The sequence below is a fragment of the Taudactylus pleione genome, unplaced genomic scaffold (assembly GCF_031769625.1).
Source record: "Taudactylus pleione unplaced genomic scaffold, aTauple2 ptg000214l, whole genome shotgun sequence".
In the NCBI taxonomy this organism is placed as follows: Eukaryota; Metazoa; Chordata; class Amphibia; order Anura; family Myobatrachidae; genus Taudactylus; species Taudactylus pleione.
This window is the reverse complement of record NW_028284616.1, coordinates 4,246,712-4,315,345: the sequence shown is the minus strand read 5'-3', so window position 1 is coordinate 4,315,345 and position 68,634 is coordinate 4,246,712. Positions and strand designations below refer to the sequence as shown.

The 68,634-nt window shown below is 41.2% G+C and overlaps 1 protein-coding gene across 1 annotated transcript; it reads right to left on the bottom strand.

The window, feature by feature from the left end:
• Positions 1-11,124: 11,124 nt before the first annotated feature.
• SRP72 (signal recognition particle 72) lies at positions 11,125-43,059 on the bottom strand. The gene is made up of 19 exons (XM_088478400.1): positions 42,845-43,059; positions 35,970-36,090; positions 31,364-31,487; positions 29,871-30,014; positions 29,404-29,515; positions 27,785-27,816; positions 25,401-25,525; positions 25,273-25,330; positions 25,034-25,165; positions 24,373-24,501; positions 23,420-23,492; positions 23,251-23,315; positions 17,661-17,756; positions 16,814-16,917; positions 16,648-16,725; positions 16,311-16,445; positions 15,321-15,358; positions 13,869-14,028; positions 11,125-11,634 (listed from the first exon to the last, which is right to left on the bottom strand). Exons 1-19 carry the CDS (start codon positions 43,050-43,052, stop codon positions 11,451-11,453), a joined length of 2,118 nt encoding a protein of 705 aa, XP_088334526.1. The 5' UTR covers positions 43,053-43,059; the 3' UTR covers positions 11,125-11,450.
• Between the last annotated feature and the right edge of the window lie 25,575 nt (positions 43,060-68,634).

The window sequence follows — 68,634 nt, the reverse complement described above, 5'->3', positions numbered from 1 at the left end:
ACAGTGTATGCCGTGGACATCTGCGGCTGGCAGGCTGCCAGATAAAATGTCTGTCGGTCTGACAGGCATTTTATCTAGCCATGTATGCCCAGCTTTAGGGATCTATTCATTATCACTGACTTTCTACAAAAGCAGGTGAAAATTAACATTTTCACCTGCTTTTGTAGAAATTAAGTATTGGGGCCATTTAGCATAAAGGTAAGCAGGAGATGTCACAGATATCTCCTGCTTACCTTTCCCTCCCGGAATGGCCCCTGTCCCCATATACTAGTATGGTGACAAATTCATCAAGCGCTGAAAATACAATATTTTCAGAGCTTGACTGCGGGAGCATTCGCCATCTTCAGATGGTGTTTGTGAATAGGGATCCTTTCAGATCCCTCTACCCCTGTTGGACACAAGGGCTTTGTGAGCCTGCGTGAACTCCGAAAACAGCAGTGAAAACTTTCGGGGAGGACCTGATTTTCGGATCACCTGTCTCCACACCGGAGCAATGATGAATTGCTCGGGTGCTCGCTGCGAGTAGGAATTTCAATTATCGCCAATTAACATAATGAATAGACGTATTGCTTTATTCAGCAATTACTTTTATACAGCATCGGATTGATGGAGAGGATAACGCAATTATCTTCTCTATTAATTTCCATATCGCAGAGTATCGCACTGTAGTGAGCAAGCCATTGATTTCCATAGTGGTTTAACGTTTTTTGCTATTCAGCAAAGCAAAAAAAAAAATTAAATTACACAATAAACCTTTACTTTATATAATGCCATCTCAGAATGGTATTATATGAAGAGAATCCTTAATTATCCAGAAAACTGCAGGTACAGAGGGAAATTTTGTCCATCAGACCCTGCAGGATCTTGAAACTCCACCTTCGCTGCAGTGTGGCGACCGGCGAGTGTAAGTCCAGCTCCAGCCTCCCAAAACTGTTTAAATTGTGTACATAGGCTCTATATTATACCCCTTTTACACCGGAGCGAAAATCCGGGTTTTTGAAGGGTTATCTTGGGCAGCTCCCTGGTGTAAAAGGGGAGAGAGTTGGATCGCCGGGTCGAGTGACCCGGCAATCCAACCCAGGTAACTAGCAGGGTTTAACACGGGCGTAGCCCGTGAAACCCTGCTGTGAGAACAGCGCACTCCGGGTCACGATGACCTGGAGTGCGCTGCTAGCCGGCCGATTGGTCCGGCTTCAGTGGCGCTTGGAGATGACGTCATCTCCAAGCGACCACTTTCACTCCGCAAAAGCCGGGTCTATGCAGACCCGACTGTGGTGTGAGCGGCGCTGACTCGGGAATATCCCGAGTTGGCGCCGGCAAAATTCCGGGTCTGATCCGGATAGGAACTTTGTTCCAACTCCGGGTCAGACCCGGAATTTAGGTGGAAAAGGGGTATTAGTCTGTATACATTTATATGTATGTGCTTTTATATATAAAATGTATATATAAATTTTATATGTAAAAGCACATAAATATACATGTATACAGAGTAATATAAAGCCTATGTACACATTTTAATAAGTGTAAACAGTTTGGGAGGCTGGAGCTGGACTTACAGTCGCCGGTCGCCACACTGCTGGGAAGGAGACTATGAGTAAAGTTACGTAAGTGAATGACTGAGCATGCAAAGATGAAGAAACTGAAGGTTTTGTATTTGGACTTTCAAAAATAATTCCTTCAGGAACTTCGCAGGGACATCATGTTAATGCAACTGTTGTCCCTACTAAGTTTATTGCTGAATAGCAGTAGAAAAAAAAAAAAGATAATTCAAAAATTATCGTGTCAATGTTGCCTGAAAATATTCAGGACAACATCAGCACTAATGCTGAATAGACCCCTTAAGCTGTCCACACATCTAAAGATTATCTGTCCAACCAGCCAACTAGTTGATTGGTTGCAGTGAAAATCTGGTAACGTATGGGAGTAAACGATGATCAGCAATTTGCTCCTAAATGCCAGAAAACAGATGAAAATGGTCATCAGACAAGTTTGTTAAATGTTTGATTAAACAATTTGTTCAAACTTGTCTGACGACCATTTTCATCTGTTTTCTGGCATTTAGGAGCAAATTGCTGATCATCATTTACTCCCATACGTTACCAGATTTTCACTGCAACCAATCAACTAGTTGGCTGGTTGGACAGATAATCTTTAGATGTGTGGCCTGCTTTAGACTTCAGTTTAGTTGGCTCTCCAGCTTTCATATAAATACATATGTTGTATTTATATGAAAATCCATGCCGGGACACACCAAGTGAAAATGACCTGTCCCGGCAAAGAGAAATCTGGCCTCTGGGGGGCTTTTTTATTTTTTTTGCTGTCTTTCGCAAATGCAAAAAATGGCAACATATATTTGATGGCCAGTGTGAATGTACCTGCCGCGCATGTGTTCTGTTCTGGGCCTTCCACTGGATGGATTTGGACGTCAGCACATAATTTGGGCAAAAACTTCACAGAGTGGTAACATTGGATCCCAGGAGACATACTAGGGGGTTGAGGTCCAGGTCGGATCTCCCGTTGGTCTATGCTGGACAGAACTTTGACCTGGAGAGCCTGTTCTGGGCCTTCACTGGACGGATTTGGATGAAAACTTCACAGAGGGGTGGCAATTAGTCTGGAATGCCTAATGGAGAGGTTGGAGTCCCAGTCAGACCTCACGGCAGTGTGTGCCAGGCAGAACTTTGACCCAGGGAGCCTGTTCTAGGCCTTCCACTGGATGGATTTGGATGACATAATAAAACTTAATAACTTGAAGATTTAAACCCGGGCAACGCCGGTACTACAGCTAGTTGATTATACAGATATTTACTAAACTATAGAACTGAAAGAAATTAATATAAACTTTGCTTGGAAAAAAAATATATATTTTCCAGTGAAAAAAAAAAAAATCAAAGAATCCTCTAAAGGACTCATGCTAAATAATTTATTCACCTAAATGGTATATGTCAGGAATGGATTAATGCATAAAACATGAATCTATAAAATAATTGGCGGTGGTCTGTCCTGTCTCCGACATGCGCAGTAGGAGCAGCTCTCAATGCAGTGATGGGACAGACCACCCGGAGAGAAAGACCAATCCCCTGGGAACAGGGGGTAAGTATTGAGGAAAGGGGAGGAACGGGGATAGGATGAGGTGACCTGGCATAAGCTTGGTCCATTTACTAGTTAGGGAAATTTAGCATTCAGGGTGGCATTATTAGCATATATTTATAGGGTGCCACAAAATTCTGCAGAGCCGAACCAAGCAGTGATATATAATCACACAAACTCGGCACTCACATGCTTTTCAAACTGCAACTCCTTTGAACATAGGGAATGTTGGTTCCAAAATATTGCAATAATTTGTTAAGCTGATCACCGCGTCATGGTCATTCCCATCTGGCCAGTCCCTACACTGATTCTCAGATAAATTAACTTGATCTGCAACCTTTGGCTCAAGCTTGCATACATTTTACACATGAAACTGGGTTCTGCCTTAAAGAGACAGGACCACATCCAGGGATATCAGTTAATAAACACCTGGAAAAAGAAAAAAAGTTTGTTTTACATTTGAAAAACAGGGTGCCCTAGCAAGTGTGACCACAAAATTTAAATAAACGACAGGCTTAATCCACGGCACTCGACCATCTGGGGTGCCCTTGGTATGTGACCACACATCTACATAAGCATGTGAGTGCCAAGTTTGTGTGATATTTTTTATGTAGATGGCATGGTCACATACCAAGGGCACCCCAGATGGTTAAGTGCCGTGGATTAAGCCGGTCGTATATACATATATATAATCAAAATATATCAAACTTACAAGGTGACCCTCAAGGAGATTGGGCGGAGCACAGGTAATAGCCCTCCAGGTAAGCACTGGACAGGACTTAGCTTTCAGTTGGGTAGGATGCCAAGTAGCTTGGCATAGTGATGATTTATTACAATAAAGACTGGCACAACCAATGGAGAACTAGACAGATAGAGGACTATGCAATGTGATCTGGGAGGGATATTAGGGCCCAGGATAGCATTGCAATTATAGCGCCCAAATTTACTAAAGGGCACCCGCAGGGACAGGGGCCCCGAAAGGAGCTTGTCCCTGCGATGAGTGAAGCGACTGTGCCAGCGGTCTCTGAACTAGTCCCTGCGATGAGTGAAGTGAATGCGCCAGCGATCTCTTCACTCTTGTGCCAGGACTCCTGCGCATGCGTGGTCTACAAACCACACATGTGCGGTGGCCATTGCTAGGGGAGTGTTCCTATGGAACCCTCTCCCGGCTAGTGTTCCGATGTGTAGCCTATACGCTACCGTGGCTTACACCATCTTCAGATCGCATTTGCTATGCAATCTGAACGCGATATTAGCGCCCATGATTGCATTGCAGGATGTGATTATAGTGCCTGAATATACTAAGGGGCACCCGCAGGGACTGGGGGTCCGAACTGAGCCCGACCCTGAAAGGTGATGGAGTGTGGGACTGAGGACAGAGGTTTGATGGACGCCTACATGAAGTAAAAGAGAGCAGGAATAGTAGGAGAAAGTAAATTTGGGACAGAAGGGCATGGTTAGACATATGGGAGAAAAAGATTAAGGGCCTGATTCAGAGATGGACGCAGTAGTGATCTGTGTTGTATCTTCGGCCGCAGCGGATCTGAGAAGTTATGTTCAACTCCAGCGCATGTGCAGTCCCGAAAACATCAGTCACTAGTGACCAAATTGGGACTGTGTCCGGGGTTGAATCAGACCCGAAGTTAATGAAAGTTTAGATAAAAATAGGGTAGTCCATGGTATCAAAGGCTGTGTAGAGGTCAACAAGAATGAGGATAGAGAGAAATTACCCCCATCTATTATGATGTATGGAAGTGGGAGCAGTCTCCTTTTCAGCTGCCATACATAAACTCTGGAGGATGGAAAGCATTGTAGAGGCAATCTGTACCAGAGTAGAGAAACCTGGAGCACTTTAGAAACTCTCCAACTAGAGATGACTAACCTATTCAGCTGGATATCAAACATTCGCTGCTGGTGACTCAATATGGAAATGCAATACAATTTTGCAAATATTTTTCACATCATAGCCAATTTGGCAATCCCATCCCCACTTACACACCAGATGTAACCAACAACTTACCACTGGCACACTTCTGCTATACCATTTTCTATGGAGGCAGTTCCAGTAATAAGTAATAATAATGAAAAAACTAAAGCAGCCAGCATGCCCTTCTTCCAAATTCTACATTTGCCCAAATGCTTAGCAGCCTGGGCTGGATACAACGGGAGACCTCTGTCATAGTGAAAACCAGAGCAGGAATGGTGCCTCCACAAGAGTGGAGAGGGTGGGGTGCTGAATTGATTCACAGCTTATCCACATCTCCCAGAAGCTACTACTTGATGCAAGAAATATCTGAGTCTCTCCCAACTCCCTAGGCTGTGGGGTCCAGGGGAATTAACATGTCATCTTTGCTAGTCTAGTGATCTCGGTATAATGTAAAAGGATTTCTAGGACCCCCTACCCATTGTACCTAAAGGTGAAACCTAACCCAGTGACTAGGTTGCTCTACTTCCAATAAGTAGATCAGTATATTTACAAAAACTTAAGGGCACATTGAATTAAGAACCAGGTTCTGCACATAGCAGGTAATTACGGGAGGAAAGCCCTTTTTTCCCCCTGCTGACGTTTTTACTTGCAGACCATAGAGACGAGAAATGTTTTTCTGCCTAGAGTACTCACATTGTATTAGTGCTAAATGATTCTCCCTATGAAGGCAGCGTTAATCAACAAAGTAATACCATTTAGGAAACACAATATCAGGCAAAGATAAAATCTAACCTATTAGAAGTCCCCCCTGGTTATATAAATAATAAGCGAGAAAGTGTGTGTGTGTTTCTGTTTATCCTTTATATATGGCAAGAGTTTTGCACCTGGCTCCACCAAATTTGGCATGTTGGTGTAGTTTGAACAGGATTAAGTTTGAATTGTCAGGGCCACACACCAACAATCTCATTAAACCAGGACACTCTAAAAGGTGCATACACACACACACAACGATTTGTTAAACGATATCGTTTGAAAAAATCGTTCACTTTCTGAGTCAAACGATGAACGATTATAGTTCATGAGAGTTCACTTTTGTAGTTTGTAGTTCAGTCAGACTTGTCAACTCAACGATTTTCATTAAGTTAATATGCAAAAATCATTTGTAGTTCATAAAAATCGTTCATTACATTTAAATGAACATAGTAAATGAACAACTTTAGTAAAAGATTTTAGTAAATTTTTTCAAGGTAGAAAATAGTTTACTAAAATCGTTCATTAACTCATGCAAGCCTGTATCAGCTCAGCACTCAATCAATTTAGACTGTGGCAGACAGCATAATCAATCCACAGTCTTTGATCCTGGCAAAGCTTAGCATTTACTCCCAATTGACACAGTTATCTAGGTGTGAATGACTTCTGTGTTCCTTTACAAAGCTTTCACCCTTTAGTATACCACATTCAAACTCACTTTACTTCAGTTCACATCTCAGCCTTCAAAAGTGTGGTCCTAACAGGACCATTCACTGTTAAAGCACAACCACAGACTAAATTTCAGAAAAGCCATGCCACCCAAAAAAAAAACATCCAGTCTGGGTGGCAGCGCTTCAGCTGCTAGAAGTAAAAGGGTGGCAAGACGTGAGACGACTTCAGAGGAAGTAAAAGCACGCTTGGCAGCTCATCAAGAGAGACAAGCAGCCACTCAAGAGAGAATCACTCAATGCAAGGCTAGCTCGCCACTCTGCTAAAAGTGTGCACATGCAGCATCCAGGGCCACGGAGTCCTCAGCTGCAAGACAAACATGTCAGTCAGCCAATGCTGCTAGACATACAGCCTCAAAGGACATGTAGTCGCCAGCTGCAACATTCAGATTGTGGCAGACAGCATAATCAATCCAAAATCTTTGAACCTGGAAATGCTAAGGGCCAAATTCAATTAGACGCGAAAACATTAAGTTTTCACATATGCACACTTTTCACACCCTTCGCCCAAATGGGTCATTATCGCCGCTATTGCGTATGTGGGTTTTCGGGCAAGCCTATTACAAAAGACACGATGCGGCATTCACCCCAAAAAAATAAGGCAAATGGGCGCGTAAAAATAGGGAAATGTGCCTGCACCCCCCAAAAAAGGTGAACTAACATTGGGTAATAGTTTTAGAAGTGTAATACAGGTTGAGTCTCCCATATCCAAATATTCCGAATATTTTTAGTATGACTGAGAATGTGAAACCTTTGGCTTTCTGATGGGTCAATGTACACACTTTTTTTAAGGCACAAAATCATTGAAATACAGTATACAATAACCTTCAGGCTGTGTGTTTAAGGTGTATATGAAACAAATGAATTTCATGTACACAAACTTTTTTGATGCTCAAAATTATTAAAAATATTGTATAAAATGACCTGCAGGCTGTGTGTATAAGGTCTATATAGAACATAACTGCATTCTGTGTTTAGTTTTGGGTCCTATACCCAAGATATTTCATTATAGTATGCAAATATTCCAAAATACGGAATATACAGATATCCAAAATAACCCTGGTCCCAAGCATTTTGGATATGGGAGACTGAACCTGTATTGGGAAAAATCAAATGGTTTGGGGTTTTCAAATTGTGTCAAATGGCTGTTATATCCATTTTTCTTTAACAGTGGAAAAATTATAGAAAACAATTTTTTTGTGGGTAAAATAAATGCCAGTTAAATTAGGGGTACATTAAAATGGATGCAAGTATATACTGTTTTGTGTCATTTTAGGGTACTTAAAAGAGTTACACACACCTGCTGCAATACCAAAAACACTTGTCCCATCCATACGCCCCCCCAAAATAACCTACCACACTACTTTAAACCTATTTTTCAACACAGTTTACATTTTGCCCCCCAAAATGAAGTCATTTTTAGGGGGAATTAAGTTGATTAAAAATTTATTTTTGCTTAATTAATTAGTCATTAAGGGGGTGGCCAAAGGGTTTTAAACCATATAGAGGTTTTGCACATTTCATAATTCGCATGTGTGAAAAGTCGCAGCTAATAGGGTAGCACGATGCACATTTTTGGCACAGTTTGCACAAGTGTAAACCTTTCATCAAACCGCGGCTTTTCGCAGCTAATTGAATCCGGTCCTTAGTGCCTAAAGCGGATTAAACACTACATGTGTGTACCCAGGTACAGGACGACGCAATACATTGCGCCGTCTGTACACACTGCACGATGCAGTGGAGGACGGCACAATGTGTCATTCCATACTGCACTTAGTAGCATAGCGTTGTTCATTGCATCGTCCCATCTGCTATGCAGCACAGCAGATGAGACTATGTAATTAACGACCCGCAGGCTTGCGCAAACTATGCACGGAACAATATGTTGTGCAATTGATCACTTAGTGTGTACCCAGATTTCCGGGACCCATTTATTAATGATCGCATTTGCAATGCGATCTGGGCATGATATTAGCGGCCATGATCGCATTGCAATATGCGATCATAGTGCAGGAATGTATCACTGACCACCTGCAGGGGCGGGGGCTCAGATAGGAGCCGGTTCCTGCGATGTGCCCGGAGTGCTGCTGGGGTACTGCGCGGCTGCCTTTCCGGAGAGGAAACCCTCCGACAGCTAAAAATGTGTAGCCCATAGGCTACCGCTATCTTCAGGTGCTATGCATTGCGGAGGCCAGTCTCCATAATGCATCTCATTCCGTAAATTGGTAAATATGACAGCATAGCATCCCCCAACCTATGGGGGTTGCAGCTGCCAGCGTGGAGGGATCACAGCAGGTATCGGAGCCATCTAATGCGGTCCATCTGTCATATTTTGGGGGACACAAAATATTTGCAGTTACCCCCCGAAAACGGGAATAACCCGCAAATAATTATTGATAAATGGGCCCCTAAATACCCGTAGAAATGGCTAGATATGTCCTTTTCACTGCTAAAACCATGTTAGCAAACAGTGGGGTCCTTTTCAAGATCAATAATATGGGGTTATAAGCGAAGACAATGTGTAAAAAAAAAAAAATTATGAAGGCTGCAGGTGTAATTTCAGGGTCCAGTCTTCAACCCGGGCAATGTCTGGTATCCAAGCTAGTGTAAAATAAAAAAGCCTTATTCCACAGAATGTATTCCAATCCGAACTTCTTGTTTAAAGCAGCATTATCCTACAGTAATAAAATTAGAGTACAGTTTGACCAATGAATTGTGTATAATCAGATGCAAATCCTATAAACGCACATGACCAGGGCCATCTTCTGTGTATCCTGCGTTTTCTTACCTACACCCTCATCTCCTTCCCTTTAGGTATTCTTTTCACAATCAGTGGCTCTGAACCATTCTGCTGCATCCATCAAACTGTGATACAGGCCCAATCAGTGCTTTCTAGTTACATTTACTGTATTTGCATAGTTCTGCAGTTGTTCACTTCCATATATATCATTTTTTCTCCTGTACTTTTGTATGCACTTTGTATGGCATTACTAAGGGTGTGGTATAATCTCCTACAGCATAGTCCTAATCCTTCAACCCGCAGCCTGACAGTAATGTCGATATTTTAACAATGTTGACATTATAATTGTCAACACTGTGTTGTCCTAATGACTACATCCCCATTAGTAACCCTTGTGGCACACTATACATTAAAAGATAAGAAGTCACTAATTCCTCACTCTTCTTGATGAACCATATTTCCAGAGTCTACATAAGTAGAGAGTACATACTTTGTAAGAAGGCGGCTCTCACTTATTTCTAACATTGGCTCTTAGGCTCCTTGAAGCCATTTTTCACTATAACCCCAATGGATGCACTGTTTTGCATAGCAGAAGTAACTGATTCACATGTGCTGATCTGAGTAAGGAAAACATTAGCTATAAATTAGAACTATGCATCTCAATGTGTGTCCATGATGGGTGTGGTATATTTTGTTAACAATCATCACATTGAATTGATTGCAATGTTGACATGCTTGGCATTTCGACATTAACCACGTCAACATTAATCATGTCGACACTGATGAAAATGTCAATATGAAGAGTCAAAGGAAGGGATGCAACATACGTAGTGTACTGTACAGCCATCACACTATAATGGCAGTGTACAAGCTTGGTTTTGCCTTTTAAATTATTGCCATATAGGGCAGACTCGTTGGAATCGCACCAAGTCCTGCATCTCTCAGGCAATTACATTTCCCTCAATGAACCACTGATTGGGTAATAATACACATAATCCAAGCTGGTTTCTTAACTAGTGTTCCCAACTAGGCTGTTTTAGCGGGGCGCCGCGCCCTGCTCTATTTATAAAGGGGAAAAAGCACCCTGCCCTCCGGCGCGGCGTCCTGCTGAAACAGCCTGCGGGTGCCGTCCCCACCCGTGGGTCGGGGTGTCCCACGGGTGGGGAAAACTGCGGTGTAGTGGTCACCACCGGTGAATGGATGCTGGTCGCATGCGCCCAGCATCCATTCACACTGAAAACAGCGCTTGGGGGCAGCCCTGCATGTCCGTAAGTGCCGGGCACGCCCCCAAGAGTGACGAATTGGGGATGCGGCTTAAAGATACGCCCGGCGCCGGACCTAGAGTGAACACTATTAACACATAACAAGACTCACAGTTCATGCTCAGCATTGCCATAACACAGAGCAGCCACCTTAAATTGGTCTGTTTGTTATGTTTGTCTGTCTGGATTTGCATTCAGACACCTCTGCACCGATTGGGATGAAACCAATGCAAGGTGGTTCTATTGGATCCTGGCCAGGTTTTAGGGAGGTTAGGATCCCGGTCGGACCTCCCGTTGGAGTACGCTGAGCAGAACGGTGACCCGGGGACTCTGTTCTGAGCCTTCCACTGGATGGATATGGACGAAAACTTCACAAAGTGGTAACATTGGATCCCAGAAATACATGGGGGTTGAGGTTCTGGTCGGACCTCCTGTTAATGTACGCTGGACAGAACTTTGACCCGGGATGCTGGGCAGAACTTTCACCCGGGCCTGTCTGGGCTTTCCACTGGATGGATTTGGACTACATCACATTATAAAACTTAACAACGTGAAGATTTAAACCTGGACAAGGTAGGCTACTTCAGCTAGCCTTCAAATAAAGGAGGGGAAAAAAAAACGAGAAAAAACACTGAAAGATTGCTTTAATGCACAATTAAATTAATGATTACAGTAAAAGCTTCATGATGGAAAGTGTTCTTAACAAATACAACGAATAATGGATAAAAAGAAAAAAAACTAAATAAAGAAGTGTGATTAAAAAAAAAAAAAAAAAAAAAGAGTATCAATTGCAACAATGGTTGCTGACAATTGCAACTGAAGCTTATGTCTGTATTCTCTTCCAAAGCGTTGTCGCTTTTAAACTTGATAACGATGTGGGTGCATCAAGCAGCAGATGGTAAGACAATTTGCAGTTCTATAAGAACATTGTGGAGAAAGGATTGAAACTGACATCACCAACTGCCCTTTCCTCCTTTCTTCTTCTTTTGTTGCTGCTTCTTCTTCGTGCCAGCAGCTCCCATTGGCTTCTGGTGTCTAGGGGGTATGACGTTGCTGCTAGAAGATGAAGGAGCACTTGTCGCTGCCATCCCAGGTCTTGGAGATGTTGGGGGACTGCTGGCTGTTTTACTTGCATCACTAAAAGATAATAAATGGTACACATGAAAGCGGTCAGCCAAGAATTAATGAGAAGGGAAATAACTTGCACATGGAGCAAGCCAAGCTAGCAAAATTAAAAAGGTAAATTTGAGACCCTAATTTGGTATCTTGGTAAGTGTACAGATTAATGTACATCTTTAGAATCTCAGCATAGGCGGGGTGTTATATATATATATATATATACACACACACACACACACACACACACACACTGTACAGGATATTCAAATCATATTAGGCTGATACAGAATTGAATGCAAGTTGGCTGTAAAATAGGTTTTAGGGCTCCCGGGGGGGACTTGGGGTTAGGCATCCCCCCCCCACCCCACCCGGGTGAGTTAGGTGTAGGATAGGGGAAGGGGGTGTTAGAGTTAGGCACCCCCGGGGCGAGGTTAGGGTTAGGCCCCTCGGGAGACTTCGATTTAGACTGCGGGGATTGGGGGAGGGGGGTGTTAGGTTTAGGCACCCCTAAAAGGGTGGGTTTGGGATGGGGGGTAGGATTAGGGTTACTTACCTTAATCCGCTGTCGGGATCTTCACCCCTGCCAGGCTTCCACTGTCGGCCGGTGGTATAACTAAGGAATGTGGGCTTGATTCAGCAAAGAACGCATGGATGCCGATGCACGCAATCGGTCGATGGTTTTGCTCTGCGCATGCATCGCAGAGCGTGCGCGCGAACCGGCCAGTGCGTTGTATACGTACACATGGAGTCCGCAGCCCCAGGGACAAATATTTGACAGGAAGTGGTGGGGGAGTTGGCGGGCAAATGCAGGAGTGTCTGTGCGTTTGGATGGTGTTTCAGGGGCGGGCATAATTAAGCCTTTGCGGCGGCGGACCAAGCCTGAGGTCTAATTGCACACAGGAAGTCTCGCTATGTCTGCGGGAGGGTCAGGTCAACCACTATTGTGCATATGGGTCCAATGGTTCTCAATGTTACCGATGTTTCCGCTGTCTTGCCAAGTATAGAGGATGCAAGTAAAGGGAAGTGGGTGGTATTATGTAGTGTTGGGCGTCCGCTTATCCTGCAGCGATTGCCGTGCGTATGCATTCATTAGCATATTCTCACAGTGACTGGTTGCGTGTGCGCACACTTGCGTTCCTGGCTGAATCAGGGCCTGTGTGCATTAAAGGGTTTGGGTGGACAAAAAGCCAACGGGTTATGTAATAAGTACAAATTTTACAGAACAGTTTTGATTTCAATGAGTTTGCCGCTAAATTTAAAGCGGCAATCAGTTAGAAGGCTGCTTCAGCTCTATAACTTATTGCCATTTTAAATTTAGTGTCAATCTAGCTGAAATCCTGCTGGTTCCCTAAAAACAAAAACTATTGCATAACCCCCCCCTCTCCTAATTCTGCTTTGTTGCTTTGAGCTACAGCATGTGCATTACTTGTACTATATGAAATAGTTTCAGTGTTGAAACAATTCTGAAAACTGTTCCACAGGTAACGGAAGAAAATTCTGTGTTAAATCACAGACACAAAGCATAAATCACATGTTTATTGTGGAATTAAAAGAAAAAAAATGTCTATGTAGATTTTTAAAATATAAAAATACATGCTATAATATAGACAAACTGGTGTCAAATGTACCAAAGAGATATTTACAGCACAAGACAGTAATCAGCAACCTAATAAAAACTGGTCCTCTGTTTTATCCTTAAAAACATATAAAGACTCTTTGATGGTGCCAAAAATATTATTGTGTTTTGATTAATAAATTGATCACTTACAAAAACGCAATACTGGTGTCATTCTACCACACAACTAACTGGAATAAAAACAGAACCTGACTGGGTTCTAGAGGCAATCTCTCCTTTTCTACAGTGAAACTATTTTTTTGTCATCCCAGGTGTATTAATAGGTAGTATCAATAAATACACTCACTATATAAGAGACTTTTATATGCTATACCTGTTGCGAATTTCACAGACATATGACAGTAAATATATAATGGTGATAACATTGATTTAAGAAAACCTCTCCAGTGTGGTGCAAAGTATGGGGTCTAGTTACTAAGCAGTGTTATGAGAGAGTGAAAAGTGATAAGTCTGTGATAAGGTGCCAGCCAATCAGCTCCCAACTGTCATCTCACAGGCTGTGTTTGAAAAATGACAGTTGGGAGCTGATTGGCTGGCACCTTATCACAGACTTATCACTTTTCACTCTGTCTCATAACACTGCTTAGTAACTAGACCCCTAATATGTCTTACTTACAATTCAGCAGTTGCAGCTGCTGTGGCACCCTGGGTCCCTTTGCCTATCTGTTCCTTCTTCTTCCCCTTCTTTTTACCACGGTAGTATGACCGCTCTCGCATGGGAAGCCATCGTTCAGGATCTGGGGTAACTTTGGGATCATAATTCTTGGGTAACTTGCCTGTATAAGCAAAGTAAGGGATGAGGTGAATTTATGAACAGCTATAAGTTTATACGGTCTGTGTTCACTCTATATAGTGGCAGCTTAGCACACAAACCTGGATTGGCATTATAGGAAGATTAGCATAATAAAAATGGTAACCTAATAGAACATAATTAAATACAACTTTGCAAAGAGAATATGGGCCGGATGTACTGTACTAACCCTGAAATGCTGGCAAAACTCAGAAAACCCCAGTTTTCTGAGTTTTGACACATTCCCCATATGCACCAGGCTCTGGAATGCGATACATTCCGGAGCTTGGACCCAATGGGGGGCAATCCAATAGAAGCCTAAAGGCTTCTTTTCCCATTGTGCTGTGAGGGGGATCCAATCAGATCCCTCACGGCACGCACGTCATACGACGCATGCGCAGAGGGACTTCTGGGTCATAAACGCGGAAGTCCCCTCTTCGTAAAGACAGCTCTTTCCACACACTAGACCAACTTACATCCAACCAGCCAACTAGTTGATTGGGAGCAAATTGCTGATTGTCATTTGCTTTCATACGTTACCAGATTTTCATTCCAACCAAACGCCGAAAAATGGACAAAAACTGTTGTTTGAACAAATTGTTTAGATCAAACATTTAACAAACTTGTCTGACGACCATTTTCATCTGTTTTCTGGCATTAAGGAGCAAATTGCTGTTACTCCCATACGTTACCAGATTTTCATTCCAACCAATCAACTAGTTGGATGAAAGTTGGTTTGTGTGTGGCCAGCTTTAATCCAGCCTTGCTTGTGACCATTTCATATTTACTCGAAAAAAAATAAACAGTGCTGAAATTGCATTTCTTAGAGACCAATCTCTCACTATCTGTCTCAACTTAGATACTATGCTGCATGATAAGACACATGTAATGGCAGACTAAAGTACTTAACACTGGTATGATGCGTTGTCACATATAGTACATTATATAAAAGGGAGGATTTGTGTGTCTCTAGCTCCTTGGAGGCCTGTCAGCAAGTACAACAGTTACTATGCCTAATGTGAATGAGATGGTCTGCAGAACATGTGGACCTCACAGAAAAATAGATGTGGGCTATTGAGTGAACTGGAAATTTATAATAACTGGTACCTTCCATTAATCCATAAGGCTATTTGTGGGTATAGAATAATTTGACTGTTTAGTAACTGACAGCTCACCTGGAAAGCAGTACATACTGTACTTTAACATGGAATATGTATATTATATGTACATGGTTTATAAAAAAGGTAGTCATATTTTGTATTATGTTAGATCATATACCTTTTTTCTTCTTCTTCTTTTTCTTTAGTTCCACTTGTCTGTGCACCATTTGGAGAAAAACAATCATAGAATTATAAGTCTGTGTGTTACATGCCAACATTAATAAAATACACTATTTCTTACCGTAGAGTCTTATTTAAATAAAGCAGCAGCTACATTAGAACTGAACATTATAACACAGGTCACATGCATGACTACTTTGCTGCTAGAGTATATCAGATGGACCACAAACTTCCGCTTCGAGTGAACACTAAAAAGCGTGGCTTCTATGGACAACAGAAAACATTTTATGGACGTAAGAGCAATAGAGTCATTGGTATGGATGGCTCAACTTGCTGGGGCCATGGGTACCTTTCTCACCAGGCCACTATGTGTGAGCTTCCTCCATGTGCTTAGATTTCCACGACAGTCCAAAAACATACTTGGATGCTGTGCATTTTTGTTGTCTGGCAGGTAATTTAGAAAGCAAATTCCAATGAAGTCGCTTTACAATTTCCCCCTTGCCTAATTGTACACAATTAATGCAATCATGCAAAGTACTGTATACCACAAATTAAAAATGGTTCTCAAAACTGTATGGTTATCAAATATGCACCCTCCTGAAGGTGTAAAAAGGCTTTTGAGCCTTGAAATAAAAGGTTTATATTTTGATTGTCACAATAGGAGTCCATGTGGGAACACATGATTGCAAAAGGTGTACACGTGGCCAGTAAAGTTTACTTTACTGGACTCAATGCAAGGGTTGTTTGTCAGAGTGAATTACTGGCAAATAAAAAATACAAAGTTCTGCACCATCATATGCAGTTTTAGAAAACAAAATTGCTTTTCACGTATGCTAATAGGGGTCTATATGCAGGGTCTCTACTAAGCAATGTCCATGAGTTTCACTTCACAACTGTATAGTCATAATATGCATCGCTTACACGACAAGGTGTGATAATTATTTAACTTAGTTACTGCGTTAAAGTTCACATGTTAATTCCAACATACCCTTGTTCTTTGTCTTGCTCTCCAGCCACTTTAGCTGCCTTTTTCCGGATAAACGTAGCTCCAGCGGAATTTTCTAAGGCATCCACATCCACTTTCAAATGCATAGTGTCAGAAGAAGGCAAATGTTCGCTAAGACTGAATTTCTGATGTAAGAAAAGGAACGTGGACATCCTTAGTGCTTCCTGTACTAGAAACTAGACTAGCTTTCTATCCTATAAGAAAATACGGGATGCTAAAAATAATTCATAAAATCCACAATTTAGACAAATAATCTCTATGGATTAATAAAGGTTACCAAACAGTTGCATGAAAACAACAGCAAAATAAGAAAGGATACACTTTTGCTTTGTTAGCATCCACAATGGAATATGCAGAGATGAGCTGGGCCAAAGTATGAATATCCCTGGGATTCTGTCTGTAATAAAATAAAGGAATAATTAGTACATTGCCTAACAAAATCAATTTAAAACACCAACACAGAACAAAAACCAGTATTAACCCACTTCCATAGTTGCTCAAGGTCATTGATTGCCTCCTTCTTCCGTCCATGTTTTAATTTGAAGTTGGAAGCTTCTCTTATTAGAGACAAGTGTGTTGGAGAATTTGGCTGCTCGAAAGAAAAAACAAACAATATATATAATTCACACTACAATTTATACAAATTTACCAGCACGATACATCGTCTTGTCACGGACATGAATGATATAACGTATACATCGTATAGAGTGTACGCCCGTCCCATCTACTCTCCTGCACATCGCATTGTAGTGACATGCAGCATGTAACGTTACATATACGTATAGTGTGTACGCCCGATCCGTCGTTCGAGGGTCGATCATTGCATCGTCCAGTCTGCTGTCCTGTCAGATGGAACGATGCAATGAATGATGTGGTGTAGTTATATGCAGCATGTAACGATACATCGTTACATATGGGTAGAGTGTGTACACCCAAATCTATCGTTCTCTAGGGTTGGTCATTGCATTGTCCAGTCTGCTGCCCTGCATTTCAGATGGAACGATGCAATGAATGATGCGCTATAGTTCCATGCAGCATTTAATGATATATCGCACCGTTGTACACCGGATTGTGCACAATGTACTGTTACATCACACTGCACCGTTGCTAGGTCGTACCATCGAAAGGGCGGCCCTTTTTGTGGATTTTATCACATGCAAGGTGGCTACAACAGTTGGGAAGTTGTCATTTTAAAATTCCATGTTGTGTCCTGGAACCTCTATAGTCCTTGGCAATGAAATTTACAGGGAAAGAATTGTCTAACCTGTAGAGGAACTTCACAGTATAGATTTTACATTTAGAATGACTGTTCTTAATGAACAAATCACTTACTTGGTTTTCTTGGTACCAGCTAATAGCCTGGTTGAATACTTCTATGGCACTGTCAATATCCTCATCGTGGCTGTGCATCGTAACCAAGGCAGACACCTGCACATTTTACAAACAAATAGAATGGAAGCAGACAAATAATAATAATAATAATAATAATAATAATAATGTGAGGAGAGAAACAAATGGTTGCATTAATAGTTTACATTTTCCAGAATTAGTACATATCCAAGTAATTTAAATGCACACGTTAGTTTCCGATTATTCTACTTATCTCCAAGAAATACAATGCAGAATTGAAAGGATTGGGAATAACAGGTAAGTGGAGTTAAACATAACATGGTTTAACAGTTTACTTGTCCACATACTACACAGCAACTGCTAACCCTCACCCTGTACCTCCAAGGCCTAGGTTCAGTCATCTACTTTATTACTGTGACAGACAGGGATATAATTATTAGAGCAGCAGGAGAAAAATAAGAAATTATAGGTCTGAAAGACAATCTTATTTACAAAAGTCAGATGAAAATTAAATGAGATATATTTTGCTCATGCTACACGGTTTCCAGACAAATTGTGTGTTATTTTTGGAGATCCCATTGTTTTATTTACAGGTCAAAAGTTAGTAGCCTTGGCGGGGCCAGAGGATGAAATGGAATGTCTGCAGATGGATATCCTGCTGGATCAGGTGACTTGCCTGTGCCTCTGACATGTATTAGCTTTGGGAAAGTAACAGCTAGCAGTTTCTTATGTCACCCATCTCCTCCTCAGAAAACAATTGGGAGTGTTTTCAAGTTTTAGTTTACCTCTTATTAAAATAGGATTTTTGGGTACGTACTTAGTCAGGCTGCGGGACACTGGACCATGGGTTGTAGGTGGGAAGGCGTGGATTTGGCACTAACACTGAAATCTATAACTCCTCCCCTCTGCAACCCCTGACTTCAGTACAACTTCAAAAGTGCCTGGTAAAGAGAAGCAATACTCAGTGACATGGTCACTCCGAAAAATAAAAATGAAATTGATGGTAAATATGACCCAAAATCATAACCATACTCGAGGGAACGCAGTGTCCCCCAGCCTGACTCAGAGAAAAGGATTCAACGGTAAGTACCCAAAAATCCTATTTTATCTTTCGTCTGGGCTGGGGGACACTGGACCAGGGGATGTTAAAAATCCGCCCCCATGGGATGGAACGCTCAGATTGCCCGACTGGAGAACTGTACGCCCAAAATGGGCGTCCCCGGAGGCAAAAATATGAAACCTGTAGAACCGCACAAACGTGTGGATAGAGAACCAGGTAGCTGCGCGACAAACCTGTTCCGCCGAGGCCCCATGACGCGCCGCCCAGGAGGCCGCCACGGCCCTAGTGGAATGAGCCAACACCCTAGCTGGTGTCGGATGCTCCGCCTCTGAGTAAGCCCTTGAAATCACTGAGCGGAGCCATTTTGCAATGGTCTGCTTTGTGGCTGGCCAGCCCCGTTTGTGGGCGTCGTAGAGAACCAATAGAGAGTCCGTCTTATGTAAGATCGAAGTTCTGTCTAAATAAATGTGTAGGGGTGGACAACATCGTCCTGGTCCCCTGAGGACTCTGAAGATGAGAAAACAGGAATAACAATTTCCTGTTTTAAGTGGAAAGATGAAACCACTTTCGGTTGAAAAGAAGGAACCGTCCTGAGCACAGCCCTATCGTCATTGAAAACAAGAAAAGGTGGTTTGCAGGACAAGGCCCCCAACTCAGAGACCTGCCGAGCCGAGGCAATGGCCATAAGAAAAACCACTTTCCATGTTACGAACCGAAGGTGCGCAGATTCCAAAGGTTCAAACGGAGCCTACTTAAGAGCCAACAGAACCAGGGGCAAATCCCATGGCGCTATTGGTGGTTGAACCGGAGGCTGTATTCGCAAACCCCCTGTAAAACAGTCCGCACCTCTGGGAGGAGAGCCAGACGCTGCTGAAATTAAATGGAAAGAGACGAATTCTGTACCTTCAAAGATTGAAGCTGTAAAAAGGCCTCCAGACTGCCCTGCAGAAATGCTAAAAACCTTGGCAGGCGGAACCGGGCAGTATGGCATGCTGCTCACACCACACAATATAGGTTTTCCAAACCCTGTGGTAGTTCTGTGATGAAACCTGCTTCCGTGCCCGGAGCATGGTCCCGATGACTAAAGGGGAAAAACCCCTGGCCTTCAAGAGCCCGGTCTCAACAACCAGGCCATTAAAGCCAACTGAGGTAGGCCTTCATGAAAGAATGTCCCCTGTAGCAGAAGATCTGGACGCAGAAGCAGACTCCAACTCGGCCCTGGGGCTAGCCTGAGAACTGCCATGGCATCCACTGTGGGGGGGGGGGGGGGGAGCGCTCAGCGCCATCCCCCCATTAGATGCGGCTCTCCCCGCCACTTTACACTCCAGCTGTAAGCTGCTATAAGCAGCTAACAGTACCTATAGTAAAAAATAAACATAACATTACAAATAAAGGAAAAGATCCCTAAGCTAAAACAGGGCTGCAGAGTAGCCCTGAAACAACATGCCTCTCTCCACAGGCACTAAACTTATACTGAAGTCAGGGGTTGCAGAGGGGAGGAGTTATAGATTTCAGTGTTAGTGACAAATCCACGCCTTCCCACTTACAACCCATGGTCCAGTGTCCCCCAGCCCAGACGAAAGAGAAATATAGCTAAGTAGCTGTGATATCATGGATTCTTTGAGGCTTTAAATTTAGAGTCCTATTTTAGTTTGTTAAAAGTTGTATACCCTCATTATTTGTTAGCAAGAGCCACATCTGGTGGAGATAAACACATGTATTTAAAAAGTTCACATGCCACAGATTAAAAGAGGATACTCATGGTGTTGCAACTCTGATTTCTAAGAGGTAGATTTATTGAGACGCGGTTTTTCAAAGATATCGGTAGCTATGACCAACTTATTTCAAAGGAATTTGTATTGCTCTTTGAAAAACATTGTTCAAAGCTTTGAAAAACTGTGGCATATTAGATCTGTCCTTAAGACTTTTTCCATGGATTTCCTCTCTAACAGTGCTTGTTATTGGCTTCATGGTGTATAGCATTCTTAGGTGCCTATGTATCAAGCCATTTTTTACATAAAATTATGCAGAAACTGCAGTTTCAGCATAATTGTGTTTATTGTTCCTATGTACTAATGACATATTGCAGGTGGTTTCTGTGAAATCTCCTGAAAAGTGCTAATTAGCACTGCAGATCGCAGTCCCCATTACTATCAATGGGGACTACGATCTGACCATTATGTACTAAACTCCAAAAAACAAAGCTTTTTGGAGTTTAGCAACAATAGTTTACACCATCTTCAAATGTTCTTCTCATATTACTCTGCTGTACATAAAAGCTAGCCCTAAACAGATTTAACTTAGACCAAGCTGCCATGAAGTAACAGCATACAGACAAACCTGACCACAAAAACCTCCATTTATCCCTTCATGTTTAGAGCCCCATTCCAATCATGTTGTGGATACTTAGCCCTGCCTGAATGTCCCCAACATAGCACGTGGTAACCAAATCCCATACTCCATAAGGGAAAGACAACATACCCTGGCACAATCCTACCCTGGAGAAGGATTACATAAGCAACCCCAATTAGCAGGTCAGTGGGATAAAAATTGGTGCATCAGGCAAGAGCTATTTATAACCAAGAAAATGTAAATGGTTGTTGTTAGGTTTACTTGATTCAGTCTGAACATCCTGTAACAGCTGTTCTCAAGCTTAAAACCTTATGGGGATTATATATCAAGCAGTGAAAGCGTGGAGATGTGGACCGATGGAGTAGTTGCCAATAGCAACCAATCAGTTTTGAAATAGCAGTTATCAAGTACAGTCTATAAAATAATGTATTATAATAATTTTCTTGTTTTTTTGCAGTGTGCTGGAGGGAAACAATGGTTTCTTATTTTTTTCTGTAGTACAGAGTAACCCCTCCCTTTACAAGCACCTGTGAAAAACCATTAAGTTGATATGAGCAACCACTATTTTCTATTGCTATAAAATAATAGGTAGGAGCCGATTGGTATGGGCAAGTTCTCCACGCTCTTCACTGCTTGATACATAAACTCCCAGTCTTCACCAGAATAAAAGGTTTTGCTCGAGACTACTTAAATTTGAATGTATCTAGGGCCAAAAATGGTCTAATAAACCATTAACTGGATGAGGAAAGAGGGTGGGCTCCTAAAGAAGCTGCTAACAACGGCTTAAGTCTCAGCAGCTATTAAGACATTTACCAATTCTAAAAGCCCCAGCCTTGACAGGTTTACCCTTTAAGTGGCACAAGCAGTATGTCAATCATTTTGAGGCTTTGGAAGGGGGGGGGGGGGGCAATAATTTTGAGATTCGATTGTCGTGTGGGAGGCAATAATTTTGCAATTCAATTGTTCTGGGCGCTCATTATCGCCCTCTTCACGCCCTATTAGACGGGGTTTAGCCGTGTAAAATGGCAGAACTTGTCAAAACTCCTTGTTAGGGAGCCCTAACCATGGATTTCTCGCACATTTTTGCTTGCACCCTCCTGAAGGTACGATCAGAAATGCTAGCGCCTCTCTAGCTCAGACGAATTAATAATTGAATTGCTCTGTAGGAGTGCCTTAAAAAAAAAAAAAAAATAGCCGCTGGCTAAACAAGACCCCCAGGGTGTCGGTTATAATTGTACACCAGGTTCCCGGAGAGGTAACAGCCCACTTTAACTTCATAAGCGCAGGCTCTTAAAGATAGCTGCCCAATTACCAATTCTCCAGAGAGAGATGACACGCCACTAGTTGCACAGCCTAATTTATTTATTTATTACCAGTTATTTATATAGCGCACACATATTCCGCAGCGCTTTTACAGAGAATATTCGGCCATTCACATCAGTCCCTGCCCCAGTGGAGCTTACAATCTATATTCCCTACCACATGCACACAATAGGGGTAATTTTGTTAGGAGCCAATTAACCTACCAGTATATTTTTGGAGTGTGGGAGGAAACCGGAGAACCCGGAGGAAACCCACGCAAGCACAGGGAGAATATACAAACTCCACACAGTTAGGGCCGTAGTGGGTATCGAACCAACGACCTCAGTGCTGTGAGGCAGTAATGCTAACCATTACACCATCTGTGCTGCCCTAATAAAACAGGGAACGGATTACATATGATCACCTTCCAAGTGTACCAACCACTACAATCCCAAATTCTAGAACATATTAAGCACAGCATTACAATTTATACATAAAACTCCCATCCCTTTCTGCTAGGTCATACTCCCAGCCTTTGTTATAAGAGGGGAAAAGGGAATATAAATGATTATGGGTAAATAAGACAACTCAGGGCAAACAAAATAACATCAGTTTTCATGGCCATGTGCAATCCACAGAGATGCAGCTGTTAAGGAGACAGCCAGGCTTACCTAAAGTATTAAAAAATACAATAAATGTATGTTGAAACTTAGAACAGCTGGGTATCATTGGGTACTTTGTTGTGTACAAGTCCCAACTCCTATTTGGTGGCTCCCTCACTTCACACAAACTGAAAAGCCTTTTGGGGTGTGAGAAAATACATCACAAAACAACATTTACTAGTCGCTTAGCACTTACCATGCCAGGTCTATGCTCCATTTCTTTTATGCTTTTCATGATCATGCATGCCTTGGTTACATTACCTGAAAATAAATTGTTGATAACTAAGCTGGTGGAGTAGATTAGTAACTATTTTACACCAAAAGAAATTTTTTACACTTGTATATGGTAAGGTACTAATACACACCTTGTACAAGTTTCAACTGTGCCATTGTTAGTTTGATTTGTGGTGCTGTATTCGGGTGTTGGTCTGCAAAATCCTGTGAAATTTAACAGACAATCATCATAATCTAAAATGATCTCTCGTTCTTCATCAGTTATTAATTCAGGGAGGGGGAAATATACACATTTACTTTGTGGAAGTGAACTTAGAAGAATTGATGCTGTTTTGAAGGCAAAAGGGTGGTCACACCAAATATTGATTTGATTTAGATTTCTCGTCTGTTCATTCACTTTGTATATTGTTAATTGATAAAAATAAACTATAAACGCTTCCATTTTTGAAAGCATTCTTACTTTGCAGCAGTTTTCCCACACCTGCCTTTTGCTCAGTACTGTATATGCTGCAACTTTCCAAAAGTCATCATAAGCATGTATCTGCAACTCCCTATAGCAGGTGCAAAAGACACACCACCAAACAGGCGCATCTGGAAATATTTGCAGGTCTGCATGCATGCTCCGCAGACCTTTGCCTGAACTTTACCCACTCAGTGCAGACACTTTAATTATAAGGATCTATGTGTTCAGAATGCATAGCCACAGAAGTAGTCGTGCTACTTTTCTGACCATCAGCAGTGCAAATTCACACAAGACACTCTAGACAGACATGTGGTCATCTCTGTAACAGCCCCACTCTCTTTTTAGCCCATTATAAGGAAGAGATGTTAAATAGTGTCCTCATGGGATAAAACACAGCCCTGCAGGTTTTCGTTGCATTTATTACATTGTAACCATACAGCAGCTTTGTAACATACTCCAAAACAACTAATACATGGTGCCTAATGATATAAAGACATGGTTGACAGCACATATTAAACCCACAGACAAAGCTACCGGTGCACAAGAGAATAAGTAATCTGAAGGTGAAACTAGTTTCTGTGCACCAGATATAATAAAGCAGAATGCTATGGAAATGTATACCTGTAGCAGGTCTATAGCCTTTGAATGCTGCTTCTCACGACACAACTGGGCAGCCTGAATGAGCACAGGAAGCATGTGCTCGGGGTTCTGAGCCTGTAAACTGGCGGCCAGCTTTCTACATTGTTCTGCCTGTTGAGTGCAATACATACGTTTCAGTTAGTGATTTGCTATTACTGGAAAGTACAATACACACAACAATTACATTTCTTCTACACTCCCCTATACATTCATTACAGTATCTGTACATTTATATGGATTTATTTCTCTCTCTGAACTCCTAGTAAAGCATGCATCAGTTTTAAAGGAACCAAACATGTAATAGGAGACAATTCTTTCTCTGCAAACTTGCCTACTTTCTCAATAATAAATATGATAGCATCATTGCTGTTTAATAAAAAGTAATGATGGTGACTGCTAACAAAATCAAAGTTCATAATGCAATTTGTTCTGTTTAGGGAACCAGCGTAGCATAGAATGGTGACCCGATACCAAACATAACACTGAGCATAGGTACTGTGATCCCACTAATTGCTGACAAGGGAACATTAAGGAGGAAAATTTACAACTAAATAGTTATTTAGTCTATACTTTTAATTAAAATAATTCTATCTGCACCTAATGTAGTCTTTGTTTGCGTTGATGATCGCAAAAAACTACGTACCTGATTTGTATACATGGAGAGCAAAGCCTTGTTAAACTCAATAGCCTGGAGTTGTTGCTTAGCCAGCTTGTGTTCTACTCCCTCCGCATTAGTGAGCTTCACTTTCTTCTTTGAGTCAAACACGTTTTGATCCTTAATAAAAAGAGAAACTGAAGGATAAAAATGTCCATGTTCTGCTCCTTGTTAAGCAGAACACCACCACTCTAAATGTGTGCTTTAAATAATACAGTTACTCATACCTTGTTAATGGTTATGATGTTATTTGCCACAACAGCCAACAACCCAACATCAGTGGGCCTGCAAGGAAAGAAACTATTAGGTGGGATACAAATGTGGGAGAAGAGTTTGACTGTATTTCAATCCTTACTTTAATTTGACGATTTGATTATTAAGCTTAAGAGCATCATCTATGTAGCCTTGTAGCTGCATAACATAAGCCATCTGACCATGGATTATGGCCAATTCAGCATCTATGTCTTCTTCTGTCAAGTCCTGAGAACACAATACAAGAAAGAAGATTAAAAAGCCCTGTATACAGTGTGATAATGCAGCAGAAATAAATCTGTTACCAAAATGTAACTATCCCCTCAGGAACACACATTGCATTCCTCTTACATAAGTGGCCTTATATTTGTATAAAAGTGAAAGAATACCATAAGCAAATAGGTTATTGTGCATTTTATTTCTTGGCTGGTCATACAATCAAGGGTATGTGCACATAGGCATTTTAAAGCAAAGAAAAAAACAAACAAAAAACCAAAGTATGATGTATGGTTACAGTGCCCTCTCCCGGTTATTAAAGGCTTTGGGCCTGATTCAGACCCACTCGCAAGCGGCTGTCCGCTCGCAAGTGGGTCGATGGTGTGCACTGAGCATGCGCACGACGGAGGGAGCTCCGTCGTGCGCATGCGCCAGACGCGACGAGCGAAGGAAAGTCCTTCGCTCGTTGTGTCTGATCAAAGGGGGCGTGCTGTCGATGTTGATTGACAGCACGCCCCCTTTGGTAGGCGTGCCTCCCTGACGGGCGTGCCTCCCGTCAGAAGCCGGCCCACTGACATCACTAGTGATGTCAGTGGGAGTGATTTTGGCTCTGATAGAGCCAAAATCACTCCGGAGCTTGCGGTTGAAAACCTCAACCGCAGGCTCCGGCTCGCAAATTCGATGGTCGCGATGGTCAAGACCATCGCGGCCATCAAACTGCACGCTCGTATAGCCTGTGGGTGGTGACCCACAGCTATACGAGCATCCAGGAGGACGCTCCATTTTCATGGAGGGCGGCCCTCATTCAGAGCGTGCGCTCTGCTCAGAGCGTACGACTCTGAATGAGGGCCTTTGTTTGCATGTACACTGCATGTCAAAACACATACACGTTTTTACATTTCTCCCTGTAAACTCCATGTTTAAAATTACTCTAGGGGATATATATATATATATATATATATATATATATATATATATATATATATATATATAAAATCAATATCACCCGGCACTCCGAGGCAGCTAACACCTTGAGTATATATGCTTGGGTGCCTTCCTTAAGAGTATACCATACCCCTTTTGCACATCCAAATAAATGAGGAGGCACTCCAAGTCTTGCGTGAAAAATGTGTATTAGGAACAGTCAACGTTTCGGGGACAGTCACCCCTTCGTCAGGACGAAGGGGTGACTGTCCCCGAAACGTTGACTGTTCCTAATACACATTTTTCACGCAAGACTTGGAGTGCCTCCTCATTTATTTGGATATATATATATATATATATATATATATTATTTGCTTAGTCCCTTGGTCCAGAACGCTCTTTGAATTTGAATATATCACAGACTAAATTAAGATATTCATGTGATTCTTTTACGATGGATTTCAAATCAGCAATAAATGACAGAAATTGGAATAAAACTAATAAAATTAGCTGAAAAATAAATAAATAAAAATCAGCAAAAACCATAATAAATGCTTTGGTATAGCTAACCTTAAAATGTCAAGAAAACTAGCAAAACACAGAGCCGGCACAGTGACCCAGGGGAAGCAGGATAGGGTGTGAATGCTGCCGGCTGCTGTTCTCACGCACTACTGGTGGTCTGTGCTCTCACATGGACACGGCGCCCTAGCCATGTTCGGACACTATTTATGTTCTGCCCACTTCGGCTCCTGATTGGCCATCTGGCTGCGTCACGTAGCTATTACATAATGAGGGAGGGCGCGCGGGCGGCACAACACCGGAGGCTACTGCTGTAGGGGGCGCTCTTCCCTCACCTACTTTCCCAAACACGTCAATTCCAGGCTCGCAACTCCCAGCCAATCAGCACCAGGCTTGCGCCTCGAAAACAACACCTCTTTTCTCTGCTTTCCACGGGAACAGCCAGCAGCCACTGATTGGCAGGAGGCTGGGAGACAATGAGACGGAGTAACAGTGCATTATCATTTGCATCTATAGGGGCTCAGCTTACAATACCCCCTGGAAATGTTCCCTTTTGCTTCAAAGTCCATGGCCAAATATATAATTGCACTTACAAATTGGCAAAATGTTACAATAAAAAAAATCCCCACAAACCATAATAGGGCGTGGCTTAGCCGGTTATGTTTCACACACATCTTTTAATACCCGATTCCGTCGTATTAACATATGATCTAGGCATTATCTAGCGAAGCATTGTTCTGGGTTCAAATTAGCGAAATGTTCGCCACGGGCATACTAGTAATTAAATATATCCCATAAATTAACCAGCATTGTAAAAATAATACTTACGGTATCTTCTGAAATGGATTGTCTGCAGAGTTCTATGAAGGAGAGAAAGGTAAAAAAAAAATAATAATTGATATACATAGAATTACCATATTCTGAATAGAGACACCAATAAAGCGAACTAAAATTAATTCTGAAGTATTAGCAGGGAAGTGGGTCGAACATTCAGCGATTTTCGGCTGCGCACGTATCCTGAAAAGAGTCCTGGTGGTTCTGAACTTCTTCCATTTACGGATGATGGAGGCCACTGTGCTCATTGGGACCTTCAAAGCAGCAGATATTTTTCTGTACCCTTCCCCAGATTTGTGCCTCGAGACAATCTTGTCCCAGAGGTCTACAGACAATTCCTTGGACTTCATGCTTGGTTTATGCTCTGACATGCACTGTCAAGTGAGGGACCTTATATAGACAGGTGTATGCCTTTCAAAATCATGTCCAAACAACTGGATTTACCACAGGTAGACTCCAATTAAGCTGTAGCAACATCTCAAGAATGATCAGTGGAAACAGGATGCACCTGAGCTCAATTTTGAGCTTCATGGCAAAGGCTGTGAATACTTATGTACATGTGATTTCTTAGGTTTCTTGTGCTCCTCTATGTGCTGTTCAGGAACAGGACATTGCAGCTAAGCAGAGAATTGAATAGCCCCCTAGCGCTCATAGGACTCAAATGCCTTATATTCTACTCAAACTGTTGAGTATACATAGATTAAACTACTGTAAGGACTCAGGGCCTGATTCAAAGTTGTACTGTATCGCATAGCTGCAGGGAAGCAGCTGTGCAATACAATACAAATGCATCAGGTGGTGTCTGGTGTATATAGACACCCCCTGACTGCATTGCAGATCCGAGTGATGCGTCCTAAGACACAGCATCAGATTTTCTGCAAGACCATCGGGAAACTGAGAGGTTACTCAGATTGGCCCTCACAGCTCCGTAGTAGGGGCCAGGAAGTCTGCTTTGGCAGTCCCCGAAAACGGTAGTGAGAAGCCCCCATTTTCTGCAGCAGAGGCCTCTCCGCCCCCAATCACATGCAGCCTGTCAAACAGCGAGAGAGAGACCTGCACATGCGCAGTACAGATCCTGCGCATGGCAGGTCTGTCATAATTAGAGTAGTATACAACCCATTGGGTTTGCATACCCTCTGAAACAGGCCCTCAATCAACAAAATTATAATTATTTGGTAATGAACATTATGAAGCCAATGCTGTAATCCCCTTGACACAATGAAACTATAAAGTAATGTTGCCAGACACTATAGCAATAAAACACTGACTGCAGAAAGGAGAGATGAGCGTGTTCATCGCATCTTCCCATCTGATGTGCTGCACGTCAGATGGGACAATGTAATTAACGACACCAAGCTGCTAAATGCAGCATGGAATCATCCTACCACTATACACAGCAGCATGCAGTGTGTACACGATCATGCAGTGTGTAGACAATGGCGTGATGTATTGCTGGATCGCATCGCCCTGTCGCTGGGTACACACATCGTGTAGTGTGTACCTATCCATAGTTCTATTCAGGCACCTTCACATTACACCAAGTGGAACCCTAAGGAAACAGTAGAAAACAGGCAATATGTAACATTCTGCAAAGCTTGCCTAGATTTGCTTACTTTCAGCTTCTTGTAGCTTATTCATTGCTTCACTCAGCTTGCCCATGCCTATTAAAGTACAGGCTGCATTGTAGCAAAGTTCATAGGAGGTCTCCTGCAAGCCAAAGTCCTCCTATAAAACCATGAAAATAAGAATGTTAAAATATCAAGGGTTGTTAGACAAAATACACACAGCATTAAGGGTTTTATTCTCTTTTCCCTATAATCTACCTTTACCTTGTATGTATCAATGTTATTTTTTATATGTACATAACATTCCGTACTCCGTCCCCTACAGGAGTGAAAGGTTAGTGTGATACTTGAAGCTGCTTCCTTCTACTGGTGTCTACACTATGCAAGAAATCACAATGTAACGGTTTACTATGAGGTTAATACTCATGGTGGCTGTACTATGAAAGTCAATGTGACTTCATTAATGAAAACACAGTAATTGCTACTAACAAAACATTTATTATAGAGACACTTACTGGCATCGCTGTCCCCCAAATACTCATAGCAGCCACCACAGCAGACAGATTTGTCTGTCTCTCTTCATCATAATCATCTTGAGAATTCCGAATGATATCTCGATAAACAGATAAACACTCTTCATAACGCTCCAATCTATATAGCTTAAAACAAGGAAAAAACAAGATATTTACTTAAATACAAACACAATTTTAAGATTAAATGACCACATGGATTTTCACTTTTCATAATTGGTTTGGGTGGGGTGTCTTCCTTCAATTACTGACCACTATAAGCAGTTATGAGCAAATGTTGTTTAGGAACCTAAAACCATCAATGATAATTATTGAAAATAGCGAAAAACTTTAGTTTAAAATAATAACACTTTATTTATGTGATGCACTTTATCCATTATTAGGAACTGCACCAGTTTAAAATGTGTGCTATTTGTGGATTAAACAAATGGAATGCAGATTTTTAAAAGACAAACAGCTATATGCAGTTATCACGGAAGAGGTTTAATCCTGCAGTGGTTGTAGTTATGGTAAATATGATGGCCAGGTGTTAAGTAGCTCCTCAAGGTCAATCAGGCAAGGAGTAGCCAATAACCAAACTATTTGATTCCTGGATATTTATCGCTCATTTGTTTGAATGCAGAAATAGGTGGGATATTAGATAAAGAATAGGGTAAATTTCTCCTTCCAGGCAGCACTTCTAGATCCATGTAAACGGAATATTCTTTGCATCTGGTTAGTCACCATCATATGCAGAAGACCAAGCCAAGTACACTTTGTAGTAGGGACGTGCAGGCTCGGATTAGTTCGGTTTTGCACGCCAGGTCTGGATTTTTTCCCCTCCAAAAAACGGGACTCAGAAAAAGACAAAACGTCATCTTTCATGGACAAACATCATTCCTGGACAAAAATCTAGGAATGATGTTTGTCCATGAAAGATGACTGTTGCCTCTTTCTGAGTTCCGTTTTTTGGAGGGAAAAAATCCGAACCCGGCGTGCAAAACCGAACTAATCCGACCTGCACATTCCTACTTTGTAGTAAAGCTGTGTACACACTAGACAATGACTAGTGTGTACCGACCTAGTTAGCGACGGGACCTGGCACATGCCGATGCCGGCAGGGGCCATGCTACATTCGGCAGCATGGCCCCTGCTAACAATATCACCAGTCGGACCCGTATACTGTGACATAGTGTGTACACACTGGAAGACTTAAAGAATTTGACGTAACGAATGGTCATCTGCAAATTTGTTTAAAATGTCTTTTAGTGTGTACCCAGCTTAACTTTCCCTGCTGCACCAATTGCATAAATATAACTGGGAATAATTAATCTAAAACTAACGTTTTGATCTCATTCTCCACCTATAAAAAACATACTTAAACACGAGAACTATATTTCTGATGAAACCAATGCACTTGATGGATTCATATGTGAAAGGAAAAAAAGCACATTTTAAAACAGACATTTTTTCATACAAACAGCTTAGGAGACACTTACCACTTGTCCCTGAAGTTCCTTTAGTTCTTCTGTTTTTTGAGGGGCATTTTCTATCGTTTTTAAGGCATTTTCAATTTTATTAAGTCTATACTCACAGTAAGCCTTTTCAAAAGATATTGTATCACTAAAAATAGAAAACGAAAAAAAAAAATACATAAATACAATTCTAGGCCCACATGTACCAAGAACATTCATACACAGCGGGTAAAATAAGTATTGAACACAAAATTTTTCTCAGTAAATATATTTGTACTGGGGCTATTGTAATGAAATTTTCACCAAACATCTGCAACAACCCATGCAATCCACACATGCAAACAAATCAAACCATAGATGCCCATAAATGAAGTTATGTGTAATAATGTGAAATGACACAGGGAAAAAGTATTGAACACATGAAGAAAGGGAGGTGCAAAAAGGCATGGAAAACCAAGACAGGAGCTTAAATCTATCAGTAATTAGAAAGCAATCCTGCCCCTTGTCAGTGCAAATTAATAGAAGATGGTTCAGTCCCAACTTATGGCATATAAAAAGGTGTCACACAAGAAACATCTCATGATGGGTAAAGCAAAGAGCTTTCTCAAGACCTTCGCAATCTTGGTTATTGCAAAACATACTGATGGCATTGGTTACAGAAGGATTTCTAAACTTCTGAATGTTCTAGTGAGCACTGTTGGGGCCATAATCCGGAAGTGGAAAGAACATAATTTCACCATAAACCGGCCACGACCAGGTGCCCCTGGCAAGATTTCTGACAGAGGAGTGAAAAGAATTATCAGAAGAGTTGTCCAAGGACCACTTGTGGAGAGCTTCAGAAAGACCTGGAATTAGCAGGTACAATTGTTTCAAAGAAAACAATAAGTAATGCACTCAACCGCCATGGCCTGTATGCAAGCTCACCACAATTCTAGAGAAAGAGTATATCTGCACACTCCAATATATAACAAGTTACGGTCATATATAAGGCCCCATAATAATTAGCAACCAGTAGTGTTCAATTTATGGGGGTGCAGACCTAATCCAACCTTAGTGAGACTATATTAAGCAAAAAGAGGCTAGGAGTTGTTAGAGATTGGCACACATGCACAAAATCAGTACTTTAAAACTTGCCTTTTATTAGTTATTATACTAAAAATTCTATTCACTGGGAATGGTACAGTGAAAAAAGAAAGAGGCAAAAAAATTAATTGAGTTGATAAATATACATATAGATTAGTGTATAAAGATAGAAAAATGTGAAGAAATAATGTATAAAAAAAGCAGGGTCCACTATTTCAATTTCCCAGTATTATGAAAGCAACTTACTATGTTAGACCGGAGCAAAATTATATGTTGTATGTATATTCAATATGTCTAATAACCTACATATAAATGCTCCTTGTTGGTCATAGAGCTAAATAAATAAAGGAATTCACTAATATTGGTGGTAATAATATCGCATCTACTTAAGTGGAAAAATCGTATTTATTGTGAAAAAAGTACTATATGTTGTGGAAACTTCAGCAATAATGTCCTCCTTTAATATAAGGCATGACTGCTGGTTCAATCCTTTAATAGTCAGATAATCACATTACATTACTTATTATCTATATAGTGTCCTAGTATATCTTGTTATTATCAATGTTATATTGTCTCCATGAACAGTCCCAAAAGAAAGGAAGAATGTAAAGGTGCGTATCCACTTAGACTGTGAAACGAGAACACGATTACGACATTGTAATCGTGCTGTCGTTTCACAGTCTGATGTGCCTACACTGAACGTTCAGTCGTTCAGTGTAGTCACATCCATCATCCCTGTACATGCTGAACCTGGTGTGATGATAGATGTACGGGTGATGATAGATGTCAAAAACGACCAGTGGGCACGTGCATCGCTGGCCATTTTTTACTTTAAAATACCCGATTTGCTGACTATTAACAAGTGATTGAACGATAACGATGTCGTTATCGTTCAATCGGCCTGTTTGATCGCCTAGTGGATACGCACCTTAATCACAGAATAAGCAGTATTCTGTGCCTCACTGCAGCTGACAGCAAGGCTCGGATAATAATCTGTGCGGTGAATCACACTTCTACAAATCACATTTATTATCTCATGTGTATGATTTTATTTACCTGATATAGTACACATTGGTTTGTGAGTATAGAATAGCGTTACATTAATACCGCTATATACTGTCAGTTAATATTCTGACTTAATCAATTCGTATGGTGCTCATAAGTAACTCTAGGTTGTGCTACCAATGAATAGTGTTATTGCAATGTTAACATCATCCCTAATCAGGTTGCATTATTACTACAGCTCAGATAATCACAGATTGATAATTATCTATGTTAGTCTGGTAGATTTTATTATTATTGTTGTTGTTACTTAGTATTTATCTGCACTCCTAAAAAGGAATGCATCAAATAACAGAATAAACAGTATCCTGCGCCTCACTGCAGCGGTCAGCAAGGCTCAAAATGGTAATAATCAAACTGTTCAGTAAATCACACTTCTATAAGTCACACATCTTGATGTCTCATTAATTAATTCACTTAATATCATACACATTAGTTTGGGGTCGATAAACAGCCTGCGGGTGCCATCCCCAACTGCGGCTAGCAGTGTCCCGCGGGTGGGGAAGACTGCAGTGTAGTGCCTGGCATCCATTCACACTGACAGCCGTGCTTGGGGGCAGCCCGTCATGTCCGTAAGTGCAGGGCACGCCCCCAAGAGTGACAAACGGGACGCATCTTAAAGACAAGCCCCCTTTTCGAGCTCAAGCAGATGTACCCTTTCTCTAGGTCCGGCGCCGGGCCTAGAATGAACACTATGAATGTATTGGTAACACTAAAATCAACTGCGTTTTTGAGCAGCCATTCTGAAAACAGGTCTACCTATCATTATGAAAAACACGAGCATACAGTATATGCAGGGTATTCAACATCCAACCTGCCAGTTGCTGTGGAACTACATAATTGAGCATGCCCTTTCACAGTTTTAGCATGCCCTAATAGCAAAACTGTGGCAGGGTATTCTGGGATGTGTAGTTCCATAACAGCAGGAGTGCCGCATGTAGAATAACCCTAATCTACAGGCTTAGCCAGGACGTCCAATATATTACGGCACCCCTGATCATTTATAATTACGCGGATTTGTAAAATTAAGGATAGAATTAGGATTTGGAGGTGGGTAAAGCAAACAACTGGTGGGTTAGAACTAAAAAGGAAACTACCTGGACAACAGAATCCCTAGAAAACAGCATTTCTTTATAAAATTCATGTCAACAAAAAACACTCTGAACATATGCACCTTCCGTGTACTGACAGTAGTAATACCATAGTTTTATTAAATGTCGTGCCTATATGGCTAAATGCATGCAGGAAACAAGAGGGAGAGGGCTGGTGTAACAGTAAAGTACTATAATGCATGCATATGCTATAATAAGTACGTGTGTGTACATGTGAGGGGTAGTTCAACAGTACAGTGTGAAGAGTACAAATAAGGGGTTTTGGTGCAGCAGTACAGTAGGCAGGGGACTAGTGCATTAATGAATGCAGATGCAATAGAGGGCGGGGGCTGGTCAGCAGTACTGAGCAGAGTACTAGTGTGGTAATGCATGCAACACCTAGGTGAGAAGCTTTTTCAGCAATAAAATGGGAAGAGTACCAGTGCAATAATATATGCAGATGCCCCAACGCGGTGGGTGTGGCAGGACTACATTCAACAGATGCAATAGAGGGGAAGCAGGTTAAAGGCAGAGTACTAGTACATGTACAGTAATGAATACAGATGAAAGAGGGGGGCAGCAATACAGTGGGCAGAGTGCTAGTACAGTAATGACTGCAAATGCAATGGAGGAGGGGCTGGTCAGCAGGGGATGCAGTTATTATGCCGGCAGTCGAAATACCAACACCGCAATCTCACCAACAATATGCCGATGGACATCAGGATACCGGTGTCGGAATTAAGTATGCGCTGTTAACCGGTTAGGATTAGGCACCCCTGGGGGGACTTGGGGTTAGGCAATAGTTAGTGTTAGAATGCGGGAAGGGGGGAGGGAGGAGGATTAGGCTTACGTACCCCCGGGGGGAGGTTAGGGTTAGGCAGTCAGTCTCGTCGGGATCTGATTCTGTCAGGCTTCTGGGGTCAATATTTGAACCAGTGGCTAAAGAGCCAACGGTATTTCAATACCATTCCGGTCAGCAGTACTGTGGGACATACTAGTACAGTAATGCATGAAGAATGCTGGTGCAGGAATGTTTGGCATAGCTGGTATATCATATGTGAAGTCTAATATAAAATGTCATTCTTAATAGCATATAACACCTTATTAAGTATGATCTGATATTATAATTCTCTGGATTTTGCATGGCTTCTTCAGTTAATAGCCTCTAACCAAACTTAGGCGTGAAGTTTTCCTATTTTACTTATCTAAATTGCAGTCTCCTACTATTCAAAGAAATGTGCCCATGCTCAGTGTGTATTTTATGTAAATGTACACACAAAATTAGCTTTCCATTTAGGATTGCTATTGTGAATTATTGCTAATTTAAGAACCAAAAGGAGCACTGCATTCTGAGCAATGACAGTGAATCACATTTTAATATCTTGAAGACTTACCTTGTAAGCACTTTAGAATTGTTGTTAATTAAAGTAAGGGCTTCCTTAAAGTTTCCATTCTGGATAAGACAAACCACCTTACAGTGCAGGGCTTTAACATCGTCCTTCACCGTCTGCAATACTGGAACCACAAAATATATTCATTAATCGCATATATACACACACATGTACACGGCAGGCTTGATTCAGAGATATACGCAATGCCGCAAATTCAGAGATTGTTTGCTATTGCACATGCGTGTAAGTCGCACTGCACACGCACAGCGATTGTTTTGCAGCTACACTCGCACAGAGGAGTCAATCGCAAAGTTGGGGGTGTTGGGGTAAGCTAGGCAAAAGCAGGTGTATCTGACTGCTTAAATGCCGTTTCATGGGCGTGCATAAACTAGCCATTGGGATCTTCTTTGCAGCATGAGAGCTCTCTGTGTGTCAGGACAGACGCGGTATTTGAGACAGGTGAAACTTGCTGCATATATTCCATGGCCCAGATTTGCGCTGTCACCGATGATTACATAGGTGCGCGGCATTGGATGGATATGAGAAGGCAGCAGTGGGCATCCCTATGCTGTATTGGTAAGCTTTGGAAGTGTTACCATATTTTCTCCATTGCGTACCATTCGAAATTGCAGCTGCGACTGTATTAGCGTACATCTCTGAATCAGGAGCAATGTTTGTAACAGATACAGATGGGTGAAAAACACAAACAAGAAATTTATCACAACATCAGATTATCTAGAGCACAGGTTCTCAGGACCCCAAACAGTGCATGTTTTTCAGGTCTTACAGAATTACAAGTGAAATAATTAGTTCCACCTGTGGATCTTTCAAAATGTGTCAGTGAGTAATGAGCACACCTGTGCACCTGCTGGGTGACCTGGAAAACGTGACCTGAGTGGTGTCCTGAGGACAGAGTTTGAGAACAACTGATCTAGAGCAGTGTTGGCTAACCTTGACACTCCAGCTGTTATGGAACTACATAACCCAGCATGCACTGCTACAGTTTTGCTATTAGGGCATGCTAAAACTGTGGCAGGGCATGCTGGGATATATAGTTCCACAACAGCTGGAGTGTCAAGGTTAGCCAACACTGATCTAGAGCATTGTCTCCCAAACATATTCCTCAGGAAGCACTAATGGTACGTACACACATAGCGAATTAAATGAGCGATTTGAAGGATAACTATATCATTACAGTTCAAATATCATTTAAATGGTCCCTACCAATTAACCATCGACCAGCGATGCGCAGGCAAGTATGGACGATAGCGATATCGTACATCAGCTGTGCATGCCGGTCGAGCAGATTACTATAGGGACCGGTGATCAACATTATAGTTGGTGGTGTGCTGGATATTCGATATCGAACATCCAGCACACCAGGGAGGGTGCAGGACGATCAGCCAGCGATATCGTATCGCTGTCTGATCGCTACGTGTGTACGCACGATAACAGTCCATGGTTTCCATTTTTCCTAGTTGGTGCACAAGTGTATTCATTACTAACTGACATTTTATATTAAACAAACATATTTTGACATTAGAATTGACTTGGGGAGGGGGATTTGATTCTCGGTAATGTGTGGCCACAATGTTCAGCTGCACACAATGCAGAGATTTTGGTAGCCCGGCATTGCTTATTGTCCTGCACACCACTAAAGGGCACAAAAAAAATGGCAATGTAGGTCTGTGATGTACCTGCGTTCCAACAGCATTTCTTATACATTACTGAGTATCATACTTACCTACTATCCAATTGCACCCTCTGATGGTAGAATAACTTCACATATTTCATTTGATTAGTTAGCATTTGTGGTCAGCTGTAGCATGTTTCATTCAGACTATCTTTAAGTTTAGAATCAGTATAGAGGCAGCCGTGGATGTCGATGGCAGCCGTGTATTATAAGCACTAAGTGTGTTATAACACAAAGTGTAAATTATATAACAGTTAAAAAAAACAATCTGCATAAATTTGCAACTGGACTGAACATCTTCTATTTCTTGTCATCCCTGCAGGTATGTTACCCATTCTACAAGCTGCATAGTCTAACTAGTGCTTTGCAATCACTCAGATCAGCTGTTTGGATTTTAAAAAGTATGTTACCCATTCTACAAGCTGCATAATCTAACTAGTGCTGTGCAATCACTCAGATCAGCTGTTTGGATTTTAAAAAGTATGTTACCCATTCTACAAGCTGCATAATCTAACTAGTGCTGTGCAATCACTCAGATCAGCTGTTTGGATTTTAAAAAGTATGTTACCCATTCCCATCTAGCAAGCAACATATTGCTCTTACATTTCTGCATAATGGAATTTATTTCTGTTAGCAAAGATTTAGATGTAATGACTTGATTGTATTTTGTATTACCTGGGTGGGGGATGTTGTTCAGTGATGCCTAGTTTATGGTAGGATACTGCTTGTGTTTACACAAACCCAGTGCCAAATTTCTTCATTGATTAGTTAGCATTTGTGGTCAGCTGTAGCATGTCTCAATCAGACTTTCTTTAAGTTTAGAATCAGTATAGATGCAGCCGTGGATGTCGATGGCAGCCGTGTATTATAAGCACTAAGTGTGTTATAACACAAAGTGTAAATTATATAACAGTTAAAAAACAGTTGAACAAACATTGAACAACATCTACGACAAGGTAATTACAATATCATTCCTTACCAGTAGTTTGTGTGTTGCACATTATTGAATGTATTGCAAAAATGTATCAGAAACTTCTATTAATGATCTCACTCCATGGAATCATCTCTAAGACTACTACATCCTTTACTCTCCCTGCAGCTCATCCTTTTGTACATATTGCTGCCTCAGTACTTTCCTCTTCACTTACAAACACATATGAGCTTTTAACTTATCTAAACACATTAACAATAACATCCACAACCTCTCGCCATAACAAACATTCAGTCAAATCCCACAAATATATTTATATCTCGCTCCTGTTGCTTCTATTAGCTGGTGACATATCTCCAAATCCAGGCCCAACCCACATGCCACACACACAACGAACTATAAATCCAGCTAACCTCATAAATATTGCATGCCTCCCTTCACCATCCAAGTCACTAAAATGTGCCTTATGGAATGCACGCTCTGTCTGCAACAAACTAACATCCATCCATGACCTCTTTATTTCAACCAACCTCAACCTTCTGGCAATAACAGAAACATGGCTAACACAATCAGACACTGTCTCCCCTGCTGCACTTTCACATGGTAACCTACACTTCTCACACACCTCCAGGCCTGGCAATTGTAAAGGAGGTGGGGTAGGAATATTACTCTCCCAATCTTTCACATTCACAGTTCTCCCACAGGTACCTTCACTCACATTTACATCATTTGAAGTACATTCTATCAGGACTTTCACCCCTTTCTCTCTGCGAGTTGCTGTTATCTATCGCCCGCCTGGGCCACCACACCAATTTCTGGAACATTTTTCAGCCTGGCTCCCTCACTTCCTATCCTCAGACATCTCCACCATCATTATGGGTGATTTCAATATCCCCATTGACAGTCCACAATCTCCTCATGCCTCCAAACTACTCTCTCTAACCTCCTCTCTTGGCCTCTCCCAATGGACTGACTCCTCTACTCATCAGGAGGGCCACTGCCTTGATCTTGTATTTACCAGACTATGCTCAGTTTCTGATTTCACTAATGCTCCTTTCCCTCTCTCAGATCACAATCTTATCATCCTCCATTACATCAACCTCAATGTCAGTGAAATCAACCAAACCTTCTAAAACCCGCAGAAATATTAATGTGATTAACTTTCAACAACTATCTACCTCTCTACAACAACAACTCTCACCAATTTCTGCACTCACTTCTCCTGAGACTGCTGCATCACAGCTAAACCAGATTTTAGTAAAAGCCCTCGATGAAGTAGCTCCAGCTACCCATCACACTCCGCGTAGACTCAGACGTCAACCGTGGCATTCTAACTTAACAAGGCATCTACAAAAACTCTCACGTAAAGTAGAACGTCAGTGGCGAAAGTCTCGCACTCCAAGTGACTTCCTCACATATAAGTCATCTACAACTCTTATAGTACTGCTCTGGACACTGCCAAGCAAATATATTTCCAATCTCTTATCTCTGCTCAAGCCTCTAACCCCAAGCGACTTTTTAATACATTTAAACTGCTTCTTACCCCTCCCTCACCCAAGCCACCTGCTACTATCTGTGCACAAGATCTTGCTTCCTATTTCAAGGACAAGATTGATAATATCCGAAATGAAATGTTATTCTCTTCCTCAGCTAGTGACCTACTCAATTCCCTACCTGAACCCTCTGGCACATTCTCTTCATTTGACCCCACAAATGAAGATGAAGTATCTACACTCTTCTCATCCTCCTACTCTATTACCTCTCCTCTAGATCCTATACCTTCACAAATCAGTAAAGCTCTGTCTCCTGTGCTCATCCCAACCCTAACTAAAATCTGTAATCTCTCTCTTTCTACTGGCATCTTTCCATCACTGTTCAAGCATGCAGTGATTACTCCCATTCTGAAAAAACAAAATTCTGACCCTAACACTCTCTCTAATTACCGTCCTATCTCCCAGCTCCCATGCCCCTCCAAGCTACTGGAGAGACTTGTCTACACCCGCCTCACACACTTTCTTAACACCCACAACTTATTGGACCCACTTCAGTCTGGCTTCCGTTCCCAGCACTCCACAGAGACAGCACTGACTAAGGTAGTAAATGATTTGGTCACTGCCAAGGCTAAAGGCCATTACTCACTTCTAATTCTTCTAGATCTCTCTGCTACTTTTGACACTGTTGACCACTCTCTTCTCGTGCAAACATTACAATCCCTAGGTCTTAAGGACACAGCCCTTTCTTGGTTCTCTTCCTACCTATCTGATCGCTCTTTTTCTGTTCTTTTTTCTGATTCTGCCTCCTCTTCGCTACCTCTATCAGTTGGAGTACCGCAAGGCTCTGTCTTAGGTCCTTTGCTATTCTCAATCTATATCACCTCTCTTGGCAAACTAATCCGCTCTTTTGGATTTCAGTACCATCTGTATGCGGATGATACTCAAATCTACCTATCCTCTCCAGATTTATCACCATCTGTATTGGTCCGTGTCACTGAATGTATTTCTGCCATTTCATCTTGGATGTCATCTCGCTACCTGAAACTTAATATTTCTAAAACAGAATTAATTATATTTCCACCAGCCAATAACAGTTACCAATCTGATCTCTTTATCACTGTTGATAACTCAACAATCCACCCCACCCCACAAGTTCGTTGCCTTGGTGTCATCCTTGATTCTGAATTGTCCTTTGTTCCCCACATTCAATCTGTCTCAAAATCATGTTACATACATCTAAAAAACATATACAAAATTCGACCATATCTCACACAAGACACTGCAAAAACTCTAATCCATGCACTCATTATTTCCCGCATTGACTATTGCAATAGTCTCCTTACTGGTCTTCCCAAAAACAGGCTATCGCCATTACAATCCATTATGAATGCAGCTGCAAGGCTTATCTTCCTTGCCAAACGTTCATCGTCTGCTGCCCCGCTCTGTCAGTCCCTCCATTGGTTGCCGGTTTTCTACCGTATTCAATACAAAATACTGTTACTTACACATAAGGCCATTAACTGAATTACACCAACATACATCTCTTCACTCATCTCAAAATATCTCCCAACCCGACCTCTCCGCTCAGCACAAGAACTGCGTCTCTCATCCCCACGCATTACTTGCTCCCATTTACGGTTACAGGACTTTCTTCGGGCTGCACCAACTCTATGGAATGCCTTACCACACACAATAAGACTTACCTCTACTCTTCAATCCTTCAAGCGTTCCCTGAAAACTCACCTCTTCAGACAAGCTTATCAGATTCCAGAACCGACCACATAACCTTCATAGCTTCCATGTCTTATCACATCCCCTCTCACAGTCCACACATTACCTCACATATTGTCTTTCTTTCACATACTCCTGACATTTTGCCGACATTCCTGTGTGACTGGATCATGCAGCCCACCAAGAAACTCTGCATTCTGGCCAGACCAAATTGCAATATATATAGCACCTATCCTTGTGTATCAATGCCTGTTTCCCTATAGATTGTAAGCTTGCAAGCAGGGCCCTCTTACCTCTATGTCTGTCTGTTATTACCCTGTTTTGTTCTATCAATGTTTCCAATTGTAAAGCGCAACGGAATATGCTGCGCTATATAAGAAACTGTTAATAAATAAATATTTCTATAGGTATATTACAAGTGATGTAGTTAATATGCCAGCCCCGGAATCCTACCGCCCGGCAAAATGCAGAAGTCACTATCCTGAAGGAGATCGGGATACCTGCGTTTGATTCCCGAATGCCGGAATCCCGAAATTAGGACCTGGGTACGTATTAAGAGTTTCCCCGATGAGGGGGGAAGGGGGTTAGGGGATGGGTGTAGGGACCCCCAGGGGGAGATTAGGGTTAGGCAACCCGCCAGGGAGGATTAGGCACACCCCCGGGAGAGTTGGGTTTAGGGTGTCGGCAGGGGGAAACAACATTCATGCAAAATAAGATAGGATGTTAGAAGTCTCCTTAAAGTCCAAGGGCCTGTATAAGCCCTCTCTGACCTCTCATGCTTTTATATAGCCACAAAACTCAGTGACATAAGATATCCTTACAACATTGTCAGTGTAGACTATTGTCATTATAGGTTAGCCTTTCATAATCATGTAAAATTACTTTTGCTACTTGCAAACAGGTAGAGAGCAACATATGAATTAAACTTTATATGTCTGCCTGATACAATCGCTTACACTCTGTGTGCTGTGCATGGAATTACACCCATGCACATAAACAGCTGTGTTCATCTATAGGTACAAGTACTCACTCTTATTAATAGACTTTAGGGCCCGAGTGAAGTCCCCGTTCTGTCCGGCTTTATTCACATCGCTCCACAGGGTAGCCAGCGAGGCAGAGCCAGCAGGGCCGCCGGTACTCGCCATCTTCAGCAGCCCCCGGAATTTAGTAGTATAGTATAGACAGGAGGCTAGAGTAGGCTTGATTAATGAGAGCGGCCAGTAATGATGACGACACATTCGCGACACCGCACAGCTCCATTTGTAACAGTGGCAAAAGGCCACGCGAGTATTAAAAGAAATAAAAAAAGATTTGCGAACTACAGCGTTTAAATGTTTTATTTTAATGCTGTAAAACAATAAAGTTCCTATAAAACGGATTCACTAATTCTCATTGTGTATTTGACGCTTTGCATTCTGGTTCGCCCGGCATCTGGACCTCACAGAACCCTTAACAAAGATGGCCGCTGTGCAATACCAACTCCTTATCTACAGCTCGCTAATGACACGTTTCCATTCCAGCAGCGTCATCCCGCGCGTCCGCTTCCTCTTCCTGTTCTAGCATATAGGTCACGTGATGATACTGACATGTGGCGCAACCTGTAGTGCAGCTAGTGTTGCTGCGTCAAATCATGGCGCTGTGTCTTATCCCGGCGCTGGGGCCTGGGAGCATGTTATATAACTGTTCCTATAACAATGTCTCCCTAACACGCATGATCAAAATAGATGGCTGGAGAGGGTTCTGGTTGTTGGTAGCGGGTCTTATGCTGTGTAATACATTGCAGTTATTCACAAATTGGGGACAATATCGGCAGCAAACAGTTACTAAAGCTGCCCCAACTGGTTATTGATTACGCTGTCAAGTTACCACATATATGTGTTTTTTTTCTTTAAATTTAGTGCTTAATAATGCTTTTGCCTGTTAGGTTGCATTCAGCAAAACATAAATATATTTTTAGTTGAAATTAGGAAAATCTACTTCATTTTATGGAGTTCCACAACCTGAAAATGTTTGAAAACGCCACTCGGAGCTCCACATGCGGCGTCTTTGCAAATATACAGCAGGCTGATGACTTAACCTGCAGTGCAGTTTTAAACTTGCATCGTTAAACAATTATTAATGACCCACATATTTTATATCTTTATCTATATGGGGAAGTATTCAAATATTATATTTCTGCTGTATTTGCTAATGTGTAAAATAAAAAAATAATTCCATTTTAATCTTGCGAACAGGGCCCTCTTACCTCTGTTATTACCAAATTTTGTCCTTTGAGGTTTTTTACAATTGTAAAGTGCAACAGAAACTTAATAAATATGCATGGAACATTTTACAAAAAAAGTTAATGAGTTCTTTTAGTGAATCTTCATAAATAACAAAAACTGACTTTGTAATATACCTAGATTCGTTTTTGTGTTAAAGGAACAGATTAAATAGTTTCATGGCCTCTGAAGTTACTTTAGTGGCATTATTGAGCCAAAAGAGTATGTTGAGGCTAAACTGTCCCTGCCTCTCACACAAAACAAATATTTCTGATTCCCTTGTTTGGAAACCTGTAATGCTCACATATGTGAGCTAAGTACATGTTGGATATATCTTCATGTTGCCAGTCAAACATAAAATGCGGAACTGGAACTTCATTACATGAATAATTCTTTTAATTTCCGGTCTGTACAAATTTTTAATGAAATATTTTTCAAAATATTTCAGATAAATACGTTTGGGTGTTTGTTATCTGGTACTGTGGTGCCTCTTGAATGTTTAAAGAGCAGAGACCAAATGAGTTCAACAATGTGGTTCACTACGGATTTTCTTAGTTTATTTTAAAACAATAAATATATTTTTTATTCCTTATTTAAAAATAATATCAAGATCTTCTAAAATAGTGAACTATTAAAAAATAATAAAATAAGATGGAAACAATAGTGTTATAACCAAAGACTATATTCTGTAATATTCAAATATTATCTGCTCATTATTTCATCAGTCATTATCACACGTATATCACTATTATTTTATCAAAGTGCTGTCAAATTATATATTTAATGTTTTTAGATAAATATTTTCAGAGAATTTGGAACTTATCCCTTTATTAAATGTTCATGCTATAAATTGCTATTTTAATTACAAGGGTTGCACTCAAAATCTTATATGTTTACTAGCAGTTGCCCGTGGCTTTGCCCACGTTGAAATCGCTACTGCTAACATTTTTTTTTATTTGAGGTGTTCTAGTTGCATTGTTTTGCACAGGGACCCTGTCACGCGAGTGGCTCATGTGACCAGCAGCGCTATACAGACGTGGCAGCGGCGCTTTCACCCATCACTTACACCAATGTGACTGTGTGCCCTGTGCACAGACTGCTATGTAGCCTGTTAGGTACTTGAAGTATAAACAGACAAACGGAAAAAACATGAATCCCTTATCATAACCTATCCTATTCAAGGTAACGCGGGCACAAAGCACCTCTCCCCCCACCCCTTACCGTCTGCGCGCATTGTATTTGCACCGATCTCTTGAATTGATGGGGTGAATGCATTTTATTTTTGTTATTGCTTAGCTTTAACTTGACAGATCGAGATGAAACTGCAGGTTTTAGGAGTTACCACTACACAATGATGCAGTTTTCATGAAAATCATTTCAGTCACTTTTGCGCCTATCTGGAAAAAACAGACAGACAAAGTTATAATAATATTAGTGTTATAATAACATAGCTTTTGCCCGCAGCTTCACTCACATGAATGTATGTTATTGCTCAGCGGAACTAATTTTACAAAGACAATAGTGGCATCTTATATTGTGATGTATGTTTTATATTGTAGACATTTATCACAAAATGTCTTTGTAAACAATATTTGCTGTTTTTCCTTCAGGGATTAACACAAAAAGATGCTTGGGGCTACTAACTCGTGAGACAAGCCACTTAACCTATAGTAACAAAAGGTTGCAAGTAATATGTGCAGCAACTATGATATGTAGTATTTGTCTTTGTGCACCATCTACTGGATGACCGCCGCATGAGACTCAAAAAACATTTTGGACAAACACCAAAACAGGTGGAATCCGGTCCCATCAATAAAAAAATCTACGTTCATTCACTATTTGTCCAATGTCAATATTAAATGTTTTACCAACTATATGGACACTGACAATTACAAACCGATGTTACACAAAAGAAGTTCGAATCTGACTTATCTAGAGAGACAAACATTGAAGAATCTAGGTACATATCAAGATATCACATTCCGCCCCGTGGATAAAGGTGGGGGAATTGTGGTGCAGGATTTGACAGCCTATAAGGCTGAAATATATAGTCAACTGAACGATACCACAGTATATGAGGTGTTATCTACGGATCCCACTCCAATCTTTAAAAAAAGAGTTAGACGAGATGCTGATTCAGGCAGTAGCTGATAATTTCACTAATAACTATACCAAAGAAGCTCTTACACAGCCATGGCCTAAGATCCCTGTGTTATATACGATCCCTAAACTGCACAAGAATGCAGTTTCCCCCCAGGTAGGCCAATTATAGCAGCAAGGGATTCTATATTTTACAGTATCTCACAATACTTGGATCATTTTCTCCAACCTTTAATTCAGAAGGAAAATACCTCTTTGAAGGATACCAAATCATTTGTTTTAAAACTACAAGAATTATCACCTCTCTATGAGCCATATCTGATGTGTACTATAGACGTATCCAGCCTATATACCAGCATTCCTCAGGCACAAGGTATTGAAGCAGTTCGAAGATACATTTTACAAAACTCAAATTGATTTCTTTAACCAACTACTCAGTTGGACCTTAACCAGAAATTACTTAATTTTTGACAAGATCTACATCCAACGCTCGGGGTGTGCTTATGGGGTCATGTGTGGCCCCGAGCTTTGCAAACATTTACATGTTTGCCATATAACAGAAATTCTTCTTTGCAGACCCCAACATTGCTCGATCTACAGTGGGTTATTCCCGTTACATAGACACATTTTTTCAGTTTTGGACAGATACAGAGAATTCTTTTTCATGCTTGATGAATGACATCTTCAAACGAGACTGCCCGATCAAACTGACCTTGCAAAGTACATGCGTCCATTTTTTTGGACATCTCTGTAAAAATCCTACCTAGTGGTGTTATTCAAACTACCATATACTATAAAACCACAGATAGAAATACACTTTTATTAGCTAATAGTCAACATCCTGAAGCCCTAAAATTTGGACTTCCTTTTTCTTAGTTTCTGAGAGTGGTTAGGATTTGCAGTGACTCTACGGATGCTAAGATACAGATTCAAAATATGATTTTAATTTCTCAAATGCGGATACCATCATAAAGCCATGATCAAAGCCAGGGATCGGGCCCTATCGATTCTTTGCAAAGATGCCTTACTATCTGCTCAACAGAAGGATTCCCACAATCGCTTGGTCTGGACACAAGTATATTCCATGGGAAGTATGGAACTTACGAAGGCAGCTAGCAATATGTGGCCCATAGTATCCACAGACAAACAGATTCCAGCACTTATTGGATCCTCGAGGTTACTCTCGTTCAAACGAGGTAGAAACATCAAAGACATTATAGTGCATAATGTCATTAGCCATCTGTCTAATAACAATTCCACACATTTCTTGACCCTCAAGCCGGGGAATTATGAATGTGTAGGGTTCACCACCTGTAGTTTTTTGGAAACAGGTGGTACCTTTATGCACCCTAGATAGATCAGGGAAAACTTTTCATATTAAACATGCACTAACATGTAACAGTAAATTTGTAGTATACTACATTAGGTGTCCCTGCAGTATGCCATATATTGGCAAAACTACACGACAATTAAAGGAACGAATGGCATTGCATTGTTCCAGCATACGGGCAGCTTTAGAAGATAAAGGTTGTGATTAGCCAGTTGAATGCCATTTTCGAGAGTTCCGACATATTCTATCCAGTATCAGATACAAGATAATAGGCTGGGTACCACCCAGCATCAGAGGTGGTGACAGGCCGCATCTTTTTACAAAAGGAAGCAAAATGGATCCACACCTTACAGATGGTACACCCTATGGGTCTTAATGAGAATTTGTCCCTCACTTGCTTTTTATAAATAGGATGTGTTTTGACTATTTGATTCTTCTCCATTTTTTACCTCAAATAGTTTTTATTAAGTATAGATTTTTCAATACAGATCATATGTATATCAATACATATATAGACATTATATAATACAAAAATAACACAACAATAACTAAAATAAAATAATATATATATAAAAAAAAGGATAATACAAAATAAAAATAATAGTATCTGAATATATTATTATGTTGAAACATAGACAATACTGGTATTAGATAGTTTTAGCACATGGATATCATCAGGGCCGGATTAAGGTCTGTAGGGGTCCCTGGGCAACAAACTTGTGGGGGCCCCTATATACCACTGTTCCCTTATGCAGTGCCCCCAAACCCAGTAGTGGTCCCCCCTATGCAGTGCCCTTATATAATGCCCCAGTAGTGGTCCCCCTATACAGTGCCCCAAGACCCAATAGTGGTCCCCCCTATGCAGTGCCCCTTATATATAACTCCCCAGTAGTGGTCCCCCTATACAGTGCCCTCAGTAGTGCCCCTTATATAGTGCCCCCAGACCCAGTAGTGGTCCCCCCCCATGCAGTGCCCCCAGTAGTCCCCCCTTATGCATTGCCCCCAGAAGTAGTCCCCCCTCTATACATTGCCCACAGTAGCCCACCCCTATTCAGTGCCGCCAGTAGTTGTCCTATGCATTGCCCCCAGTGCCCCCATGAAGCGGCTCCCCCTATGCAGTGCCCCTTACACACAAAAAAAAACCAAAACACAACTTACCTGAAACCCGCTCCTGACGCGACCGCCGCTGTCCGCTCCGGCTCCTCTTCTCCTGCAGTATGGGAGAGACGTCAGCGTCATGACGTCACTCCCATCATCACCGGGGGGGGGGAGCCGGAAGACGGAGCTCATAAGTGAGCGCCAGCCGGCTCCCTCCTTTGAAGCAGCAGCCAATGAGAGTCTGCGTGACTCTCATCAGCTGCTGTAACAAACACACAGCTGCCGGCGGCGGCTGCTTGTTTGTCACTGTGTAGTGTGGCCGCACTCACTGTGCGGTCTACACTACACCAGCGGCGGGGACATGAGCGGCGGGTGAAGCCACCTCTGTGTGTGGGGCCCAGGGACGACCGCCCCTGCCGCCTCCCACTTAATCCGGCCCTGAATATCATAGAAATCCGACCAGGGCTGCCCCCCCATAGAAATATCATAGAATATGCCCCCCCATAGAATATCATAGAAATCCGACCAGGGCTACCCCCCCATAGAAATCCGACCAGGGACGACCGCCCCTGTCGCCCCCCACTTAATCCGGCCCTGAATATCATAGAAATCCGACCAGGGCTGCCATTGTATCAAGGGAAATTAAATTAGAATATTTGAACCCAAAGGTTTCCATTTCGAAACTTCTCTGAATCTTAGAGATTATTACAGTGAAAAGTGGGGGATCAGATCTCTTCCAAAATTGAGCCAAAGCTGCTCTTGTAGCAATGAAAATATGTCCAATAACATATTTGTTTTCTTTTTGTACTGAAAGGGGGAAGTAATGTAGTAGGGCAGTTTCAGGTGACTGTGGTAGGACTACTCCTGTAACCTGGGTAATTAACTGAAATACGTCTGACCACAGGGAGAGGATCATGGGGCAAGACCAAAATATGTGTAAGAGTGAGCCTTCACATCCACATTTCCTCCAACAGAATTTAGAAGAATCAGGCCAGATACTATGAAGTTTAGTTGGAGTATAGTATAAGCCATGTAATAGCTTAAATAACATTTCAGTATGATTTAAACACTTAGACATTCTAAAAATATTTGTGAATAAATCAGTCCAGTCTTCTGTCAAAAAAATATTAAGATCAGATTCCCATTTGGATTGTATGGAAAGTTTGCTGTCTTCTAAAGGCGATTAACAATGTATTATACCACATAGTAATACCTCCCTTGTGGCTTGCAGTAGATAATTTAGAAAGTATGTATGGAGGAGGAGAGGGGGGAGGGGGCATGACATGGAAGAATTAGAGAGTATCCAATGCCTTACCCGTAAAAATTTTAAAAAATCATTCTTAGGTATATTATACTGATCTCGAAGTTGTTGGAATGAGCTGAGTTGTTGTTCTGTATATAAGTGTTTAACTGTTAAAATACCACAGTCAGACCAATTGGCTAGAGAAAGATCAGGAATTAATTTTGAGAGTGCCAAAATTGATATGCTAGAAGAGGGGAGAGAAAAATCACTATGTGCAACAATCAATTTATCCCATACTTTAAGGGTATCAGAAACACTTCTGGAAATAAATAACTGGGAAGGTCTATCAATCGATTTAATCCAGATAGCATCTCGTAGGGGGAAATTGGCACAAATAGAAGTTTCGATGTCTACCCATGGCTTAGATGGTAAAGGTGACAGCCAATCTTTCATCTGATCCAGGAGACATGCATATTGATATAATTCAAGATTGGGAGCCGCTAGAACCCCTTTGGCTTTGGATCTACACAGTCTTATTCTTGCTATACGGGGACGTTTGCCCTTCCAAACAAACAGAGAAAAAACTGAGTAAAATTTATTCAGAAGGTTAGTTGGGACTAAATATGGGATGGCTCTAAATAGAGGATTTTAGGTAATATCATTTTTATAGAGGCAAGACGACCCATCCAGGAGATTTCATAGTTTACCCATAATTTAGTGAGTGCTGAAAATTGTTCTAAAAAAGGGTGATAATTATATGTTATGACATCTTTTAATGCCCAAGTACGTAAGTCTTGATGACCGCCAAGCGTAAGGATATCTATTCTGAAGTTAACATAGAGCAGTATGGTCAACATTGTATGCTAATGCTTTCGTTTTGGTGGTATTTAATTTGTAGTACGAAACCGCGGAATATTCTTGAAGGGCTGGTAGAGAATTTTCCGTGTTTGTAACAAATAAAAGTACGTCATCAGCGAAAAGACATATCTTATGCTGGGTGGTACCGACAGAAAAACCTGTAAGGGTAGGGGAAGTTCTAATTTTTCAGCGAGTGGCTCTATAGCTAGAGCAAATATAAGGGGTGAGAGGGGGCATCCCTGTCTAGTTACGTTGGTGATATCAAAACTATTAGAGAGGAATCCGTTGCTATATACGCGAGCTGAGGGGGCAGAATATAGGGTTAGAATAACTTTCAAAAACAGACCAGATAAGCCAAACCTAGAAAGGACTCGAGACATGAAAAGCCAATGTAGCCGGTTGAAAGCTTTCTCTGCGTCCAGAGAAAGCAAAACCATAGATACAGAGCTATTCGCATGAGCATCTAGAAGAGAGAAGACTCTTCTGGTATTATCAGGAGCTTGTCTCCCCATGGTGAAACCGACCTGATCATCAGATATCAGACCAGGTAAAATAGGGTTTAATCTATTGGCGATTATTTTCGCATATATTTTAACGTCAGAATTTAATAGGGCTATTGGTCTATAATTTTGACAAAGTGTTGGATCCTTGCCTGGCTTTAATATGGTAATTATTTGTGCTTCTAGCATTTCCTTAGGAAATGTGTTACATGAAATATCATTATAGAGGGTAGCTAGAATAGGAATTAAAGTGCTTTTAAAATGTATATAAAAGCTGTTTATAAACCCAGCTGGGCCTGGTGCCTTATCTTTTTCGAGAGATTTAATGGCACTTTCTATTTCAATTTCTCTCCAAGGGGAGCATAATGCTTCAGAGTCTAAAGAGGACAAACAGGGGAGATTAATAGAGTCTAGAAAAGAATTGATCAGGGACTCAGAGGGCTGAGGAATAGAGGAGTCTAGGTTGAGATTATAAAGTTTTTCGTAGTAAGAAGCAAATTGTTGGGCAATATCTTTAAGATTACTAGTTATAGATCCATTAGGACCAGAAATAGAATTAATCCTATTAATAGCGTTCTTCCCCCTAAGTTTACGTGCAAGTAGTCTATTAGCTCTGTTACCAAGGGAATAGTATTTTTGATTTAGTTTAGTAATGGCGCGTTGAACCTGGGAGAGATGTAAATTATTAAATTTCTTCCTGGCCTCAAGTAATGCAACAAGGATCAAAGAGTCCCGTGGTTGTTGTTTATGCTGCTTTTCCAATTTAATGATTGATACGCAAGGTAGACCTCCTGGTTAGTTTTCCAGATCTTAGCTGCAGCTTGTATAGCAGCACCTCTCATAACTGCTTTAAGAGCACACCAATGGTTTGTTACAGATGTGTCTTTAGGTGGATTTATTTCAATATAAGAAGTCAACGCATCTTGTAGAATATGTGAGCCTTCATTATCTAGTAGGATATATTCCTGTAAACGCCAGGGTCTAAAACAGTGTGATTTAGAAGAGGGGGACCAGGACCATATCACGGGGGCGTGATCGGACCAAGTAATTGGTAGGATATTGATCTGTGTAATATATTGAAGGGACCATTTATCAATTAAAAGCAAATCTATTCTAGAGTAAGATTTATGCATTGCAGAATAAAAAGTATAGTCATGCGTACCTGGGTCTCTAATCCGCCATGCATCATACAGATCAAACTCCGCAAGAAAATGTGAAAAGGAGGAGACAAGGGAACGGGCTGCATTAAATAATTGCTTATCTAAGGGGGATGATTTGTCAAGTTTAGGGTCAGGTGCAAGGTTAAAATCTCACATTATAAACAAGGCTCCCTTTTTAACTTCCTGAACCTTGAGTAGAAATGTTTTAAGAAAATGAGGTTGTCTAGTATTAGGAGCATAAACAGACACTAGTGTTACATATTTAGGTCCTATCTTTCCAACCAAAATAATGTATCTCCCGTTACAATCCGTCCATTTATGTTCTAACCTAAAAGGACAAGTTTTACTTAATAAGATAGCTACTCCATTCCTTTTAAACGGGCCACAGGAAGTACCAGTATAACAGAGCAGATATGCATTATTAGTAAATTGCAGGGGAGAGTGGAATGGGAAATGAGATTCTTGTATTGCCACCACATCAGCCTTCTGGTTAGCAAAATATTTTAAAGTGACTCTTCTCTTACAGGGGGAGTTAAGACCTTTTACATTTATACTTAAAATTAACCATGGGGAAAAGGCATGTAGGCGTGATATGAGACGACTAAATACAATTTTGCATAACATTATATATGGCAGAGGATATACATAGAGATACCAGTATAATAAAAATAATAAAAACAAAAACATAGAAAATAAAAAAACAGAGTAAATAGGAAATAATCAGATATCCATAGAAAAAAAAAAGACACAAAAAGACAAATAAAACATAAACAGAAATAGCATCCATAAAGGAGCTAAAGCTTCCGTCACTAAATTAACGTGACAGAAAATTAGAGTTGCTGGGGAACGGGCTCAGCCGAAGAAAAAAACCCATTGAAACCCCAATATATGAAACAGAATATAGGTCAAGAACAATTCCTTCAATATATGAATCAGGCAGGTATTTCCTGACAGAACCCCGTATATAAAAGCCAACAGAGCTAGTTATACAACAAATTCTACTGCTGACATGTCTGCAAAACTGACTCTAATTATATATCGGCAATCTTTAACTTTAACATAACATTGGTCATAGCTAAGTGGAGCTCAAATTTACTGTTGTCCTGTACAGTTATGAGCAGTTCATTACTTGAAAATTTTACTTCTGCATAGAGGACCACTCTCAGGGGATAGGTTGAGGAGGTATATTAAAGGAGCTATTAATAGCAATGCCCTATTCCTGTAGAACAGCTGGCCCATCTTCCGGGGAGTGTATAACGGTATATTTACCATCTTTGGACACTATCAGCTTAGTAGGAAATCCCCATCTATATTGTATATTTCCTTTACGTAGAGCCGCCGTTATTGGATGAAAAAGGCGTCTTCTAGCAAGTGTTGCTGGGGAGATATCAGGAAACAGCTGGAGATTGTCCAAACATTCGGCTGTGGATGAAGAGGGCAGAGCAGCTCTGATAATACGTTCTTTAATATGAGAAAAATGTACCCTAAGAAGAGTATCTTTGGTAGAGTGGGCCGGAACCTGTTTTGATTTTGGTAGTCTGTGAATCCTGTCAATCAGGAGGTCTGAAGAGGAGGCAGAGGGGAGCAATTTCTGAAAGAGGTCCTTTGCGTAGTCATAAAGTTCAGCATTGTGACCGAATCTGGGATGCCTCTTATTTTTATATTATTACGTCTGGAACGATCCTCCAGATCTGTCACTTTATCTCGTATAGCACTCAGATCCTCTTAAAGTAAGTCGTGAGCTGATATTAGATCATTATGTGATGCAACAAGCTCTTCCATTTTGGTTTCTAAATGTTCAGTTCGGTCTCCAACCTCACGAATTGCTGCCCTTAATGCTTGTATGTTTGATTTTAATTCTGATGTTATATCTGTTTTAAATGAATTAAGCATAGTATGGATTGATCTTAGAGTTACAGGGTCGTCTAGGGCATCTGCTTCTTCTAAGAGAGGTGGTGTAGGATTGGTTATACTTTTAGTCGAGCTCTGAGCATCAATATCAGTCCCAGGTGATGATTGTTGAGGGCGATTTTTAGTAGGGTTGGAGGAGGGTCCAAAGAAATGAACGGGCGGAGCCGATTTGGTGGTTTTAATTTTTTTCAGACCCATGAGGAAGTGATCCCAATCAGGAAGATAACGGTAATATCAAGAATTCACAGATGCGGATATTGATAGGGTTTCGATAATTATATTGAAGTATAAGGAATCATTCAACTAATATATTATTCTGGAGAGGGGTTTCGGGTTTATCAAATTCAGCTAAAGCAAATGGACATGATGCACAGCAGCTCACATATTTGATATAAAAGAGCCAGATGGCCACTAGAGATCAGCGTTGCTGCAGAAATAGATATAATAATACAAAGAATCGGAAATGTGAATCAAGGATTCAGAGATATCTTTTCATAAATTAATACAGGGGAGAAATTAGGAGCTGTAATATACTCTAGAATCTCACTCTGCTATGTTATGGTAGCCAGTGGAGAAATAGAGCCCCCGTGTCTGCCGACAGGACTCGCGTCCAGCCACTCATACACTTGGAGTAGAGTTTAATCAAAAGATGGTAATCATGTATGTACAGGTGATAATAGCACTTTCACCTGCTTCTTTCCTATACTCACGAGGATCTCAGGTTCAAATATCCAGGTGACGACCTGTCTGTATTTACAGGGAGCAAGTCCCCCACCTCCAGTCGAGCCGCACAGAGCTCTGGTAAGCAGCCGCGTCATATGGAGGGTTCAGCAGTCTGCTCCGGCGCGTAGCTATACAAGGGAGAGCTCGGTCGGCGTGATTAGGTGGGCTGAGTCTCAAGGGACAGCCAGGCAAAGCGGCCGGAAATCAAGGCATCGGATTCAGTCCAGGCAGTAGGCCGCAACCTGCAGCCACGTTAAAAAACACGGCCCGGCTCCGCGATCCACACTTTCCGGCACCCAGGGGTCGTAGAAATGCAGGTGGGCAGGAGAGAGCTCCTCCGGCGGGCCAAGAGAGGTGACTAAGGCCCTTTTTCACTGGAGCACAGGCTGCATGCGTCATGTCTCCATCAGCTGCTAAGCCACGCCCCCTTCATTTTTTGCATGTTCATTTTCACTTTAGGTTTTTGACGATTCTGGTATGTGATTAAATCACCTTTATAGCAGGGTAGTCCTCCAGTATTATGGATTTTGCACCTATATAACCCATAGGTGATTTTGTCTGCACACCGTATCAGGAGGATGTATGTAGATTACGGATATGTCTCCATTTCATATATTTATTTGAGATCCTTATTTGTGATCAGATCACCATGTTTAGCAGGTTTTGCTCTGTATAATTGTGGATTTTTACTTACCTTGGATACATAGGTGAGTTATGACATTGTCCAGTACTCTATAGTGTGATTTCATACAGTATATCTTTTTTTCTTTACTAATTTGCGATGCTAGTAACTTATGTGGTGTTCTGGCATACTCCCATCTTCACTTGTTTCACGGTCTATTGACTGAGTGGCTACATTGTCCTTGACACAGGACGGTGCTCTCGTCCGCAGTGAGTATGAATTGGCCCCTATCTTCTACATTTATCTGAGATCCGAGTGTGTGATTAGATCACCAGGTATAGTAGGGTTTGCTCTCTATAATTGTTCCTTTGATACATATGGCATTTATAACATTGTCCAGACATCTCCATAGTGTTGGTTTTTAGTGTGATTGCATACTATATATTTGTTCTCCTATATAATGCTGCGATGTTAGTGACCTATTGGTCATACTCCCATGCTCATTTGTTTTACGGTCTAATGACCGAGTTGCTACATTTTCCTTATTACAGGTCGGTGGTACTTTGCCTTCATGTATGTTTACATTACACCATATCCCTCTTTGCTAGTTAGTTATATGTTTTCGTGTGTTATTGTTATATGATCTCCATGGTGATGGCACTGGGTTTTGACCACGCCCCCCTGCTGCAGTCGGTGCTTCGGTGTGTCCCCTGTTAGTGATGTCATCGGGAGGCACAGCTGCAAGGGTGTGCGCGGAGGTGATGGACATGGGGTGAGTAGACAGTTATTTATATGTTGTGTATTTTGTACATGTTGTATGTCTTGATAAAAGCGTAGAAACGCTGAAACGTTGACACCTATTACCGACTCCGTCGGGTTTATTTGGAACAGGCTGCTGAGACCTGTGGAGTACCCTCTGTGTTGACTATATATAATATATATACAGCAGGTAAAATAAGTATTGAACACCAACATTTTTTTTTCAGTAAATATATTTGTGATGGGGTTATTGTAATTACATTTTCACCAAATGTCTGCAACAACCCATGCAAACCACACATGAAAAAGTATTGAACACATGGAGAAAGGGAGGTGCAAAAAGGCATGGAAAACCAAGACAATCTATCAGTAATTAGAAAGCAATCCTGCCCCTTGTCAGTGCAAATTAATATCCCAACTGATGGCATATAAAAATGTATCACACAAGAAACATCTCATGATAGCCAATGACCACTTGTGGAGAGCTTCAGAAAGACCTGGAATTAGCAGGTATAATTGTTTAAAAGAAAAACAATAAGTAATGCACTCAACCACCATTGCCTGTATGCACGCTCACCACACAAGACTCCATTGCTGAAGAAAAAGCATGTTGAAGTTCGTTTAAAGTTTGCTACACAACATTTGGACAAACCTGTGAAATACTGGGAGAATATAGGCCCTCATTCAGAGGCGCTCGCAAAATGCGAGCGCTCGTTCTGAATGTGGGCGGCCGCTTCTCTTTTGAAGTGCGGCCTCCTGGTCGCTAGCTAAGCTGTGGGTTACCACCCACAGCTTTAGCGACCGACCAGGTTGATGGTCAAGACCACCGCGACCATCGGGGCTTGCGACGAGACCCTAAGGTTGGGTCTCGGCAACCGTAAGCCCCAGGGAGCTTCCTGCTCTGATTGAGCAGGAAGCTCCCCACTGACATCACTGACATCACTGCTGATGTCAGTGCGGCCGCCCACAAAATGGCAGGCGTTCCTTAAGGAACGCCTGAGTTTGTGAAACCACCCCCCCGCCATGCCTACAAAACGGGGCGAACTGTCAATCACCATTGACAGCCGCCCCTTTTGTAGTGAGCTCCGGAGCGAGATAATTTCTCGCTCCGGGGCTTGTGCACGCACAGTGCGGCCGCTGCGCGTGCGTAGGCCCTAAATATCGACCTGCTTGCGAGCGGGTCTGAATGAGGTCCATAGTCTGGTCAGATGAGACCAAAATTGAACTCTATGGATGCCATAATACACACCATGTTTTAGAGGAGAAATAGCACTGCACAAACCCCCCAAAAACACCATACCAACAGTGAAGTTTGGAGGTGGGACGATCATGGTGTGGGGCTGTTTTTCAGCATATGGTACTGGCATACTTCATGTAATTGAAGGAACAATGGAAAATGTACCGAGACATTCTTGATAAAAATCTGCTGCCATTTACCAGGATGCTGAAGGTGAAACGAGGGTGGACATTTCAGCAAGACAATGATCCCAAACACACAGCCAAAGACAATTGGTTTCAGAGAAAGAAAATAAAGGTGCCCACAGACATAGCAATGTGCTCACAATCAGCCGATGTGTACGATTTCCCTTGAAACTCTCCCCGGCAGCTCTGCACACGATTTGGTGTCCAATCTTCATACAATCTTTCCTGCATCCAGACTTTTTACAGTGCATCGTGTCCTAGATTGTCAGATCTGCCCTACTGCACGGCAGATCTCACGATTCGATGTGCGACCAGCGGGGACGCTGATCGTGAGTGGGGACTCACGATTTACTCACGATTTGGCCATATTTTACACGATCTGTCGTTCCAATATGCTGGAATCGGCCAGATTGGGTAAAACATCGCTATGTGTGTGGGCAGCTTAAAGCTGCTAGAATGGCCCAGCCAATCACCTGACTTGAATCCAATTGAAAATCTATGGAAAAAACTAAAGATCAAGCGTTCATAGAAGAGGCCCACGGAACCTTCAAGACTGTTTCTGTGGAAGAATGGGCCAAAACCACACCTGAGCAATGTATGCGACTAGTTTCTCCATACAGGAGGCGTCTTGAAACTGTCATTACCATCAAAGGCTTTTGGGCCCGATTCAGACACGGTCGCTAAGCAACGGACGCACGCTATGCGTATGCGGCAAAATACGCATGCGAGAACCAGTCACTGCGTCCGGGAATTGTGCGCTCGTAGTACACAGACTGGACGCTACTTTGAGTGACAGAATGTGCCGTTTGTGGGTGGTAACGGGAAGGTGCTTGTGAACGGGGGAGTGGTGCTGCGAACGCAGGCGTGTCTGGGTGTCAAAACTGAGTTTTATGGGTGTGCATAATTAGCATGGAAGCGTCATTGTACACGTCACTGTTGTATTTCAGCCTGCAGTGATCGCAGTGCTTGCAGCGGGGTAGGGTCTACCTCAAGCGATGCGTGCTGCTCCGATGGTTCTGATTAATCATACACTTTCTGGAGATGACGTGTGTTAAGAAAGAAAAGTGGGCGTCTTTAGACCGGCGTGCGCTCACTCTGCCATTGCTCTCTAAGACATAGAGTGTGTCCTTACACCAGACAGTGCGATCGCGAAATTTGCATACCCGGCCCCTTTTGGCTGCGAGAGAGCGCAGCTTAGCGTCCGGGTCTGAATCGACCCCTTTGTGCAAAGTATTAAACAAATTTCAGTAAGGATGTTCAATACTTTTTCCCTGTGTCATTTCACGTTATTGCACATAACTTAATTTATGGACATCTATGGTTTGATTTCTTGGCATGTGGGGATTGCATGGATTGCTGCTGACATTTGGGGAAAATGTCATTACAATAGCCCCATTACAAATATATTTACTGAGAAAAATGTTGATGTGCTCAATACTTATTTTTACCCGCTGTATATATATGCCGGACCAAACAGACAAACAAAAATTCCCATTTTTTTTCTTTTTGTCTCCATAGTTCATACACATTACCAAGGAGTACATTTCTGAAAAAAAATTTCTATGTACAGGCTCAACCATTACAACTTTATTATAAGTATAGATAACCTATAGAAAACAAATAATATGCACCAGTAGCTAATACTGTACTTATTCAAGTAGCTTTACTCCCAATGGACCTACAATTCCACATAATTATAAATCTATATAACTTGTCTGTTTATAATATATAATGTTAATATCAGACAATGTTTCTCTACTATGGGGGTGATTCAGCATCGGATGGAATTGCAAAAGCTGCACGTAGGCAGCTTTGCAATTCCGTCCTTGTTGATATGCAAAGACAGCAGGTTTTTGACACCCCCTGCTGCGTTTGCGATCCCAGCACTGCGAATGAGGTCGCAGCTTGGGTTTGCGATGGTGGATGGCGCCGGGCCGCCGGTAAATTGCGTAAGCCACAGCTTATTCAGGCAGGCCGGCTTGCAAGGCCAGGAAACTGCGTTCGTCAATGCAGTCCCTGACCTTGTCACTCACGGCCTTGACACCCATCGTTTCTGGGAAAGCCGGCCGCCCCCGCCTCGGCATCAAAGGGCTGCATGCGATTATGCAGGACCCATTTTGCATAGTTGCCGAATGGGTCCTGCACACGAGCAGATTCCCGATAATCGGGGATCTGCGTTCAGCATTGCACTTGTGTGCAATGCTGTCTCAGCCCCTCTGTTTCACACTTATGTGATTTTTATTATATCAAAGTTTTATATTTATTATCTTTCTATATTTGTTTTGATAGAATATATTAGAGGCTCTCAATTCTGAAAGTGTTCCTTCTAGCGGTATTTGCTGGTAATCCCTCTGTTAAGTAATCAATGTTAGAATTACTATTTTTTCAGGAATTGCATTTAAAATATAACATTTATGTTATATTTGATATTGTAATCACAATCAAATCTGTAATCTGAATACTACCATGTGTCTAAATTTGTTTATATTTGCTGTTGGAGCAACACAGTGGTTTGCATGGTTGTATTACAGCAGTAGGGTCATGGATTCAATTACCACCTTGTTGTGGGGTTGTATGTTCTCCCCATGTTTGCATCAGTTTCCTCTTTTGTCCGTCAGTTTCCTTCCACAATTAAAAACTACTTGCAGCTTAATCAACTTCTAACAAAATGAACCCTTGTGTGTGCGCGTCTGTAAGGAAATATAGACTATAAACTCCTTTCCAGAGATTAATTGAAATGACGAAATATTCTCTGTAAAGCGACATATAATATGTGAGTGCTATGTAAAAATTTTAATAACTAAAATAAACGTGAAATGAATGTTCTAACAAGTTTCACAGATACTCATGTTAATAACAAAACACAATTCTCAAAAAGGAATATCACATTGGGAATAGAGTAAGATATAGCAAGTAACTTTGAACCTGAACAAACCATGTAGAAATGCAAGGGGTGCAAATACTGTACATACATTTTTTGTAGGATAAATACTGGCTGCTTTTGCTTGTAGGCCACAATGCTAGACAGCTTTATTTTTACACTGCAATGTAAATTTCAGTTTGGACAAACCCCTCCCAAAACGAAATTTATGTACACATTTTAAATCTGCCCCACCTGCAATGCAACATGGTTTTACCAAGATGCAGTTACTTGCTATATCTCACTCTATTCCCAAAGCTGAATCAGGCCCACAGTCCGATATGCATCCTGTCCTACATATTAAAATATTTAATTCAGTAGAACCAATTTACTCTGATGATTTGCAATCTAGTGCATCTTTAAATGTTGCTGTCTCTAAGCTATAAACCAGTTACTTAACCCAGTGGTGCCCAAACTGGGTGCCGTGGCACCCTGGGGTGCCTCAGGACAATTGCAGGGGTGCCTCAGGTTGGTGGTCCAGCACCAAATTAAAATATTTTTAGTCAGTGTGATTGGCAGCCATTAGCAGTGGTTTTGCCTATCAAAAAATATGTGGACAAAAAGAAGTGCAGCCCTGTCAACCACCACATAACTGTACCTAAAGATGACATATAAGCACAATTTATTTCATTTAAATGTTGAATTTTAAAGAAACTTTTGGCCCAGGGGTGCCGTGAAACTTTTTTTGACACACTAGGGCGCCGTGATTTGAAAAAGTTTGGGAACCACTGACTTAGTAAAACAAATTTATGAAAAAAACTTCAAAGATTAAGAAACTAATAAACCTCAAACTACATTTTTTTTTATATTTTGACATCAATATAGTGCAAAATAAGAAATGTTAATGTTACTATGAACATAAATTTATAAAAATATAAGATTTTAGTGAGATCTCAACTTGAAATTTAGTATGTTCAATCTTAAAACATCAAGGATTAAATAATAAATTTTTCGAAAATTTTAAAGATTATATTTTCTTGGAAACTGTTTTTAAATAATTGACCTTGTGAACTTGAAATGTTGACTTCCTTGAACCTAGTCATGTGGTATATCAAATTAAAGCAAACAAATGAACAAATAATTATTTAAATACCTCAATTTTAACCTGAGAGAATAGTTTTTGTATGCTCACAAATGCCAAACTTTGTGGATTTATTTGACATTTTCAAACCCTTATAACTTGAAAACACATGAGATAAAGAAACAAAAAAATTAATGTTTGAGACACACTCAGGGGGGTATCCAATTAGCCGCGACATTTTTTTTGACGATATTATCGTGTCACATGGTATGGATAACGCGCAAAATATTATCGTCCTGTCCTATTAGTATATTTTCGCTGTATAGCCCCGCGTTATTTTCTCTTAGTTTCAAATTACTCTCGAAAATTAAGGTCAATGGGAAAGAATAGGTGAATCGTGTAAAAAGCTATCTAATTAAGCGCGAACGTTAAAAATCGTGCGAAAAATCATCTTTTTTCACATATTTTATTTCACCTACTCTGAGCTGGCAAAAACGGAATTTTGACATTTGAAAAACTCGTAAAAGCACCTAAACCTTTTTTTTCTTTTAATTTAATACTTTTTAACACTAACTACAATCATGGAGGCATTTCATGACACAATTTGGATGTTTATGTTCCTGTCAAGTACGGAGGCAGGCCAGGATATGATCGATGAAGTAGGTGCTCAGGTAGTGTCTCCATGTGGTGAGTTAGCGCGGGTCTCTATTCCCCGTTCACGCCAGTACCGTACTAGGCCTGTACTGGAAAGTCTCTCCGAGGTGGAGGTGATACAATACTATTGCATATCCTCTCGTTCAATCTATTCGCTGTATGATCTAATGGAGCCGGACCTGGAACCACGGGTGGCAACAAACATGTAAATGCGTTACATTTTTTGGCGTCTGGCACTTTTCAGCCAACGTTATCCTAATCTACCGGTATTGCCCAATCCTCTTTTTTGCGTATTTTACAATAGGTCCTTAAGGCTTTCCGCAAATTAATGACCCAGTTCATTACATTTCCAGATTTTGACAGCGAATGGAGGGAGACTAAATTAGGATTTTTTAGAGAAACTATTTCCCAACATTCTGGGCTCAATTGACTGTACCCATATGGCACTCACACTACCAAGGCAATCGGAGGAATGTTTTCGGAAAAATTTCCATTCCTTGAATGTACAGATGGTGTGTGATGCCACCATGAAAATTACAAATTTGCTAGTGGGTTTTCCTGGGTTGGCCCATGACTCCTTCATCTTAAGTCAGTCGTCCCTGGCTCGTGATTTTGAGACTGGAAAAATTCCAGACGGCTGGCTGTTGAGTGAGTGTTAAACCTTTAAATAAATCATTGTAAAAATGTAGTTTGTATATATTAAAAACTATTTTTTTTTATTTCTCTCTATAGGTGATGCGGGTTATCCAAGCAAGTTTTGGCTACTAACCCCATTGTCCGATTGACAAAGTGCTGCTGAGAAAAGGTACCAAACAGCGCACATTGCATCGAGGGGAGTAATAGAAGGAACCTTCGGTGTACTTAAGACCCGTTTTCGCTGTTTAGACAAGAGTGGGGGTACGCTGTTATATTCTCCGTCAAAGGTTTGTGACATCATAAATGCATGCTGCATACTGCATAATATTTGTGTCACAAATCATTTGCCGGAGGATATACAGTCAGGTGCATAAATATTGGGACATTGACAGAATTTTCATATTTTGGCCTCTATTCACCACCACAATGGCTTTGAAATGAAACAAACAAGATGTGCTTTAACTGCAGACTTTCAGATTTAATTTGAGGGTAACTACATCCAAATCAGGTGAACGGTGTAGGAATTACAACGGTTTCTATATGTCCCTCCCACTTTTTAAGGGGCCAAAAGTAATGGGACTATCAACTCAAAAGCTATTTCATGGACAGATGTGGGCTATTCTCTCGTTATTTCATTATTAAGTAGGTAAAAGGTCTGGAGTTGATTCTAGGTGTGACATTTGCATTTGGAATCAGTTGCTGTCGACGAGATCCAAAGAGCTGTCACTATCAGTGAAGCAAGCCATCATTAGGCTGAAAAATCAAAACAAACCCATCAGAGAGATAGCAAAAACATTAGGTGTGGCCAAATCAACTGTTTGGAACATTCTTAAAAAGAAAGAACGCACCGGAGAGCTCAACAACACCAAAAGACCCAGAAGACCATGGAAAACAACTGTGGTGGATGACAGAAGAATTATTTCCTGGTGAAGAAAAACCCTTTGACAACAGTTGGCCAAATCAAGAACACTCTCCAGGAGGTAGGGGTATATGTGTCAAAGTCAACAATCAAGAGAAGACTTCACAAGAGTGAATATAGAGGGTTCACCACAAGATGTAAACCATTGGTGAGTCTCAAAAACAGGAAGACCAGATTAGAGTTTGCCAAACAACATCTAAAAAAGCCATTACAGTTCTGGAACAACATCCTATGGACAGATGAGACAAAGATCAACATGTACCAGAGTAATGGGAAGAGAAGAGTATGGAGAAGGAAAGGAACTGCTCATGATCCAAAACATCACCTCATCAGTGAAGCATGGTGGTGGTAGTGTTATTGCGTGGGCGTGTATGGCTGCCAATGGAACTGGTTCCCTTGTATTTATTGATGATGTGACTGCTGACAAAAGCAGCAGAATGAATTTTGAAGTGTTTCGGGCAATATTATATGCTCATATTCAGTCAAATGCTTCAGAACTCATTGGACGGCGCTTCACAGTGCAGATGGACAATGACCCGAAGCATACTGCAAAAGCAACCAAAGAGTTTTTTTAAGGCTAAAAAGTGGAATGTTATGCAATGGCCAAGTCAATCCCCTGATCTGAATCCGATTTAGAATGCATTTCACTTGATGAAGACAAAACTGAAGGGAAAATGCCCCAAGAACAAACAGGAACTGAAGACATTTGCAGTAGAGGCCTGGCAGAGCATCACCAGGGATGAAACCCAGCGTCTGGTGATCTCTATGCGTTCCAGACTTCAGGCTGTAATTGCCTGCAAAGGATTTGCAACAAAGTATTAAAAAGTGAAAGTTAGATTTAGGATTGTTTAGTTTGTCCCATTACTATTGGCCCCTTAAAAAGTGGGAGGCACATATAGAAACCGTTGTAATTCCTACACCGTTCACCTGATTTGGATGTAATTACCCTCAAATTAAATCTGAAAGTCTGCAGTTAAAGCACATCTTGTTTGTTTCATTTCAAAGTCATTGTGGTGGGAAACAGAGGCCAAAATATGAAAATTCTGTCAGTGTCCCAATATTTATGCACCTGACTGTAGATCCAAGGGTTTTCCGTGACTCGGACCTTTGCTCAGCAGCGCCGAAAGGCATGGATGAAGGAGGAGATCATCGCCGAAGTTCGATTGGCGGTTTTTTTTCAGGTAATTTTATTATGTATATTTGTTCAGGTTTTTTGCAAAAATTTCAAAAATGGTCTTGTATATTTTATTATTTTTTGCAGCTGATTCTTAATGCCTCCTTTGATGCAGATTGTGTTGCTGTGCATCTCCACCCCTTTTGAATCTAAACTTTTATAATATACAGGTTTGATTACTCAGTTTGTTTCCATAATACCTTGCCGTTATTGATTTTGGAGATAGTGGACACTTACCCGCTGGTACTGTGGCTTCAGGATCTTCTATGTTTCAATCCAGAGACTACCGCTGGTAGTGTTTTTCTTTTTTTTTTACTTGGTTGGCCTTTGGATTAGTGTGTATCATGTTGGACATTTCCTTTTGTTATCGCTAGATGTGTATCCTGCAACCCCTCCCCCCACCTTACCTTTTATTGTGTTTTGTGTTAATACAGCTTTGCAAACGCCTCTGGTATTCACAATACTCTCACCGTCCCTACTGGCCTGGAAACAGAGGAGACTTACCCGCTGGTAGTGTGGCTTCAGGATCTTCTATGTTCCAATCCAGAGACAATCTGAATTTCTTTGGCAGGATGATGGGAGAGCACATATTTGTAGAAAGTAAGTTTTTCTTTTTTTTTTTTACTTGGGTGTCCTTTGTATTGTGTATCATGTTGGACATTTCCTTTTGTTATCGCTAGATGTGTATCCCGCAACACCCCCCCCATTACCTTTATTAAGTTTTGTGTTAATACAGCTTTGCAAACTCCTCTGTCTGGTATCCACAATACTCTCACAGTCCCTACTGGCCTGTACACAGAAGACACTTACCCGCTGGTAGTGTGGCTTCAGGATTTTTTTACGACTGTTGTAAGTAGATTTTGGAGACACCTTGTTAAATTATTCCACACCATGGTATTTCATATGAGCATAATAGCCATGCTATAGTTAATGAACCCAGTGTTAATGATATACATATTAATGTACCCATAAGTAATATTAAATTATTATTTATATTTTGGATGTATGCTTAAATTGTTTTTTTTTTTTTGTAATATATTCGCAATGGAGCATTTAAAAAAAATCGGATTAAACTATTACAAAGTTTATATAATATTTTGAAAAATGCTGTATATTTAGAATGTTAGCAGATCAAACTTCTGTTTAAACCATTCAGTGGAAACAATTAACATGAATGTTCATAACTGACATTTCTATTAATTAACATTAATATAACATTTTTCAATCCTAGTTAGGTCAACGCTTGACAACATGTCAATTACAACTAATATAACATTTTTCAATCCTAGATAGGTCAAGGCTTGACAACATGTCAATTACATCAACATAGTAATCCAACAATATTGGATGTGAGTCCTAAAAGATCAATAAAAAACATGAAAAAAACTGCAAATGTAACAGTACAGTTTACAAAGTTTAACTAGGCCTCATATTGTTTAATTGAATTTTCCTCACGTTCCTCAACTTCCAATGGTGTACTAGACTCACGGTTAGTGCTACTGGGTGTTGATACCTGAACACCCAAACCTGGAGGTATAGGTGATTGCTGTTGAAGTGAATGGTGTATTGGGTTGTGTGTTTGGTATCTGTTAGTCATAGGTGTCTGTGGTTGTGCAGTATCCATAGTCAACAACATTCTCTGCATTATATCCTGAATATTTTGTAATGCGGTAGAAATTAGAGATGCATTTGTTGACATCTGCCTGAAACTATCTCTTGTTATATCCAACGAACTTGATTGAGAGGAAGCATTGTCAACCAGTTTTGCTAAACCCCAAGACATAATAGCCATTAACTCATTTATATTTTTTTTTAAATCAAGGTTTGCATTGTTTTCTTGATGCTGTTTCTGATGTTCCTCCTGGAATACTGTCAATATGCGGACAAGGGCTTGGTCTATCTGCAACATCCGGCTGTCTACTACGGCTCTAAAACAGTTTTGTCTTCTTTCCATATCCTGTGCAAAATCCTGCACTCGTTGAGCAGATCTCGAAGTTAAACTTCGCTGTTGGATTTGGACCTCCTGAAACTGCATTTCTAAAAGAATAATATACAAATAGTTTTAATTTCAAACAATTACCTATGAATAATGTTTGTTATATTTATTAATAAACTTTATCAAACCATTGTTTATGTTTAAAAATCTTTTTACATTTTATTAAAGGTCATTATTCTTTTTAAAAAAATATTTAAATTGTAGAACATTTATGTTATCAAGTTTCATAATGTTTTTTTTTGTAGTTTGCATATATTTTTTTACAAATAATTTCCTTAGTTAAAGAGTACTGTTAAAAATTGGAGTAGGCAATTACAAGCTACAGGGCATTTTTTAAACGCATTTGGGGGCCAGGGACACATAAAGGAAAATTTGAGTGGGTCTCTGAAAATGTACTCTACATGAGCCAATCCATTACCACAATGAAGTAACAGACATCGGTGGCCAGGGCTGGAAGACAGTCAGAAATATTATTTCTTGGGCTGGACTTGTATCTATAACTATTAGGTAGATAATGGGGTGTTTCAGATGCTGCACATCTGATGCGGATCATGGGGTTTACGTTGTGCATGCCACAAAGAGTTATGCTTATCCATTCTCTGTATGTTTACTCCTCACTGCGGCACTGTCAGTGCTGGGGTGGTGATTGACCATGCCACTGCACATCAACAGCACTGCCTGTAGTGGACAAGATAATAGCTGTGAAGCAGGATGATACAGCACAGCGGCCAGTAGAAAGCTAAATTTGTGCTACATTGTCCCTTGCTGAAGGGAGAAGTGACCAGAGGGTATAAAAGATTGACAACGCTGCAAAGGGCAGTAGCGATGAGTGACCGTGCCTTCGGCCCTGGGGCTTGTTGCAGCTGTTGGCCCCCAGAGTTTGTAGAAGACCTTCAAGCTAGGACTTATTGAACTGCTGCAGCCTGGAGCGTGTTAGAGGGATGCAGAGACAGATGGCATCCTTCCAAAAAATCAATAGGATGAGGGCCAAATGAAGGAGGTGCGTACCACCTGCCTGACTGTCAGCACTAAATGGCTTCCGGTGCCCTTACTAACTTCATTCTGCACATGTGCCCTGTTCTGGTGTTGCTCAGGGGGCCTGCTGCTGGACGTGACCATGGAGTTATGGTTGGTGCACCAAATAATAGATGTCACAAAGTACCTGTATGACAGCATCCCATACACAGGAGGTACTGTGGAACTGGCAAAATTTGATCATGCACATATTTCCCGGCAAATTCTGAGGGCGTGTGACATCACACAGAGGGCCAGGAATTTCCTTGTCCAAGAAATAACAGTAATCCCCAGTGCAATCTGGCCACCTCTAATCTCCCACCTGCCCCAATTTTGTCCTAGCTGTTGAATAACCTTAAACCCTCTCTACCTCCAGCACTGCCCTGTCCCAGCTACCTATACTCTCCTTACTCCGAACAAACATTCCTTGTTCCCAGTATAGCCACAGTTGCTATCTATCTTTGCCTCCTACCTACCCCCATCACTGTCTGACCCTCAC

Bases quoted from the DNA above. Each gene is read 5' to 3' on its own strand.
- SRP72 (XM_088478400.1), bottom strand. From the start codon at position 43,052: ATGTGTCGTCATCATTACTGGCCGCTCTCATTAATCAAGCCTACTCTA. The intron at 16,726-16,813 runs GTGGGTTAATAC...ATTTTATTACAG, and splicing joins GACCTTGAGCAACTATGGAA to ACAGAATCCCAGGGATATTC. The intron at 14,029-15,320 runs GTATATGATCTA...TTGCTTATACAG, and splicing joins AAAGAAGAAGAAGAAAAAAG to GCAAGTTACCCAAGAATTAT.